This window comes from Sinohyriopsis cumingii, chromosome 11 (genome assembly GCF_028554795.1).
Source record: "Sinohyriopsis cumingii isolate HCF-2022 chromosome 11, ASM2855479v2, whole genome shotgun sequence".
Taxonomy (NCBI): Eukaryota; Metazoa; Mollusca; class Bivalvia; order Unionida; family Unionidae; genus Sinohyriopsis; species Sinohyriopsis cumingii.
Genome location: NC_142971.1, coordinates 17,970,761 through 18,042,849, shown reverse-complemented (window position 1 = coordinate 18,042,849; position 72,089 = coordinate 17,970,761). Strand labels below are relative to the sequence as shown.

The 72,089-nt window shown below is 35.5% G+C and overlaps 1 protein-coding gene across 1 annotated transcript; it reads right to left on the bottom strand.

The window, feature by feature from the left end:
- Positions 1-19,952: 19,952 nt before the first annotated feature.
- On the bottom strand, positions 19,953-52,939 carry LOC149787685 (asialoglycoprotein receptor 2-like). Its single transcript, XM_089975638.1, has 5 exons — positions 52,824-52,939; positions 48,520-48,608; positions 47,138-47,237; positions 35,065-35,290; positions 19,953-20,060 (listed from the first exon to the last, which is right to left on the bottom strand). Exons 1-5 carry the CDS (start codon positions 52,873-52,875, stop codon positions 20,045-20,047), a joined length of 483 nt encoding a protein of 160 aa, XP_089831764.1. The 5' UTR covers positions 52,876-52,939; the 3' UTR covers positions 19,953-20,044.
- Positions 52,940-72,089: the final 19,150 nt, after the last annotated feature.

The window sequence follows — 72,089 nt, the reverse complement described above, 5'->3', positions numbered from 1 at the left end:
ATAATTTAAATAATTTGGTTAAATGAGTGTTTTACTAATAATTATCTTTACATTTTCCCGGAAATGTGACAAATCTTTTTTAGTTAGAGACCGTACTTAAGGGGTTTCAGTTTTTTCTAACTTGTTGTAGCATTGATTAATTTGTTATACATGTCTTCATTTCGTCTGATTTCGTAAGATATATTTTCATATATATTTTACTGTTTAATATATACAATGGGATTATCTCATACCGTATTTCACTATTTTACATGTGTATAGATGACCTTTGACTTTCATCATTAACGTTCACAAAAGCCTGTCTAAGGGTTGTTATATTGGAAATGCACTAATTACATTCCCTAGAGAGATGTCACATCTACTATAATAGATATTCACTTCGCTAAGTGATTATACTTTGTGCTTGTCTATGATGCAAACATATTCACTATGTCAGACGGTATTTTGCGCTAGATGCACAATGAAATATATGGTTTTCGGTTTGCATGCTTTTGAATTCTTGCACGTGACTCTCTGGTAAGCTTATTGTGTACATATGGTTATTTAAAACCCCTTCCTGATCATAAAGCTTATTCTAATCGCAGAGCATAGTCGAACGGTAGACATTGAGTTGGTTCTCTATATTCCCAGGTTAGAACTGAAGCATGGAGTTCTCATATACTTCAGAGAGGTTGAAAATGGTTAGGGTTGGTCACACAACTTCATTTACATGATGGTGAGCGAATAGTCTCAGGCCTGTTAAACATATAAAATATATCAGCGAAGTATTTACAACTTTGGCTTAAGCTGGCAAAATATACTCACTCTTGTGCTGAAGCGTCCTTAAACGATATTACAAGCATATTTATGTTTTATTTTAGTTACAGTTTATGGAATTTTAACGTCTTTACCTTTTGTATCTTATCACTAGTACTTAGTGTTTACTTTGAAGGGTTCGTCTCCTAAGACGTATATGTAAGTCGTAAAACGGTACATTTAATTGTCACGGTATAGTTGATAGTGTGCTGTAGTGCTGTTAAACGCTAATAGAAATATAAATGGAATTCATATTCTATACTACAAGTTGGCATCAATGACTTTATACACTGAAACTTACCTGTACATTGACATTATACAGAAAAAGAAATGTTGAATATTACATTAGTAGGCTAATGTACACAATGTCTTAATCTTCTGCCTTTCAAGACAACAACTATAGCTTGTCTTAGTATGATTTCAAATCTTATGACGCAAGATCGTTTCTTTTTTGTGTCTCTCTGCAGATTTTTTGGACAGTAGAGAGAACCATTTACACCTAATACAAACGCACATTTCCTCCAAATGCATTAGAATCTAAAACACTTTTACAACCTTGTTAATGGTGCAGACCATAGTTTACAGCCTTGTGAACGGTACAGACAACAATTTCCAACTTTGCTAATGGTATAAACCATTGTTTATCTACCTTTCTTGTTATGCTGTTGAGGAGACTTATAGTCGTGGTTAAGGGAAAACGTGTAAGAAAGTAAGCATTAACTACATTTGCTAAGACACATGTATAATTAAACTACCTTACTCATTCACAAATGTGATCAAACATAGAAACACAAAAAAGCGAAATGAATACTTAATGACATAAATTATGGTTCAGATATACGTTTTATTAACGAGAAGATAGTTTCAGAGTTTTTGCTAATTTGTAATTCCTGAATTGACTCCCGGAGATTTCCTCATGGTTGAGAAGTTTCACTATTACTTGGAATAAATCATTCTGTCAATAATTTATTGTAGAACAATAAGAGAAATTGACTTTAGACGTTCACGGCTGTTTCATAAACTAAATTTTCCGTTTTTATCAATAAAAGTAATCCTTGTTGTTTGTGAATTTGAATCAATATCTAGTCTGGTTCCCAGCTTAATATGCTCTTTGCTTTGCATTCCACCATAGCAGAGAACAAAGTAACGAACATACAGATAAGGGAACCGGACTTCTCAGCAACAACATAAAGCAGTGATGTAATACACAATGTTTTCGCGTAAACATGAAGGATTGTTTATACAAGTTGGAATAATATTAAAGATCTCTCAGCCGTTTTTGCATAGGAGAGAAAAACTTTGTTAGAAAAGCGCTTTATTGACAATGATTCCCAACACGATTTTAAAACGAGTATTCGACCATTAAACAGACCAGTTCGTTCCCCTCCCCATCCCTCGGTGGTTTTGGGGATTTTCAGCAAGGATGGCATCATTTCTTATTGCTATGGAGGTCCCTCGATAACCCGCGCCCTCTCTTTTTGTGAGGTCTATGTTTATGGACCCAGTTATGCGCGAGTTATTGAGGATGCGGTGTAGGATATAAAGTGGTGGATACATGTGGTTCAAGCTGGGTAACATCGTCCCTGTGTGGTCATTAATTCATTAGAGATAGTTTTGCCTGTGAAATATCGAGCAACTGTTGTTCGGCTTAATGCCAGGTTGCGAGAGATAGAAAAAAGAGACAACCATTCATGTAATACAGAGTTTAGCTGAGGAAGAATAATTACAAATCGAACGTCAGAAACTAGTCTACTTCCGTTGACAAAGAAAGAACCTCGTGTAAAGATATTTTGAGTGAAAAAGCAAAGTTGTACAAGCATATGCATATCGTTTCCTGAGTTACTACTTCGTAGGAACAAGAGAAGTGATTCACTTATTATCAACGGAAGATAACAACGTGTGCAAAAACCCAAAGATGATAACGTATTCTGTGTTAGAGAGGCTATTCCAACTGATGAGTAACAAAATGTGGTTAAACCTCAAGTATGGCATTGTACTTTATTTTATGTATGATATATTTATTTACAACAACCACGGGCAACCTGGAGCGCTTGCACCCAAATTGTTGCCTTGGTCCTGAGTTCATATCGGAGTGGGAGGGGTCTGTTTTCACTTACAATCAAAACAATTACAATGTACTCTGATATACCTTTGGTAAATAACTCTAAAAACAGCTATCACCACCACCAGCATGAATAATGATAATAATAATAATAATAATAATAATAATAATAGCATGATGACAATGACGAAGATGATTATGATGAGGAGGAGGAAGATGAGGAAAATGAAGAATTAGTGGATAATAAATGTTGGTCTTGGGCTACTTATTAAATGTAAAACAGAAAGACAAATTTGAGATGTGATGTGCCCAATTACAACACAGCAAAAAATGACTACAGACAAATTCAAAATTCCAGAATCGGCATATATTACCTAATCAGTATCATAGGTTCGTGTAGGGGTATGTGAATATTGCTGGGACACTTTCGTACTCTTATGTGTAAACAAACATATCTCCCAGTCCATCGTCGATAGTGTCAGTTCAGCGTTGAAACACCTGTAGCACAATGAACTTCAAAGCATGATGACACATTCCACGAAAAGTACGGCCACAATATATGCTTCCAGACAAGTTCTCTAGCAGACGACATTATGCCCATTTTACCTGGACGATGGGCAACTTGGCAGTTTCTCCTATATGCGATCACCAAACTTTACCATATCTAACAATGCCCACTGAAGCAAAGCCAGCTTAGAAATCACAAATATAAATACTATAAAAAAGCTTGATTTGTGTTCTGTTTATGCATCTCATTTTCGTAAAAGTATCTTGAGAGTCAATGAATTTATTTCAACTTCCAAACACCATATAAAGTCAACGGTAAATCTGCCCGCTGACCACAAATATGGCGGCTGATGACGTCATCCTGAAACTATATATGCAAACTAATCTGAAATGTGTTTTAACAATAAAAATATTATCGAAATATATTTTGAAATATAGTAAGTAAGTTTAATCAATGTTGAAAGTTTCAATACTTCGTTTACGAAATCCAAAGCAAGTGACAAACATGTTTAACTTTTTAATAACACGTCTTCCAGCTAGACGAGAATAATACGTACGAGTTAGCAATCTGTAATCAAAATTACACGAAATAGTGTTTGAGTAGGATACTAATAAAGAGCGCGACGATTCAAGAACAGAAAATGCAAAATTTATGATCTTCATTGAAGAAGACAAAAATAATTTCGAATTTAGTAAAATTTGTCACATTTGCAACAAAAGATTTTTCGAATAAAATTGCGATTATGTTTACGTCTATTACATGAAATGAGCCATCTGCTGTTTTTCTACATTAACATGCAAATCATGGTTGAATTTGCGCTCTAGTCTATTCATTATTACTAGATTCAATTCGCTTCTTTCAGGCAGTCTCAGTTGATCGAGCATTTAAAGGAGTGTAAAGTTCTAACGATTGCATCAACGTCCGTGTGCCTCCCCTTACCTTCTGTGCTGTTCACGATCTCGAAGACTAGTCGTTTGCACTGTATTTATTTTTCAGCTTTTAATAAATTTAATTTACTGAAATTCAGTGTCATATTTGTCAATGTTAGCATTTGTATTTACACTGTGTTGTCATTTATTGCCTAGGCATGACAAAACCTTATATTCTCCTTACAGCGTTTGTCATGCCTACAATTCTTGAGTTTAGCTGTGATTCCTTTAGGTACATTTTCTTTGTTTCTCTTTGTTTGAACAGCCATATAAATTCGCATAACGTTCATGTTATATTTCGTATTGGTTGTTTTCCAAATTTGTCACATTCTAAACCAATGTACATTGACACTTGCATCTACGTATTGCTCTTTTTAACTTTATCGTAACTGAATAATGTTTCCTACCGGTTCCCAGACCTTAAACGATTCATTATGTATCCTTTGATTTACGAGTGTATACTGTATTTGTTTTAATTTGTCCCTTTTGATTTTGTCCCCAAACTTTATTCAAAGTTTGTGGTAGCATCTGTACTTTCAGTATTATAGTAAAGATTCTTAAATACTATTCTTTGCAACGCATTACTCTGCAACGTCTCTGAAGTTAATCGATTAAAAACAGTCAGGGAACACAAATTGTATTAGGTATTATCAACAAGATAACTTGACATAAATCTATTACTGTAACTTTTATTTGTAACAACTCGTAACATTTCTCCAATCCTTTCAATTATATAAATGAGTTCAGATTGATGTCAAATTTTGCTATTCCATATGACTGATTCAAAGACAGCTACTTGATCAGCTGTATATTTAGACGAATACGATTCTCTGCATTTGTCCACATGAAATACCTACTGGTAATCTAATATTTCCTCATAATACACTGCCTTGATCATCTTGCTATCAGAGTTTACTTTCCACTAAAACTGAGTACCAAATGAAAAGTTAATATATTATGAACTAGGCCTTAGTACGCACATATTTATCGAACCTAGATCGACTAAATCAATTTATTCATAAGGAATGGTACCTCTGGAGAAATGACTCAGATGCATTTATCTGCACTTTTAAGAATTTCTTAAAACCAAGACAAGTCTATCTTTCAGACATTTAGTGAAATGTAAGCCTGCCTGTGTACTGTTATTTCTAATTGTTATACAGCTGTCTATTCGTAATAAACAAGTAACCCATTCTCTTTCTCCTCTCTTTGGCCTATGAAGATGGGAATTTTATACTGACAAAGGCGGCAGCCCATATCTCGGTCTTGTGGCTCATATGATGGCAAGATTTTCTATGTTGATGCCAGCCTGGATCACACAGGCTACACACTTGACTTAATAAATAACATAAAGAAGGCCAGAGTCAACTCTTTGATAAGTGAATGAGTGAATCTAATCATCTAAAGTTAAAAACATTCTGTTTATGTGATGTGTGTCTGTCTTTCTTTTTCTTTATTTGACCGACGATAGCTACACACACACACACACACACACACACACATACATATATATATATATATATATATATATATATATATATATATATATATATATATATATATATATATATATATGCAGAGACGTTAGGGTCCACACAATAATGTGTGGCAGAACATTGGTTCAGGCTAACAAGTAACAAAGTTGTAGTGAAATGTCACGAAATTTTCTATCGACTTGCAATCAGAGAATCGAAAGTACATTTCCTGCATTGCGTGCTGTAGGTTGTTTGCATCCCGAACACGGACGACAGTGAATTTCGAAACATGTAATATAATTGGATGGGGAACTAGTCTAAAACTGTAATTGGTCTCGATTAGCCAAACACTTATATTTAAAAAAGAATTAAGATTAGTCGCCAATATCACTAAGGGTGATATTCTATGATTGTGATAGTTGAACGAGGTGGAAAAAGAAGGCGGATGAAATGTGTCTGATTTCGCTTAAAGCACGTTGTTTTGAACAAATGGAATTCTGATTTACAGCGGAAATGGAACTGAGCACAAATGATTGACTTTAGACCACATTTGCTTTGCGCACCTTGTAACATAGTTGGTGCACCTTAAATACTGTGTTTGCCGTTGAATATTTTATATACATAGTTTGTACACTTTACATACCAAATATATGAGAGAACTGCTATATATATGGCGCCTCAACTACTCCAGTTGACTTGACCGAGTGAACTATTTGACATCACAGAGAAATTTCCAATAGCGAATGACACCGTGTTGAAATACTATGTTGTCCTTGTCAAACATTCTATTGATTTGGACAGTAGCTCTTTGAATTGGAATGCGTAAAACAACATCTACAAGAAAATGCTATTGGTTATTGAATTAAGTAATATTACTTCAACTTGCGACTGGGGCTATCTCTTCACGCGAAAGAACTGAAAGGCACAGGTGTGAGGCTCAGTTAAATAAGTCACTGAAAATCAGTTTTGTTTTATCTTTCTATCTGGACTTTTTTAACTCCAAATAAAAACTGTGATAAAAGGAATCACAAATGGAAAAGCTCTGGCATGAACTCGCTTCATTAATATTAAATCATTACCCTTTTGCGATCTTCATTTTTGCAATAAGGACTTCAGTACAAGCCATGGCGGACAGGATGATTCTGTATTCATTTCTGTCAATAAATCTCCGTATAAAGAGTGCTACTCAGCAAATATTACATTTGGACATTTATAAGCTGTAGAGAAGTCTACATGCAATTATGTCAAGGAATGTATGTATGTATGTATGTATGTATGTATGTATGTATGTATGTATGCATGCTTGTATGTATGTGTGTGTGTGTGTGTGCGTGTGTGTTTGTGTGTGTGTGCATGGATGAATTATTAGGAGTACGAAGACCGATTTGTATAAAAGTCGATTAGTGCCAAATAAAAATATATGTTTTATTTGTTAATGAATACTTAGTATGCTAAGATGCAATTAAGAAATACTAAGCTAAGATGCAATTAAGAAATACTAAGCTAAGATGCAATTAAGAAATAATAAGTCGTAATTAGAAGATAAAATATATAATTCAACGTGGGTACAGTAATATAACCTGCATGATGAAACTTATGAATTCTTAAGAAGCTTCACAGCAAAGAAGGAAAATAAATGTGAAGAATAGTCCTTTTTCCATAACTGAGCAAATGTTGAGGTTGATAAATACGTCTAAATTAAGCAATCCGATTAACACAATCTCACTAGTTGTCAAGACAAGGCTTGGAACTATTTAAGGAGAAATGCGTGCTTTCTTATCTGCAGTACTACTGTAGTACTGGCCAATAACTAATATTTGCTTAAAGGAAAGTATCATATACTATAAATGATCTATTTAAAAAATGTAAATCTCTGTCAAACAATAAGCAGTTTTACAAAGGAAGAACGAATACTTACCGTTTTGAAAGGTAATTGTATAAATGACACATACCAGCGTGCACGAACGTTGGCGAGACGAATACTCTACAGTATTGCTGAGACATCTGCTTCACTCATAAAAACTATTACTATTAGTTTAATAATTTTTTTAATTTAATAATGTGCATTTATATATAAAAAAGATGGACAGAACAATGTATACCACATGGATATGAAATGTTCTTCACAAGAGAAGCCACATAAGATTGACCAGTTAGCAGTGGGGAGAATTATACAATAATTCAAGTGATGTTGAATTTGGAACTAATCTGCTAAATTAAATTTAAAAAAAAAAATATTTTAGGACCTGGTCATTGCAAGTTCTGTGACCTATTTTTGGAAGACGATTAAAGGATTGTGAATTGGGACATACAGAACGTCTTCAGTCCAACTTCAATGAATTTCAGCAACTCACGTGCCATTTGAAGATATTTGAAAATGAGACGAGTATCGTAGTCTAGTTAATTAAAGTAAAATAAGCTTTAGCCCAGAATTAATTGCATCGAAGTTTTTTTCCATCTCTCTGGTCCTGTGAATGATAAACCAACATTTTAGTGAAGTCTAATTGGTGGAATTGAGTTAATTATGTGCAGTATATCAACCACCCTCTTTTTAGGATAGATTATAATAATGCATTTCTAAGTTTTGAATTTCGATATGTTCCTGAATCAAACTTGAAACAAATTCCAATTTCAGATAGTTTAGAAGAATAAATAAAATAGGTATCTTTGCTAATTGTAAGGTAAGACAGGTCAGAAAGTATACGAGCTCCGATTTAAAATTATCGAAAGATATTAAAATCAAGTTAAATATTCATTTCAAACTAGCAACCATGTACCAAATATTTCTGATAACATAAGGATATTTAAAAATAAAAATAAATGCGAAGGTTCAAAAACATATACACCTTCAAAGTCATAAAATTATAGATTTTGGAAAGGGAATTACAGAGATTTAATGGGACACGTCTATACTCAACAGCTGTCAATTAATATATGATAACGTCGAAATATAAGCAGCAAATTCAGTTGAAGCATTACAACGTTAATACAGATTTTGTCATGTGTTGTGAGACAAATATAACACATACCCCTATCCGTAACTTTGATATCACACAAATACCTATCCCTAACTTTGATATCACACCTATCCCTATCTTTAACTTTGATATGACACCTACCCATATCCCTAGTTTAGATATCACACATATCCCTATCCCTAGATTTTATATCACCCACACCCCAATCCTTTTGATATCGTAACCACCTCTATCCCTAGCTTTTATATCACAGAAAAAGCAGGACAGATAATTCATTAAAATTAGCACAACAAATATATACAGTACAAAGCTGAAATAAGTTCGCTTTTTGGAACAAGTGATATGACAGTGGAATTAATATAATGATTAATGTTATTTTTATAGATAGATATGATAGTTTGAAGACGTGACACGGCAGACGAAGCAATTTACTGGCAAATGCTATTCATATGGATAGTTATTATAAAAGGAGGATGTGACACGGCAGTAGCAGCAATTTAGTAGCATATTGCTGTTCATATGGAAAAATATAATAAAAGGAACAATTGACCAAAGAAAAGAATAGTGCAGTGAAATGACTTTGAAATAAATTTATGATTCCATTACGTTATGAAGCCATTTATGACACATGTGACATATACGAAAATTGTTATATGGTTATATTGCACTTATGGTTATGTAACACTTTAGTTACGTGATGAAATGGATAATAATAGCAACATGTATTAGACTTACTGATGCATGAAAACGTTGTTGCAATGTTCTTTTTATGTGCCAATATGGCTTACGCCACATATGCATTTTTGGTTATGGTTGCTTCATAACACTTCTGAATGGTCGGTTTTAACGGCACTTTTAACACATTATTATTGGCTATGGCATGCCGAGGAAATGGATTTAAGTGCCTTATTAATGAAACGACAGACTTTGACCATTAAATTGAAATTTTAAAAGGACAACACATTTGAAATTAAAACCATTCATTTGCTTATCCGTTTACCACCCATTTCATTTGAATAATTTTTAAATGACTTACAGACTCACGTTTAGGACCAGAATAATGGTGCAACATTAAGATTTCTAAGCCATTTGCACTGTTGCAAACAGATGACTTGGTTGCCTTTGCTGAAACTGCTACTCAGCTTCAAAGAATTCTAAATAAAGTAAAAGAATACTGCAACATTTGGAGACTAAAAATAACCCTGAAGAAAAAAGTCAAATAAAAGTAGATTTTTTCTAAAAAGGAGCATTTTTGAGAATATGTGAAAGTTGTTAATTTGGTGATTGCCTCATAGAGACGGAATCTTATTATACATATCTAGGTTGTGTATTCTCTTTCAAAAACTCGTGGTATATGTGTCAAACATAAACAAGCTACCAGCGCAAGCAGCAAATGCACTTTGAAGTTTGAAGACTTGACTTTATTGTTTTGATAAACTCTCTGCAAAAATTATGTTCCAAATAATGGAAAATAAAATAGCTCCAACTTAGAATTCCAAGTAACAAGTTTAGGGCTTTAGACTCTTTTGTCGCCCATGATATGTAATCGTGTGCCACTGATTATCCAACCTAACCTGTATATTTCTATGAACATTCCTCCCATCTTTGGTATACGTGCTTCATATTTATGTTTAAAAACTGGTGCGTTAATATCAAACATTCGATCGGATATGCGTTTAAACATTTTCATTATAATTGATATAAACTTGTATTTCATTAGTCAACGCTGCTAATTTTTCATTATCAGCTAACGTTGCTAATCTTTCATTCGCATCTTTTTTTAATTAGTTTACTAACATTAGCAAGCATGATTTCAGTGCTGGGTAATTTTACTGCCTGTGACTTTCTTCGTACTAACTGAGGTCATCTTTCTTTGATTGATGAAAATGCTTTACTAGCAAGATTACCAACATAATTTAATGCTTTATCTCGAATAGCTTCAATAGCTTTCATCGTAAATGTTTTGCAATCGGAACTGCTTTTGGAGCCATCGTTCTGAATAAACCCATAACGACATCACCAAGACCATCTCCATAAATTGCTTTGTATGTTGGTAATCGTGACTTTACTACCCTAATTATTCCATGTCCAAGTTGAGCATTGTGTATATTGGTTTTTTAAATTAAAAGTTGATTAATTGATTGTTTTCAGTCGCTGTTATAAGCGTCGATAATTCATTAATGAGAGAGTGATAAACCAACATTACTGTCCATAACACAGCCTGTAAATAATCTTTGACATATATCCGATATTTCTTTAATAATTTCTTGATAATTATTTCCTGCACGTTTTCCTCCGATCATAATTTCTAGTCGATCAACATCGGCAAGAATGCTATCAGGACAAGTACCTAAACCGCTTCAGGTTTTTAGAATTTCTTCAAATATTTCACTAAAACTATTTTTCCTACTTCTTGTTGTAATTCGTGTTTTCTTTCATTTATTTTATCTATACATGTTTGAACATAATCTCTGTCAGATAAATATTTATAACTTAATCGAGGAACAAATACATCTCTAATCCAATCCCTTTCTGAAAACCTCTAATTTGGATGTTTTAAATATTTATCTCTTTCATTATATTTTGCAGCAATATTTATTATCCCATGATTGATCTGCGTACCTAATAGTTTGTAAACCATCAGATATATATCTACCTATAATAATAGTTTCAATTTCATCTTTAGAAAGTATTTTGAGATTGAAAAGATTGTCGATTAGGAGGAGTAGATTGCGCTTTAGGAATTTTGTTAGGAGATTGTGTTTGAGGATGATGAGATTGTGGTTGAGCTTCAGTTACAATTTGTGGTTGTTGAGGTTTTTCTTTTTTTCTTACGTCGTCTTGAAATGTTGGAAAATCAGGATCATCAGCTTTGAGAGAGCTTTGTTTATTAGAGATGAGATATAAATCTCTGACCCAATCGTTTTTTGTCCAAGATCCAATATATTTGGTTCGTACATATTTTCCCATGTTATGATATTTTGCTGGAATATCATAAGCTTGTTCTGCTTTTGCATTCTCGATAGCATTAAAACCTTTAATCGTCAATTTATCTTTAAGAGCAACTTCAGATTTAGGTTTAGGTTGTTTTTAAAGTGTTGCATTATCGCTAAACATCTAGTTATTTCACTCATATATGCAATATGATCAAAATCACCTGTAATAGCTTGCTTAATTTTTTTTCTTCATTCGAAATATCAAATTGTACCAAGTGTCTTTTGAAACCGGTTTATTAGCATATTCAGGTTTTAAATATCTTTCTCTATACTTTAACTCGCAGCAGCAAATGTAGCTAATTCTGCTGCTGTTTGCTGTTTTCTTATTACCGTAAAAAGCATCTTCAGTACATTTATCAAGGATTTCGACTTTTTCTTTTTCGTATCTAGTTATGTATCTTCTCCAGCAGCGCCTTCACTGTCTTCTTTAATTTGAGGAACAGGTGGAGATTTGAAGATCTCTTAAAATTCTTTTCGTCTGTTTGGTTCTTCTTACTACTTTTCTAGTTTGCTCAGCCGTTCCTCTTATTGTCAGAAGAAGACTTTCAGTAGCTTCTGCAACTCTTAAATAATATTTATGTACCTTCCGCATATTCGAATTTTCCTCCTTGTCGTTCGTGCAGTTTTGTTTGCGAGCAGGAATGTATCTTCTGATTGCTTCTAATCTTTCTCTATGTAGTCTACTAGTACATGATTTCATTATTGATATAATAATGATTTAATTACTCACACATTTATAGCAGCAGAGAGGGTGCGACCACAGATTAGTGTCACGGTGGGTAAAAAAAAATTGAAAACCACAAACGACAAAGATAAAGTAACAAAAAACTAACCCAGTTCGAGAAACTATAGGTTTTAGTTAGAGGCTTCGGTTTGACGTAATTGACCTATATATCTTCTTTTTCATAGAAAGCTTTATTGTTTCAAACATGGATCTTCCAGCAAGATGTCTCTGCTGTCCCCTTTAACATGTTAGTTCATCATTTGCAATTTCACGATCTGTTTGTGAGCGAGTCACTATTCTTTGTGTTGCTGCTTCTACTCATCTGCTCCAATATTTCTTCTTCTTCCTTCTCTGCTTCCTCCTTTTGTTTTTCCACCTCTCTCATTTCTTCTACTCTCACCTTCTGTTGCTTTTTTTTTCAACTCTTCTGTCTCTTGGCGCCCCGTGCGTGCACGCAGGAAGCTTCCTGAAGGAATATGAAAAGGGACATTATCTAACCGCTTGAATCCCTATACGGCAGCACGATTCACCAAAACAATTAAATACATCTAAAAACACGCGAAACCTGACCAAATCCACCACAATATAATGTTATTCAAGCCAAAAATACCCAAACCTCTCCAAAGGGTATAGTTTTTGCAGAAACAGGCAACACATTGTTATGCCTCACTCAATATATACATCGGATTGAAACGAAATATGGGAGACAATTTTTTTTACTGGATTACTGGCCTAAACTAGTTATCAAGTCAAGACGGAATCGGAAATACGTTTCAAGTGAAAACTGCCTCATTGTGTAGTAAATAATGGACCGTCAGAGAGAGAGAGAGAGAGAGTAAACAAATTTTTTTTTCTAAGTCTACTGAATTGTAGTGTGTTTATAATTATATACATATGAGAGAATGGACATGTTACAGAAATAAGATTATTTTTCTTAGCTTGAAGGCAAAACATGACTTTTTCTGATTATTTGGTCAGATTTGTTGCGAAGTAAAATGCAAAATATATCATCAGACAGCTATTTGTTATAGTCCTTTGGAAGAAACTTAAATCAATATTATGAGTATTTTTGCATTTTAATAAAGAATAGAATTGATCTCCAATTTTTTCACTGTCACATAAATAAGAGAATCCCTGTGCCCCATCGAAATTGTTATCTGCCTGTGACTATATTAATTTGAAGTTCTAATACATAGAGAATGTACAGCCATCTCAAGGGGGATGATCAACGTTTCTCTTCGTGACACTGTTGGAAGTTACAATCCACTAATCTTTGCCAACATTTGCGCATATAAATAGATCGACATGATATGCATACAAAACCAAATCCATACATGCAAAGTAGCTGTGTAACATAAGTTACACAAGTTGCTCTCTCACTATCATCCAATGATTTTAACATCACGCAGCATTTCCTGGGATGACTATAACTAGGCGTATGAAACAATGTACAACAACAACAACAACAACAACAGCAACAGATATATTACTACTACTACTACTACTAATAATAATAATAATAATAATAGTACTAGTAATAATAATAATAACAGCAACACTAATAATAATGATAATAACAGCACCACTACAACTACTACTACTAATAATAACAATAATGATAATAATAACAACAATAAATACCAAATGCAGCAACAAAGACGACATTATTTAAAAACGTTGACACTATTAGATGCATAGAACTAATAGGCATTATGGCCTCTATTATATGATTTTTACATAGATTGTACATCGTGCTCACACAATAAAAAGAAACAAGAAAGAATACAATCCATTTAAATATGGATATAACAAAGATACAATTTTATTTGCAAGTATTATTGTTCGCTATAAATGTTTATAAAATATTCTGCAGATATTATTTCCATTGTGAAGCTATAGTTTATATTGGTTGTGGCAGAGATTATATTAGAATATTATATTAGACATCGTCCTATAAAAACGATGCTCAAAGATTGATGCGTATAGTAATTTGAAAGACTTGCTGAGTGTATCCAATGCTAGAATCACATTATCAGACAGAAGGAGTGTGTGTAACGTTACAGAAAATATTAAATCATGTTTCCTTTAAATGCATCACACATAGTTGTCAGAGATGCTCTGTTCTATGATTTTTCAGATACATAGCTGGAACATCTTGAGAAATTAAATGACTTATTTATGAATTTCTCGAAGACAAACGAATCATACGGGCATGATCAGGAGAGTTCTGATACCATATTTTCAAGATTACAGCAACGACTTAAATCAATTAAGACTATGATGTTTGTAGCAGCATGTATGAAAGCGGAGCTTCACCCAGCAGAGATGCTCAGGGTTACTCACTGTTTTGTTTTTTTGTTTGTAACCCAACAGTGGAACCAGGTGATTTTATATGGATTACTCCAGACGCTAATTTATATCTTCCAAGTCATAATCCGCGGTTGATGCAAATTTGTTTCACCCTTGTGGGTCGGGACTGGCACATGATAGAACTCCGCGATGAGACTTTGAAAATCTAAATGAATATTCGAAATCGAATTGATTCAATGATAATCGTACCTGGGTGTGTGATACCTTAGATTTTAGCATTTTTCATTCTTGATAAAAGATTTTAATCATCACGGACGTATAGATTTACATGTGCATGACACTTTGGTAGCTTCATCGTGTGAGACAGTCTTATAAATCGTTTCCAAAACTGATGTAACAAAATATTAACGATTACGCTGCCAATTCACAGGTTGCGTTTGTCAACGACAGCATCATGGCGTTGTTTAATAGCACACATAATTTCATTGAGGGAAAGGAAAGCGAAGTATATTTAAGCAACATTGTCACGATAATACTTTGACTTGTGATACATAGTGATTATTTCTCAGTCACATTATATCGAAACGATAACACCAATGAGGCGATTTGGGGTGCTGATAGATTTTGTGGGAAAGTTGTCTTGCCAAAGCTGATATTGTAGATCCCTTCAATAGCTTCAAAACACGTTTGCTGTCTTTAATGAGTTCTAGAGACAGATCACTGCAGTTCCTTCGCACGATTACAAGAGACTTTATGAAGGTCATTTTAGCTGTTATCATGGTACATAATTACCTAAAGTGGATCGAGCACTGAGTCACGTATTCATATAGTTTCAAACTATAGTTCGGGCAAGAGATGGACAGCATATTAATCACATGTGAGCGGCTTGGAGATATGAAGTTTCTTTACGATTAAAAGGTTATCATGAACCCTCCAAAAAAGCTTGTTTGATTTTGTCCAATCACAAGGCACACGTGAATATGTAAAGTTGTGGTCAGCTATAGGGCAGGGATGACATACACTGTCTGCAGATTTCCTAGCATGATTTCGCTTCTTAGTACCCAATTAATTGCTTTTTGTTGCAGCAGCTGAACCGCCTCGGGTCAAGTAGTAGTGCATGACCGTACGAGTCAAAATACAAAAGAGGTCAAGGTGTTACTACGTATGCGATCCACTGAATACTAGGTCCTGTTGTAAATAAAGTTTCACGATGCCGGTTTCAGTGTCGGGAAATCATTGATGTTGACTCTACACAAGGACACATCGGAAATGCTTGACTGACTTTGTCTATGTGAGTAAATCAAGACTGGTCACTAGACCATTGGTGAATTAAGCTATATGTTGATAGGTATATGACAAGATTAACGTGAACATCTTTTTAAAACAGTTAAAACAGAGGTGTTATGATACATATGGCTCTGTAGTTATTGATATCGTCTTTACTGCCTGATTTGTAAATGGTGGTAACTTTTGGGGAAACACAATCAGGTGAATAAGCTTATTTATATATTTCAGCTATGCTCTCAGATTTTGCATTTGCTGCTGCCGTTGGAAGGCGTAGTCTAATATTATATAGATACTTTTTCTGTTGGTTTTGGTGAGATCATATAGTTTGTTCTAAGGTCTTCGTCATTAGAGTTTACATCGGGTTCCTTGATTATGGAAGCTAAACTTACAAAGAATGCACTGAGTGTATTGGCTTTTTCAACATCCTTATGAACAGTCAATGTATTTATTATAACGTCCACATTCAGCCAGAGCTCCCGTCTTTGAAAGCTATGTTCCAAGAGTCAGTCACACTTTACAGAAGCGATGCGGTAATTTCTTTACAGATTTTCTATTGTGTATCCCGAACGTTTAGATGACAAGCGGAGAACAGGCTTAATATTATTTGGACACACTGTTCAGTGATGTAAATCCGAGTTTTCGTATTATTTTCTTTTTTGTAATCAAAGATTTATAAACTTTTGTAACTAGTCTTTCAATTGCCTTTGACAAGCTCAATCTACCAGAAAACATTACACCCAGATATATGTAACAATGTAAAATTTATATATTCTTAAAACTCCATATTTAAGCGTTCATAACTTTACATTCATTTCAAACAACAGTGATATTTATCTTATCCATGTTGACAGCAAGACCCTATTTTATGCAAAATAGCCCCATTGTACCTTTCTATCTTGTAAATCCTATAACATCATAAAGTAGCAGAATCATTTTGTAATTCATTGTCAACATAGATTCCGATTCACATTTTCATTCATAATTACTAATAAATCAGTGAAAAAACAAGGAGAAACGAGCCTGAGAATTATACGTTTTAAGGGATAAAGTACATAAACAACAAACAGAAAAGCATGCATCAAAGAATTATACAAAAACAGAGCAAACGACTGGTGGAGTAACTAAGGATTGGAGTACAAGCTAATAACTTAGACATGGGATGGAAATGATCAAAACCTGGTAACAGGAATCAAAACAAGAACATCCCAGTCAAAAAGAAATATGAACTCCATTCCAAATTAAAATTTACCTTTTTCAAATTTCTTGTTCTTATTGTATTATAAACAAAACCCATAATGCAGATAGGAGTGGGGCATCCGGGTATAAGACCGTTTTTTATGTTCGGCTAAAGGGAGATCGAGTCAAAGGATTGCGAAATTTCAATAGCTGGAGGTCTGTATGTGTCCACCCAAAACTTAACTTTTTAAATATAAGTTTGGCATTCACATAAATAAATAGTATGTAGCAGAATATAATGTCTTTGTACAATGTTTGAAAATGTATTCATGTAAATATAAATATATCTTAGATTATAAGAGAATTCTTTTAATTCTTAAGATTGGAAATTGAATATAAAACATTTATACACCTTTGTCGATAAGCTATACCTGTTTAGGGAAAACTTAATTGTGTTGATGCTTTGTAACTGTACCCTTATACTCTTATACCACGTGACCATTTTCTGCATTTATTAAAAAAATGTACTAACTTACGGAACTATATCATTTTTTCAGACGTTTTCAAAACATTCTTGTTTCGCTTCTATTATTTTTATTAAATATTTATTTATTTTGTTCCCTATCTTTCTTTCCTTTTTATTTTCTGTACTTGTCACGATACAACTTAATCTATCTGTGTATTCATTGTATTGTAGCCAAGTTTATAATTTCTCTCGTACTAGATTTATTAAGCCAATCTACATACTAATTATACAAATGTATAACTCATTTAACGAAATGCAGGTAACAGTTTTGCAACTGCATTGATATTTATATAAAAGCCTTCTAAATTCGAGACAAAAAAGGAAACACATCAAACAAATGTTAGAAATTCTTACTAGTTTCTGCGAAACATTTACCAGAGATTCTGGCGCAAATGTAACTATAGCAGATATCAAAAGAAAAATCCTACCCGTCCCTCATTCCCGTTTTCTCATTCCAACAGTGGATGGATTATTAGTAAACGGTTTACATATTCATAATGAAGTTTCGGGATGACTCGTGACGTTTTGATGATTTAAGAATTCAACGTCTGCAAAACAAATAATATTAAATCAATTATTGTGGTTTTTTTTGTCATGAATCCAAGATGAAATAATAATGCACGAATGAAAATCAATGTGCACACTGTAATACATATTTTACTTCAGTTATAGAAGCTATCATAGGACGAGGAATAAAACAAAGAACGGTAACAAATAAGTCAACTCAGTATATTATCTGAAATAGAAGCCTGATCATTTCCGGGTGTTTGACAGGGATTTTGTGTCACTATAATTCAATTTCCAGATGGAAGAACTTTGAAAAGTTTGTTTTTGCCCCTAAAATGTATGAATTGCAAAAAGAAAGTAATGTTTGCTTTTATTCTCGCTTGGAAGATTGATTCATGATAGTTGTGCTTTCTGAACGTTCAAAATTTGTCATTCCAACTTTCTAATTGTTATTTATGACATATACATAAATCGTATCCAATATTACAGATTATGTAAGCGATACAGGTAGTGCCGCATATGTTGTTATCAAATTGATTAGAACTTTCAACAAAAGAAGTAGTTCTTAATATCATAATCAACAATATGCGATAGCTTTGTTGGTGTATTATTACATTATTTGTGATGTGCAAAATGTCAAATTATTATTTTGTTTGCGCTTGGCTAATTACTTAATGATCTGACTGGACTAGTATCTTTTAAATTTGTAAAACAAAACACCCTCGAGTCTGAACGGTGTAGCAATTTATATATTGAAGTCGAAATGGGGCAAATCGCAAATGTTGAAGTAACTGAAACAGCTATATCAATGTTTTACTACTTGGTCGTTTGCTACAAACATATACACTACTGATACGAGCTCAAATAAATACATTTACAGTTTTTTCCATAATTTTCGTTGGAAATCGACAGCAATCTTAAGGTTTATATTTGATTGCAAATTGACAGGGATTATTTGTGCAAAAGGGTGTCACACGTAGCCGTAGACTATTTGCGCACTGGAACCAGTATTTACTCACCAGTATAATAGTGGTAATTGCGAGTACTCCCATAAGAAAAAAGATCAATGGCTTTTGAATGATCGAAGAATCCATTCTTTAGTAACGTTAAAGGGTCTTCAATACCGTCCGTGGCAGGAATCATCTACGCAATAAATAATATATCACGTTCGCGCTTCTGAGAATTTAAGTGTGTAATTCATTGCATATATATGAGATACGCTGTGTTGTTTTATGGCAATTGATCTTAACCAATCTGCACAGACCCAAAACTGATTCGCCATGCTATTGTGGGTGGGTCGTTGAGATCCACTGGTTGGGTGGTGAGGCTAATATCACAAACCAAATCTAGGTCGCCGCCAAATAGGATAAGAACCGCGTCCTTACGGAAAAACCCTAAATATTCGTATTCTAAATAAGTCGCATACCACAATGTCTAGATTTGTTATATAGTTTATCCAGTACTTACTGCCACCAGATAGTTCAAGAATGATAACATCAGGTGGCCTACCAAAAAGACCGTCTCCTAAAATGTAAATTAATATGAAATACGGTGATGAAAATCATTTGATTCAACCAGGAACAATGCAATTATAACTTAAATTGTAAGAAATTACCATGTGAAGCAGAAAGATAAATAAAATATGAACAGAATCATAGATAGAAATAAAAAAGACTGTATATCAACCAAATGTTCTTTATTGAACCAGAGATATGCAATGCAATACCACATCTAAATGGAAGACAGTATTGTCATATTCGCTAGTCCAGATTTATCCAACGACGGATCTGAAAAGAAAAAGGAAGTATTTTTATATACTGAACGTACAATAAACCTCTTTAATCATGATAATTACTGTCAGACTATCATCTACGTAGAGAAGAAAATAAAAAGTCTTTTTACCATATTAATGAGGTAGAAGTTATTTAAGAGTTGCTGATGATTACATTCACTGCAATAAATGTTCCCCGACAATACAGGAATAATCATTTTATTGAAACAAAAATAATTATCATTGTATTATTATATTAATGAAAATAGTGCTTTAAACATAAAAAAAATTAAAGCAACAATTATCGTCGTACATGCAATAATTTGAAGAATATTTTTGCGTGAAAAAACGCCAACGTTTGCAATGTGATCGTTTCAAATCCAAATAATAATTGAAAGTGTACATTCAGATTTGACTGTCAGAATCAAGCAAATTTGATGCAGAAGACATTGTCAATCCACTTTCCTCCAAATCTTTAATGCTACGATGCGGCATTGGCTTCATCTTGCGATAAGGATTAAGAACTTTAAAAAATTTGCCTTAGATATGCCTTGTGGTTCTCAGATTTTATTCATTGAGAACAACATGCAATTTAATAAAATAGATTTGAAATGTTTTGCGACTTCAATGTCTTAAAAATCTATTAATTATTACCTTCCACCGTAAAGCCAAACACTTACACATGTACAATTTACCGATAATAGGATAGCTGTTGGATAACTTAAAACATCCCTTTTCGAACTTCGTTTCCAGGCAACAAACATTTTAGCTTACAAATATCTTAAGACGCAAGCATAAGAAGTTTAAATAAGTATTTTCTAGTAATATTTGAAATAATAAGTAAAAAGAAAAATCTCCACTAATTAATATTTTCCTTTTATCACTCAGCAACTGAATTTTCCAACATCTGAAATCACTCCTAACAGTTTAATGAGTTAAAGCGTAAAACTTTGTTGCAACGAAATAATGAGTTTCATATTTTTTAAATTAAGAGGAAAATTTCTTTATCCCAGTTTTGCCACACAATTGAATGTTCCAAAGAAAACTATTTTGCACAAATATTTCCGGTGATGCGAAATAACTGCACCTAAAGCAAATATTGTGCATAGAATACATTTAATAGTTTTGGAAATAACCCTTTAAAATTTGATAGTGATTTCTCCATTAACAGATATAGAGCACAGTGTAAAATAAACCGGGCAGTATTGATGGCCACAAAGGAATTATAAGTATATATTGAATATGAACTGCATGATAGAAAAAGATCTCACAACCAATATTCACAAAGTATAAAGTAAGGAAACTTAATAATACGAACAAGAAGCAAAACAGGAAGGAAATGTTTCATTCTGCGAGATAACGGATTGACAAATGAAGGTTTTAACAAAACCTAAAACGCAAGGTTTAATGTCATCTGTATTGTAAATGATAATTTAAAAGCAGTGCATATGTTGCAAAATCTGTTTCAACTGTTCAAGGTTCAGGAAAAAGTTGTTTCACACATTGATTTTAAGAGAACAATACGATCCCTCATTTCAAAAAAATATATTGCAGACTGAAGTACTAACTAGAATATATTATTAGTGCAAATAATAAATGCACATATTACACTCTTAACTTTAATTGTGATGCATATGAATACATATTGTGCTTATCAATGTTTAAATTGTATGTCAATAAATGTTTTCAATTCATGTTCTCAAACTTTCTGCACTTGATTTTGGCCAATAATTTTAATAAAATGTCTTATAAGATAAATCAATAAAAGCTACAGTGTCTTTAGTTGCTGAATAACAATTGTTTTATCGTAAGTATTTTCATCGGACAAAAGTATTGTTCATTTTTTGACAATATTGTATCCACATTTTATTATCTTGCTTTTTAAATATGAGATAAACAACATTAAAATTAATCAGATTTATGCAAGAAATAAATAACAGTAGCATTTCACAATCTGACAAGGAAGAATACAGATAAGAAGAGACTTCGTAAAGGTGATGTAACATACAAAGATATAATTTGTACTACTTTAATCAAAGGGGAGTTGGAAAATTGATGACAACCAAAAAGATAAAACAGTAAACATTTGTCAATGCAAGCTGAGATACTAAATTTATTGTTTAACTAGCATAATCATATTTTAAATTAAACATTCTAAAATTCTAACAAGTGAAGATCTTAAGACCTGTGACCTATGATTGTTGGGTTCTTTAGGCGAGTTAAGGTGAGGGTTTAGGGAAACTTCTTCTCCAGTGTCGATTAAAATAGATGTAAAACGTTTATTAAGATCACTGATGTCAAAAAGGTTCTTTCTTATATCTAGTTTCGTAAAATGTTTAAATCTTGACCAAGTCAGCCTTGTTTAAATTCCGTTCGAGAATTTAGCCATGGATGGTAGAGTTAATGTTCTTTAAAGAGATCTGGAAGTAGTCAATGCCGTGAAGATCAATCGTGACCTATAGTTCAAAAGCAGCGACGAAGTACAAATCGTCATTATCAATGTACATATATGTACTCATTGCAGGATGCAAATGTCTTTTTCTTTGTATTATGTAGACACAAATCGTGTCCAGAAATGAAATATGCTACCTATTACTTCAGTCACACATGTAATTTGATACCCCTATATTGTTATGGACATTGAATTCCCAGATTAGAACATATGGGGCGGGCAGCTGTTGAATGAGTTGGTCTAATTCTAATGGAACCAATAGTAACAATCGATGTAAAACAATCAATGGCTTGTAAATTTCTCTTTAAAGGAATGGTATTACGAGGGGCCCGAATGTAACGAATATCGTAAGATCGTCTTGCTGACTTGTCAACATTTTTTGAGAGTAGATGTTAAAGTGTGATGTCAGTATGTTTAACAAAAAGTTTCCTGCAATATAGCACTGCAATTTCAAATTCACTTAAAACAGAAGAAATTCATTGCAGTTAGTATTAAGTCGTCGACAGTTCCATTGTATAATGGTCATCTTTATCATGAAGTAAAATTAGAGATGGTATAGTAATTAGGTTAGATCTTTCGCTGAGAAAATTGATATGCTTGTTTATTAGGAAGATGCACGTAAGGTAAATGTTTTGTTAGTAGGTCTTGAGTCGACTTTAGTGCAAGAGGCAGACTTTTATACATCCTTGTCCTTATCTTACAGTGCAAATCCATTGATATCATGAAAATAATACACATTATATATTGTACGCTGTTTCATTGATATACCACGAGATGTATAAATATTTCATTAAAACGAAATGGGGCTCGCAGAGTTTCTGCTCCCGGAGGTATCATGGATATTAATGATTACCCATCTCTTATTGATGAAATCGTTGATGATTATCGCAGTGATTAAGTAAATGAATAACAAATAAAATGATCATACACATCGTCGCGTATAATTTTGAATGTTGACAATACGTGAGATGCCCCATCGTTGAGAAATAACTGTTTGAATAACCTGCAAGCTATCACAGAAAGAGAATTCTGCACGTGAGAGTTCTGGGAGATGTAGAACAATTGCAAGGAGACTAGTTAAATCTGTAAATATTGAGACCGGCGAATAAATAATATTTCAGTCAATGAACATGGCTGGCAAGTATTTTGGTATTAACTCATTCGGGATAGAACGTGTTGCGGATAAAATAACCAATTTGGCATTTTCGTATAAATATGAATAATATATTTCATTTTGTTATGTTCCAATCGTGTTAGATACGGACAACATCCTTGATAAAAACAACGGAGACAACTCTGCAGTAGATATGAAACGCGATTGATAGAGTTATCTTCGTCCTTGACTCACGGAGATAGATTTCAGAATACTTGTAAATAAATAAATTTTTGTGGTTAATTCTCTCTTCTGGATTTTCTCTCTTTTGTCATGTATTCCTAAAAGGCACAGCTAACGGTTGGAAAACATCGGATTGGGTAAAATGTCTGTTACTGAAATGTTAATTCGACAAGCCGAAATTGAACGGGGAAGTAAATAACTACGGTCTGTCGAGAGCCGGTTAACCATCCTGTGTTTCACAAGCAAGTACAAATAACAGTATCCACTTGAAGCGCTGACAGTTGTCTCCGTTGTTTTATGACATTTCCTAGCTTGATTTTATCAAGATGTTTATCAAGGACTGTCAGTGAAGGTAGGTGTGATCGTTTATTCAGGAGAAATGGATTTTTTTAAAGAAACAATATTCTCGTTTTACTGAATCCGTCCGGTTTCCTGGTTCATCTGCATTTTTTCTGCGATTATATTTAAGAATATTTAAAATACAAACAGCAAAAAAGCCACTCCCGTCGCGTAAGCTATTTTCGAAGTTCCATGCATTGGTTACCTTATATACTTTACGACCAGTTCTATCATTGGGGGCCCGCCCTAAATGCTCGATCTTCAAAACACAAACACACACCTTCCCACCATGTCACCACGTGGTGGATGCTCATTTGCACTCTCCCCGAGTTGATTTCGGGGAGTGTGTGCAAAAATCTTTTGAACGTAGAGAATGGCTCCCGTGTATGTTGTGCTGTCCTTTGATAAGATTTATGTATTGTGTCGTCCTTAATTAATTATATATACTATATGTACTGTACCGTCCTTAATTAAAATTGTATATACTACATGTACTGTGCCGTCATTAGAATCAAGGTTTACTGTAAATATATCTTCCTGAGCCTGCTAGAATGCCATATGGCAATCGAGGGTTTCACATGGAGATTGTGCCGTCCTTAATTAAAATTGTATACACTACATGTACTATGACGTCCTTACTCTAAACATGCCCTCTTGAGCCTGCTAATCTAGGGACTCATATAGGGGTTGTGCTGTCCTCAGAAGTAAGATTTAAAATTAAGATTTTTGTATTTTGCTGTCCTCTACTAGACGCGCACTTCTGAGCCTGCTAGACTGTTGTTTGACAATCTAGGATTTCACATGGTGCTTTTGTTTCGTGCGCACCCTGAGTCTGCTAGACTGTCATATGGCAATCTAGTGTCTAACATGGGTTGTGTCGTCCTTAGTGTAAAACACCCTTCTGGACTTGCTAGAATGTCATATGGAAACCTAGGATTTCACATGAGCGTATAAAAATTCCTTTAAACGTATATTTAGTATATAATGAACTATGAAAATATCAATGTTACTATTTCTGCTAATAAAAAATTTAAACATGACGGCATAAATATATTTGATGAACTAAATCCTGAAAAAATTATTTCTGATCTTTGAAGCATTACAAGAACGTAAACTTGAAGGGGGATATACACTACCATCAGAATACAAACTTGTGAAGCGAACTCAGGGGGTGGATGTTTCAATCGTTGGCTATAGTAAAAGAAACTGAAGTAGGGAAATTCATCTCTCTCCCTCGCGCGCGCGCAATAGAAAAAATTAGATTATAACTATCTCGTGAATACGAAGCAAAAAAGACAATTAACACTCGCATAAGGCAATTAAGAAGGATTCTGTCAGAAACTGTCAGTGGTAATGAAAATGAAAGTTAGGGTTATTTCGTGAAAATGAATGTGAAAGTATGCCAGATTTTAGTCTTTCTCTCACTGATTTTAGTCGATTTGTCAGGAAAAAATTAATATCCACGTTGTCTTTTGATGAAACAAGGAGGGGAATTATTATGCATTCTTTTCTCCTGTTTTTCAAGCAATTGTTATAATTGACTCTGTCAAGGATAAAGTCAAGGACTCTCAGATTAAAAATCCTTAGGATTTCACATATAAATTCAGACTTAGTTTTCCATTTCGTAAATAAAGCAAGTGGCCGGTCTGGTCAGGTAGTTTGATATTTGTTCTTGATAATAGCGGATTATGACATCATAAATAGACTGGATTGATCGTTTCTTGCACAATCAGATATCCGGGTAGTACTTGCGGTGTAAAATTATATATAAGATATATCATTGCTGTACTTAATTTGATATTTCAGTATTTGTCTGATAGCTGCCATCAATTACGTCACATACAAGACTAACCGCGATCGTTGAGGCTATATTTAAAATTTCCGGCGAAATATGGCGACCTTCACCGTGTTGATTATTGTTGTATCTGAGAATACTTGCCGGCGGCCGTGTTTTTCTCCATTGTTCGAGTAATTTAGGAAAAAACTTATCAATGATACCATTGACTGTATATTTTTAGTTCGTCTGCATTATTCCCGGGAAATTTATAATTTGGTAGATCAGCTTTTGTTATCGAATATGCATTTAAAAATTGTTGTTTATACCGATTTCTTTCGTCATAATTAATTGTTTCCCGAATTACTCTTTGGTTAATATATTCAAGATCAGATACGGACTGATTTAATATTTCAATTTGTTTAATGATTTCCTTGCGTGAACATGCTATATCAAAAAGATATTCAGTGAATCTTTGCTGTAGTCTTTCTCGTTTTATTTTATGTTCTTGATTAATAATTTTAAAGTACTTAATAATTTCATCTAGGCAAATACTTGTAGCGTTAGTTCCTCCTGTAACGAGTCGTTCAAAAATAAGATACCAAAACACATAGTCCTTATTCATTAAGAGAAAATCACTAAACAACATTGCATTTTTATAGCAAGTAAATGATCTATGCACGATGCGTTAATTTCCCAGTATGATTGGTTATCCTTCTTAAAATCAGCCCGTGTAGGCTCAAGTATTGGCGGTGGTGTCTCCAGGGCAACTTCAGGCCATTCTGACACTGATCTGATCGTAGACTGATAGATATGAACTGCGTAATTGGGAGAGTTTATTTCTATTGCGGCTGATAGCGTTGGATCATGGACTGTTATGGCTATTTTGGATTCCCGGCTTGTAACATATTTAATTCTACCCTGAAATTCATCATTGATCTGTTCGATTTGATAACTGCCGATCGGTATTCCAATGACCTGCCTATCGGATGTTCCTTCTGATTTATTTTTATTTTCAAAATACCAACGAATTATTCGATTGTAGATCTCCGAATGATCTTCACCTGATATTTGGCAAACTAGTATAATCGCAACTGCGCAAGGGCGATTTCTTTTATTGGAATCGCGGTTGGAAAATTAATACTAAATTAAGGGTTTTTTTTGAGATTACTGATATCATCGTGGTTTTTAACGGTCTTGTATTTGCGACTATCTGCTGAAGTAGTTCTGTCATTATTTAAACCCGTATAGTTTAAATCGTGGTTTTCTAAATCAATTACTTCATTGTATGTCTTAAACATTGCGTCAAATTCAGAATCTGGTATCGTCGTATCGTTAAAGCTTGATGATATCAGCGACGATAACTTAGAATACGCGTTTGTTGCTTTGTGTAGTTTTACAGAGTAATCATGAAGTTTTGTGCTCGTGCACGTGGATATCTTTTTTCGCGATAATATTAAAACACCAGCAATTGGTGCTGATGATGAAACAAATATTATTATTACCTATCGTTAATGGTGTTAGACCTGATAACACTACGCCAGTACCAGCAGTGAGCGCGGATACGAGCATACAACAACATCGATGAGAGCTGCACGTCTTCGGTATTTTTTTTACTTTTTTTACTTTCGTTGTATATATATATATATATATATATATATATATATATATATATATATATATATATATATATGAACAATGGTTTATAGAGCTATTTGCCATTCACGTACTTGATCATATATAAATTTTTGAACGTCCATTATATTTTACTAGGTAACCAATTTAGGCGTTTCAGCTACAAAACCCAGACAAAACGAGTAAGATGCTGGGGTTAATTTCTTATCAGCTGATTCCAGTATAAATGTTTCTTTGTCTCCCCTATTTAACACAATAGACACAAGCCCAAAGACTTATCGGTTGAATGCCGCCAGGGATATGTAGTGTATATACTAAATTTTGCAACGCTGAACACAGACAACCTGTACACACCAGTGACTCCGGGGTATGTTTGATAGCATTATTTTGTTGTGACCATGTTGAGAATCCTGATGACACTGTGTATACTACGTTGATGATCTGTTTGTGGGGAATTTTAATCAGATTAATTTTTTAACGAAATCAGGAATTCCACTTACGACATCTTCTAGTGTTTTTATAATCGTTTCAATATTCGTCTTGGCATCACAGAGTTTCACGGGGTGCCAAAGAAATCATCTGCTATTTCATTAAGTTTTCTAAAGTTTATGCGGACATTTGTAAACATACCCACGTGGACATCATACTCGGCCCGCAACGTGGATAATTTACCATCATCGGTTTTGTAGTTGACTTTTACATATTTGTTTTTGTTGCGGCATCTTCGTCGGATGTTGGATCTCTTAGCACGACTATTTTCTTTCCGTTCATGCTGAGTTCAGCTGTCATTGTGTCGCCGGTATTTTTAAAGCGATTATCAACGCTTCTTGCAATTTCATCTCTGATGGATATAAACGATATATTTGAGTCTCTGATTCTACTGCCGTCAGTAAACATTGGGATGTTATCCGTGTTAGCACCGAGAACTCTACGAATTATATCATTCCTTTTGATATCCTGAAAAACAGACAGCTTCATCTCGGTCAACTCCAGAGAGGTTCATGATATCAGCGAGTTCTTCTTTAGTCGCGTAATTTGACAAATTATTTCGTCGAACCTTTTGTTACTCTTAGTAATATCACCGCGGGATCTTCCGTAAATATCTACCATTATTCACAAACGACGAACTTGTATAATGGTGCACAACTTCGTGATGTGGTAACGATGTCGTTTTTGAAATAGGGTCAAGTACAGCAATTGCTTCATGGCCGCATATTAGTGGATGGGTTAGTGTTTGTGTTGGTAGCGTTGAATACCAAAAATGGGGTTTTGTACGGCGTGACGTAGCTGATGAATTCCTGCGGTGAAGCTAGCCCATATGAGTCACAATAAATAATTTCACGGGATCAATTGCGTATGCTACCCAATGAGTTCCTGCACCGGTACTATTCTCGAGATTAATAATACCCTTCTCGGTGTTGTATGGTCGCAGCGGTAACTGATTGTGCATAAAAACACCTCTGAAGCTTTTTATTTTTAATTGCTTAGCAGCATCAAGTAAATCAAAATTTGACAGCGCCGAAATCAAAGAATTGTTCCTGGAAGTCTTAGATCCTTTCCCCGAGGATGAGTTCCTGGAAGCCTTAAGCCCTTTCCAGTTGCTTTTTTTAATGCCGTTTCAGCAGCGATTCCAACAGCACCTAACGCAGCTGCTTTTGCAACGGCTGGAGCTTCAGCGGCTATCAGCGCTGGTATTGCTGCGAGTAAAGGAAAGATACCTCCGGTTTTAGCGGCGTCGCTGATGGTTCCGATGGAAAGATTCAGTCATATTCCAGTTTTCGATTGTTTTGCTTTATTAAGATGTTTAAGCTGACGTTCCGTCAACGACAGATTATTTTCACCGCCTGTGATTTGATTGTTTTTTTAACGTTATTGTGGTTATTGTGGTTCCGGTTTTTTATTGATGCGGATTGTAGTTTTTTAATCTGACCAGGAGTCAGACTGACGCTAACATGATGGTATGACTATATTGATGATAATAGTCGTGCTTTTAAATTGTTACGTATTTTCCATTGGTGCATCAACGACTTTAATTCTACCACCAACACCTTCGAGTAACATTGCTTTGTCGCTGAGTATGACCGCGATTGCTCTAGCACTAGCAGGAATAACCGGCGGACCAGCTGCTCCTGGTGGTAGTCAAGCTATGCGAGCTCTAAAGTGTATATCAACGACAGATTGCTTGAATAAATCCAAGTGTTCCAACGAGAAGTAATAGATTGGATACAGTGTTGTAAAATCGCTCTGAGATATCTGTAAACCAGTATCGATGTTTTGTATGCGTTCCATGTATGATACTAATCGATGATATGCAGGTGCATCATAATTATGCTCACAATAGAGCAGTATTTCTTCGGATGGTCCTTGATGTCTGATTATCCTCAAAGCAACTTCAGAAACTCGAAATCGGTGAAATACCATTGGATTTCCTTCTTGTCTGTTTACTCTGTGGTTTGCCTGAAGCGCAACAAATATATGTCGTGGTGCTGACACTCCATGTTGTGATGCTATTTGTCACGTGAAGAAACCAGCAGCTTAAGGGGAGAACTATCTTTGAACATTGTAAGCCATGATAGCATCGATTTACCACCTGTGTTCATAAAAGAAAGTAATCGCTGTTCTTCAGTAAGCTATGGAGTCTATACTGGCAACCACAGTGACAGTTTTTTTACTGTTACTTTACCATCATCAACTTCAGCAGGATGCCATATTGCATCATTGTCAGTGGGTTTTCTAACAAGTACTATTGTGTGTTTAGCGCCGAATATAACCTTTCTAACATCTTTGCAAAATACAAAAATATGAGAATTGCGCATGAAAACTCATGATTGTCGTTTAACATTATTCGGCGTGCAGGAAACCCCATGTTGTAATCTTCATTCATTGATGCAACTTCGGTTTCAGCTGAATTTGTTCTTACGTTTCTGTTTTCTGGGTGATCAGATGTGTCTTTTGCAAATTTCATTGTTGGACCAGCCGATCTTGTGTAGTCATCGGAGTATCTTCCAAGAATAAGTATCGTGGTGGCAACATCGACATTTTCAAGACACGATTCTATATCTTTTCCGTCAATAGAGTATGTACCTCTGTTAAATAACGCTATTATGCCATTATTAACAAAACCAACTCGATCACCAATTCCGTAGGCTGCATTATCTGCTTTTGTGAGTCAACCTACAACTTCAATAAATGCTTCAGAAGGTAATACATATCTGCTTGTATCCCGAACTTGTAATTCAATTCTTCCACGTGCGTCTGGTGTGCGTGCATCATAAGAATAATACTGATAATCACGCACAGACTCATCTTTGGGAACTGGTGCATCTACGTCAAATGCTGTGTCGGATATGCACTTGAATATTTTTATTATAGTTGTTGTCCTATAACACGAAGACCACTTCCTGCTATCAAACTTTCGGTTATATTTTTTTCTATTTCTTTTGCGGAAGGTACACCAGCCAACTCTGCTAGTTTTTTTATTTGCGGCCTGATTTATTATTTTACTGATATCCTCGGGCATAACCTCAGTGCTTGGTAATTTCACTGGTTGTGGGGTTGTCGTCGTATTAATCGTGTCTTTGATTGCCGTGAACGCTTTACCAGCAACGTCGCTGATTGCACCATGACCTTTTTCACGAATAACGTCGATGGCTTTCATTGATAATTGTTTCGCGATTGGTGCTGCATTGGGAGCCATCGTTTCAAATAATCCCTGGATAACATTACCGAGTCCATCTCCGTAATACGCGCTGTAAACAGGTAATCTTGAGTTTACTACTCTGACCATCACGGGTCTGGGGTGAGAGTTGTGTATGATCATCTTATTTGTTAATTATTAGTTTAATCGCTGTAGTAGCCGTCCGTGATTTCATCAGTGAGTTCCCGATAAACATTAATATCCATAATACCGCCTTGAAATAATCGTCGACAAATATCAGCTGCTTCATTGATTATTTCCGGAGAATTATTTCCGGCCGTTTTCCTCCTGTGAGAACTTCTAGTCGTTGCACGTCATCCAGACTATTGTTAGGACAAGTAACAAGACCACTTCCAGTTACATGCAGCTCTACCGGAGTTGGATCAGGTGATGGTTGTCTCCGTGCTTGAAATCGTTGCTTTCTTGGCGATATAATTAGTATTCCAACACCTTTTTTTATTTCCGTAACTTTTTCAACAAAATCATCATATTCTTGCTTAGATTTTTACTGATTTGTGAAATATTCTTATCCTCACGAAATACTGCAGCAGTCCACTCATGTTCTGGAGTGTTATAAAACTCTAGCTTTAGAAAATGATGCCATAGTTGATACCCACTCGCAGCAACATCAGCAGAATCACCTATAACATGTGTATAGCCTTCCTGGGTAAAATACCTAGTTTTTTAATTTTGATTTAGATAGATCCTCGAAAATATTTTTAACATCCTCAATTTCAGCACGTGTTTTAACGGCAGACTCCACAGCTTCACTAATTTGTTTTGGTAATGTTTCGATAACCTTCTGTGATGCTATTGTAGCTGTAGCAATCTCTTTGGCTGGTTTGACAATTGGTCTAAATAACTGTTCTGCACTCTCCGCAAATTCAGCTTGAGATTCTTGACGCGCTTGTAGTTTTTCTTTACAAGAATCATGGAGTGGAATATATTTCTTAATTGGTTCTAGTCGCTCTCGAGCTAATCTAGCTGCATGAGACTCCAACGCTGGTGTCATTATTTGATATAATTTTATTTTAATTAATAGCAGCAGAGAGGGTGCAGCCACGGATAGGTGTCACGGTGGGTAAACTCGCGCGCGTACCTTTTTAATAAACACTAACGCGAACAAAAGTAACAAAAACAACTAACCCGGTGGAGAGACTCACTCTCGGAAGGTTAGAGGCTTCGGTTTCACGTTATTGGCGTATTTGTTTACGTTTTCGTAGGAAATCTTAGTTTTCCAAAATGGAACTTATAAAAGGTGGGCTGTTCACCCTCTCTGCTGCTAGGTTAGAACGAATAAATCGATGAATAAAATGCTTAAGTTTTGTGCATTTTTTTACCATGGAAGCATTTCGTTTTGAAAATTAGCAGATGTTACAAATAAACGGGATGGTGAGAGAATGTTGTAATTATAGTGTTTCTTTTAATGTCTTTTTCCCCACTCTTTAGCAGGTGTATTTACCTAAATACATTTGTTCTTGAGCGAATTTTGATAATGGACAATGAAGTTGTTGAAGGTTATAAATTAAATGTCAGTTAGTGTTTTCTTGCAAATAAATGAATGTTTTTTAAAACCTCAGATCTTTGTTAACTAAAAATTGAGATGATTAAATGTTTGTTCCCTATAAATGGAGATTGAGAAAATGCTGTTTTTGTGAGTGGATAAAGGCTGTTTATTTTGAAAATTCAGATGTTAGTGGACAGTAATTATTTTTAAAACTTAGATATGTTACTGTTAATAATGTAGGCTGAAAATAAGATGCTTTTTGCGAGTTAACCGACAACTATTCTATTAACTGTTTAGAGCGCTGTCGTTGACGCTAATTCATCTACAGTAAAGGAGAGGACAAGAAGACAAATTTGGAGACAATTTTTGACCAATATTATAAGTTTTAGTTGCGTCGCCGAATATGTCGATGCTATATTGATTATCTGAATACGTGGAAACCATATTGATTGTTTGTTACGGACATCTGAATACGTGGAAGCCATATTGATTCTTTGTTACAAACAGCTGAATACCTAGAAGTCGTATTGAAAATTGCTTGCTGTCACGTTGTGAAGACAGCCGACATGTACACAACTTAACTGCGGAGGAGAATGTCGCCATGACATTGGCAACTGACCTTTGTTGCGCAAGAGTGTGGCTTGAATCGACACTGGATGGAACAAAGGGGCAGCTATCTTCAACAGGACGAAGTAGCTGGTAAAACCGGAAGATGGTGTTTATTCACACCCAAGCTGCAGCCTAGCCGCGGAAGAAAGAAATTTGACATACGCATGAGAAACAAGGCAGATTACAGTCCAAAGAGACCCCAGTATAAAATCAGGGCTTAATTAGGAAAATAAGGGTGGGACATATGTACGAAACAGACCCTTATTATATTTTTTTTACGATCACTTTAGTACTCGCTAGGATATTGACCAACACAAAGGTCTAGTAAGTTAGGGAGTGAATTCTAATAGGCGTAATCCGAATGCACGTCATGCGTAAAGGGAGGGCGGGAATTCAGACTTGAAAAGCTCCTTAAAGGTAAGAATTCTTCGACCGAATTTGTTGCACATTAGTAATTTAGAGTTGTAAGTTTATATGTAGTATGTAGAAAGTGATTGCTACAATTATGTTGGTATGTAGAATTTACCTTTATTAGAGTTAATCTCACCTACGTATTTGAATTGTTTACCTATTGGAACGTTTCTTAGAGAAATTAGTAGTATATAAGATCTAATTACGTAGATTGTTAATCTGTGATCTGAATTAATTGTGTTATTTGCTGTTGTGTGCATCGTATTGAATTATTGCATTTATTAATGACTTATGTTAGAACTTATTCTTGTTTTAATTTTGAATTTGAATACATAGTTGTAAACTATACACAGTTAGGCATGTTGGCGTTGTGGAAATATTGTGAAGTATCTGCATATTTGTGTATTTGGGTTTGAACTTTTTGTGTATCTTATGATTTGTAAAGTAAGGAGTTCGTCTGATTGTTGTGATTTTGGTAGTTACTATATCGAGAATTAAAAATGTGTACTCATGTCACTGAAGTTGTTGATGTTTGCATCAGAAATCGTTAACACCGTTTTTGCATTATTACCCATATTTTATCGTACAAGCGTGTATGGAATATTGTGATGTGAGTGTATGCGTGACCTAACGATTTTAGTTGCCATTATACTGCTGAGAGGTTGTGTGAGGGTGTGAGATTGTCTAGGTCGAAAGGGAAACTAAACTATAGGTCCCTTATTATTTACAAAGAAACTTTCTGTGCTCTTTTGGAGTTGTTCGTGTTGGACCGACGTACACCCAAAGATGACGAAGTAGGGAGAAGTTGTTACAGAGGTCAAGGACAGGATAGAATAGCGGAAGCAGAAGTTCGAAGGCAGACCGGAGAACAGAAGTGGAATAAGTGGAAGGGTGAAGGACGTAATGGAGGGACGAATGGGGTAATGGAGTGCCAGTCAAGGAAAAGGGAATAATACAGATGTGCAAAGTATCAGGGACAGTTGGAAACACTTTCACGTTGCACAATAGATGATGAAATTAAATTAAATAGGTCGACTGAGTGGAGAAATTGTGGAAAGTTACTTGTTTTGCTTGAATATTTAGGTGTGTCGTTAACACATGATATTGTTCCATATTATCCATCTAGATCATCGGCAGTGCTGACTGGGGGCTTGGAACTATATAGTCATCTATTTAAAAAATTTAAATTGTACGTCCTCCTACGAGATTACCATTAATACACTAAGAGACAATGTTAAAGTTGAAGACATCACGACTAACCCATATACTGCGTCCTTCTCGCATATGTAATGAAGTTCCTTGTCACAGGGATAGTCGTTCCAAAATCCATCGGAGAATATACTCAGGCAGTCCTCATTTCCACCTAGGTCATCTGGATTCCAGGAGGCCCAGTGGTTGTAAGACCTCGACGACAGCAGCGTACTGCTATGAGTCCAAACCCAATCTCCCTTTATCATATTGTCTGTCGCACCCATCCATATCTGACCTAAGGTTAAACAAAGAACAATATCAAATGAAAAGTTTAGTTTCCATCAGGATTTATATCATTGTCAAATATTTATAAATAGGGACAGCGTTTATATAATAATGTTTCAGTTTTATTCACAGATATATTGCAACCGGTCTCTTTCACAAAGGGAATAGTTTCCCTGAATTCACATCTCCTTTTATATGGTCAGATTTGGTCATCATAATCAGACAAGCAATTCATATCTCTTCTAATACATTTTGCAGTGATATATATATATATATATATATATATATATATATATATATAGAGAGAGAGAGAGAGAGAGAGAGAGAGAGAGAGAGAGAGAGAGAGAGAGAGAGAGTGAGTGAGAGAGAGAGGGACAGAAAGAAAGAGAGAGGTACAGACAGAGAGACAGTCGGACAGACAGAGACAGAGGCAGAGAGATAGAAAGAGAGAATAATCAATATACACCAGACAGAATGGAAGGTGCTATCCATGGATAATATATGCTATTTATACACTTAATACATTTTCAAACAATTTAATACTCGGATCGAAGAATAAAGATGCAGTCGCCTTTAATGATTTAAACTCGATCAATGTGGCTGAATTTTAGATATGAATATCGATCGGAGATAGTTTAGCATACATTCATGAAAACTATCATATGTTATTTTTCATTAAAACCGTAACAATAGAAAGACTTATTATATTCTCACTGTATTCATACTGTTTTCCGTCGATTTATTATCTTAACGACCAAACAATAAAAACGGAAGAATGCAAAGTCGAGCAAAATAGTTGGTATGAGAATCACAAACCTTGAACAATATGTATTTGGCTTGCATCATTAATATACTTTTGAGGATGTGGCCGCACTTGCTAAGTTTGATATAGTTAAGTTTTTTTTGTATTGCCTGCCACCAACGACCAGTAAACAAAAATACAAAATGATCCGCTGATAAATTCTAATTCATCACTTTCACGTGCCCATCTCTGCTATACCGGTTATACGCATGTAATTGTGAGCACGCTTACATATTGTGGTTATTACCATTTATTTTGTGGCACGAGAACACCGTAACTTGTAATTATTACCAACTTGTGTAGTGTTATACAATCATTACGCTTGCGCTTGCACTTGTATCTGCAAAAAATACATCTTGTGAGGGATAAAATGATGCTCTTTCACCGCAACGTTTCCATCTCAGGAGAACGAAATCAGTTTCAGCTTACTCATAAATTTCAAATTATTTTGACTTATAAAAAATTACTAATCGAAACTACATTTTAAAAAGATAGATATCTTTATGCAGTGTTTATACTGTTGCTGCTTTGGCGATTCATGGAACTACTGACCATTGTCATGACTCTATGGTTTTAATCAAAGTAAGAGAAAAGAGCGAAAGCCAACAAGTTTTTAAAAGTTTAACAAATAAAGTATTTCCTTAGAATACAGAGTAAAACATGTAAAAACAACTTAGGGTATTGAAAATTAAATCCCCAAAATAATACAAAAGATTCTGCTCAGATCTTAGAGCACGAATGAATAATTTTCTTGATAAACACGATTATATAGTCATCTACGTGAGCAAATATCACATTTAGCATTTTCTTGAAAAGTTTTTACCTAATGGAACGTTTCAGTCTGGAGGGTTCTAAATATTTACAAGATAAAATCTTAGTTCTATTTAGAAAATATGTTATTAAAATTATAATGTAAGTTCATAAGATACAACTTACTTGATCGGATAATTCTCAAAACAAAGTTAAGTAATAACTTAGTTTTACCAGACACAGATGTTCCTACTATTAATCGTGCGACTACTGTTTGGCAACTCCGCATGATGTTTGAGCGGAATGATGGCCGGCGCTGCTGGGGTGGGTGGGCGCTGGTTGTCGCTGAAAAGCCAACTGTATGAAAGTATTTTCGGACAGAAAACTGTCTAAGCCAATGAATTGACTGTTGCCATAGTGATATCAAATGTCCATAAGTTTATATTGTCTGCGATGTAAGGACTACATTGATACAGGAGACACACATGTAGTCACCACGAACAATAAACAGCGTGGCACATGTGCCGAAAGAAATATGAATTTACTTTGGCCGCCAACAAGTTGGCTGGTGATAACATTGCGGCGGGCATAAATACCCGATATGGCAGCGATATCTCATCCACGTTGTTGGTACTGGCATGAGCTACATCGATAATCATTTAGCGGGTTATAATTATTATATCCATGGGACTCGATTGGATATCAGATTGGATCACGGTGATATCGTTTACAGGAACATCGATGACACACTGGCGTCAGCGAGTTAACTGACGCGTTGATTGAGAACAGTTTACCGAGGACCGCTTGCCATCTGCGTCAATGACTTTCAGGATGGTTAATATTCCGTGACTGCTGTTGATCATATTGAACCGATATTGGAAGGTGCTTGAAGCGCTGTCACGAGATATTTATACCCGTCTGGAAAATTTGAAGGAGAAACAAGAAGGACTATTGATCCTGTCTGCAGTTTAATAAAAAAAATCACATAACCAGTCTCAGCAATTCGAGCGATTTCCTACCTTGAAGCACCAGGGGCAAGCACCCACACGTGGGTTTGTCCGTGATGAATTACAAATGATAACAGCAGATACCCAGTTACCTCCACGGCAGCTCATTCAACAGCAAGGTCGCAAGCACTCAAGGCGCTAGGTCAGGGTGCCAGTACCCAAGGCAATAGCTCCTCGATATCGGTTGCATTTGAGACACATCAGCGCAAATTTAAGGCATAGATTATGTCGTTAATGAGTAATACAATCTACGATAAATTGTCTAGAATCAACAGCGGTGTAATCACATAGCATTTTGATGTTGCATAGTTGGAAATGATTGTTTTATTGTTGGCCAAAGTCGATAATGAAATCCACATTGAGATCACTGCGGCGAGAGAAAACTCTTTTGTCGTCACAGCGTCAGTATGATTATTTTTGCTATCATGGCGCGAAGTTTCTGCAGCACAATAACTTGTAATCAAGACGCCTGAGGGGAGATAGCTAGCATTCTGGCCGCGTTGAAATCATCATCAAGGACAACACGCGCAAGATTTGATATGCATTGGAACCGCGATATGGCGAGATATGCATGATTTGACCACTCGATGCATTAATCGATAATCCAGACGCGCAGTGGCTTTTTCATCGTTAATACCTGTGAACTATGAACCGTCCTTGCGTATCCAAGACACCACAAAGCTACAAAATGGTACATTGACTATATCGTTGCGAACCAGCTTGAGAGTCGCTTTTATCCAACTGGCTGGCCACCAGCATCGCGTTGGTGTATTGTGACGTAGACATTTTGACAAGCATTCACTCTCCGATACATTAACCTTCATTATGGTATTTTGCACAATGACGTTTGAAGAATTCTTCATGAACTTGTTTTCGAGAAACCATGTTCAAATCTGGAGATGTCCAGGTAGCGATGAAGTCATTCTAAGGCGATTCTGAAATCGACACCCGCATTTATCGCACTGTATTTTATCGGATCCCAAGCGTATTTCACCTATAGTCGTTGTAGCAGTTCATCCTCGGCACGATAATCACAGAGGACGTAATAATTCATGTGTTCACAGAGCCAGCTGATTCGTGAATTTCTCCGAATTTGAGGTTGTTGACTTTGAACCCACACACAATCACGCAGCATGACCGCTTACTCGGCCACGATAAAAATGTTTTAGACGTCTCAAACGGTACAGTACGTATTTCGTCCCATATTAGCACAGGTGGAATGTATTTTTTTCGCAGCGAGCTGGATTCCAGCTGTACTCACCCAGTAACATATAGAAACTGTCATAAGTTTTTAAAATACAACAGCAGAAAGCTTTCTGACCTTGATAATCTTTTTAAACAGATTAATAACCCGTATTTAGTACTAGAACAACCTCCACCATTCAGATTCACAAGTCTGTGGAGTGCTAGTGGGTCGTTTACCGTTGGAACCGTTGATAGAGGCGCTAGCGACTCACCATAAAAACAATTCTCTGGCGCATGATACTTAGCACATTAAGCTGAGGATCTTATAATTTCCTTCCTAATTCTCCACACGCCGTGGAGAACAAATTCATCCGGTATTGTTATTTTTCCTCAGCAGAATCAAACATGGATACGAAGATAAACATGAGGATGACGTGCACATCATCGAACCTGAACTTGATGAGACTAAAGGAAAGTATAGTATAATGTAATCTTTAATTAGCTAGTTATTTTTAAACTATAGGCCTACTCATTCCGGTAACAATACATTTCATATCGGCAAAATAAACACTGCTGGGAATACCTGATGTCATTGCTAACAACAACTGTGGACGTATGCAATAACATATCCCTTGCTATCGGCAGCAATTTTGTTGTTGACAGTCAACAATGTACACTTGAGGTGCATTTCTTAGGGTCGACGGCAATAGTGATACTGGTTGTCTGTGTGACTTAGATTTGGGAGAGTCCACTATGTCTGCATACCAAATCAAACACTTGTCACTAGAACATGAAACAACTTTACTAGATAAGAAGTGACAATTCTCCCTTGCTCTTTAAACAACGCTGAGTGATGATTACAACAAAACAAAGCCAACTTTACAAAACAGATGTGATCCTTGAAAATCCAAAAACATGTACTTGATGCATTAAAGTTTTAATTTAAAGCTGAAAAATATATACTAAATTATCCCGTTCGATCAACAATCGTGCTTTAACAAGATGAACCGGGTTGGGGTCAAATAACAGTGAAGACACTACGAATGATAAGTCTTGTTAAAATATGTACGTAACTGTTCCAAAGAGACTTAAAATGTTAAAGTCTCCCCGAGAGTTGCTTTATTTCATCCATAACACCTTCCAATGCCTCTAATTATGTGTATATGCCCTGTCTGAATGGTAGGATATCTTATGTAACATTAGACAAAGGATATGCTCCTTCTCTTATTTCGTGCAAGGCTTGTATAAAACTCGAAGAGGCTCTGAATCTCTGAACCAGCAATGCCTGTGTACCGAAGATAATTATTTATGTTCGCATCAATCTGTCTCCTTTTTATTAATCGCGGACGTTTTATACCCCTTTTAGTACCACTCCGCTCACTCCATGTCTTGATAACTTTCAAATGATGATCCTACACCAATGTTTTCAAAATATTTACTAGTAGAATACAAATGCTCTTCTGATTTTATTAGACTGGTAGTAATACCTCTGTCTGACTGGGTACGGTTATCAGGCTCGTCCGAAGTGGATATGTGAAAAAGCTAGCCAGTAGCCGGTGGTTCTTCCCGGTTTTTTTCCAGGATCTTCCTCCACTAGTTATGCTAGCCACCATCTATAACCTCTCCTGTGTTCACAAATGGCGTTAAGACCCATAACAACAACAATTATATGGAATACATCATACTATGCTTGAGTTTCCTTACGATTTGGCAGCTTTGCTAGCTATGTGATAAATATATGTTACAGATATATCTTGAAAGTCTATCAGGGTTCCATCATTCATCTGATGCTAATACTCAATAAATAAAACATTGTACCCTTGTTTAATAATGCGTGATGCCCAATAACATTTTATGCGACAAAGTCACCGTGAAACAATATTTTAAATGACAACGCCTCTAGCAATGTGCAATAATGCCACTTAAATAGTTTTGGTTTAGTTTATCCGATCAATGATGGCGTGTAAATGTCTGAGTTTGATAACCTAACCAACTGTATCCAATTCATTGAAGGCCTCCAAAGTTCCTGACCTTTGGATTCATGCATTGCATCGTTGTTGTTGATTACGAATCCTGTATAATTTAACTTTCGATTTCTGTTTCAAATATTGAACTTAATACCTTATTTTCTATCACCAAATGAGGTTATTCCCTATTTTAACGTTTTAAAATACTAATTGCCATTTATGGTACCAAAGTAATTTGCAAACTGTTACTTTCGATATAATTTAGTCAAATTATACATAGCTCTTTTGCTGTACAAAGTCTCTATAACCACTTTGGAAACTAGAGATTCCAAATCTCTAAACTCCGATTTCCTATATAACTTTGCTTTCCGACATGTTTTTATTTCCAATCATTATTTTACATTAAAAGCTGTTGTAACAATACGTACGAGTGTAATGCTCACACTAGCAATAGCTAAAGGAACAGCTAAGAATGTGACTATTCCCTATAAACACAATTCAAATGCAGGAAGGTCTGTATAGCTATAACAATATCGATTCCAGCTTCGAGCCATTTCAAACAATTACATAAGATTCTGCAACTTTTTTTTTTTTTCGGGGGGGGGCATGTTTATTTTGTTCAAACTCCATGAGCAAATAATTTTTATGACTCATTAGTATTTTGTAGACGTTGTTCTCTTTCATTTGTTGTTGCATTTCACTTCATGTATTTCAACTAATTGATCTGAAAATAAAAGCTACTCTATGCACTGTGTGGAAATATATTGCTGTGTATATAAATTGTATTGGGTGAATGACCCGTACAAATAACCGATGGTAGAAGGTGGACTTAGATGCCACGTAGGATAAACATGACTGCTAAGTTTGTTGACAGTTTGATGGACAATTCCATTAACATGACATGGTAGTGGGAATATATATAAGAATGTTGATAATTAGAATGTTCTGATAATGAACTCTTGGTCCTCCTCTTGGTTTTCAACATATGTCTTAGCTATCTCAAGATTGATTATGGTTGAAATGCTCATTACTGCCTTAAAATCCGATAAGACGATAAGGGAATAATAAACATCAGAACGTATTATATGTCCTTATCTTAGACGACATTTTGTAAATCAAATTGTATGTTGATCACTTAAGAGTTGGGTAAATTGTTTGTTTTATAGATGATTACGTCGGTTTATTTGTTTAATATTAATGTGATTAATAGTTGAATTATCAATCAAAAGGTGTCACCAAATCAACGATTATTGTATAGTGTATAATATTCTATTTGAAAAAGCGCATCACAGCAGCTCCTGCATTGACGAGTAATAAAATGAATGATTGTCTATTTTATGATCGATATTTTGCTGATGTTTGGGAAGTTTCATGTCAGAGACAATGTGAGGCACAGTATAATTTGGAGACCACATAATAATCGGAGAGCTGTGCTAAGCACATCATCGTCATCATAGTTCTTTGTTTCTGTACAACTTTTCACCCCAACTTTGTCTTCTTTTTAGTCTTTTACTGTTTAAGATGCATTGTCAGCCTGAACAAAACCATATTGTGTTACCTCGATAGAAGTGTCCAAACTGTTGTTATATCGCATTTCGCTACCTATTTTCTTTATAGTAGCACCCGGTATCAAAGGTAAAATGTGCCTCGCATAGCTGAGCTTAACAGTAGAGTTTTGTAAACATTGTTGATTTTTAATATCATGTTTATGTCTGTGTCGTGATCTATCTATCCTAAATGTGATAGATCCGTTAGAGTTTCACGAATGTCTGAGACTTTCATGATAGTAATGGATGTTCTGCTTTCTCAATGATCACTTAAAATGTTAATGTAATAGAACGTTATGCTTTGATTTAGGCTCGCTATTCTCTTATCTGTAAGTCTGGTACTATCTGAAATATAAAATTATAGCCAGCCTGCTTGCCTGTTGTTGACAGAACATTGCCTGACGAAGAATTAATTTCATAGCCTACAATGTTTCAATGTATTCAACAGTAAGTTTTAGTATGTGTGATATTTACATTTATATGCAGATAACACAAGTGTGATGGGCTTAGCGACAATATGGTGTAAAGTTGGTTGATGTTCTTCTGATCCATTATGGATCAAATATGTGTTTGTTTCCCTTAATGTATCTGCAATTACCGTGTACTGGACCGTTACAATTTCTTACTTCATATCGAATTATATAGGTTCATTTCCATGGTGTTGTCATTTGATTTAAGCACACTGTCACCGAGTATTTTTACAGACAGAGAGCAGTTTGCGCATCTGGAAATATAAGTGAAAGTTATACTTATTTCACAAACTCAGAACCAGTACCTGGTAAGTCTTTGATGTTAAACTCCTGTAGGAAATATCTAAAACAGCTGTTACCATCCACACTACCCCATTTACGTGCTTTTACCAAAATTTCATATCAGAGTGACATTCATCGATTCATCAGTGTCAAATTTTAAACTGAAGTTTTACTAATATGTTTTGTGGCTTGCATATTCGTAAACACAATTTTCACAGTAGGAAATTCCTGTTATTAAATAGTTCTGAAATTGTTCAATCGAGCGTTAAAATAAATTCAATATTTTTAAAATATAATTGTTTAACGGAGCTTTGAAATGAGTTAAATGTGTTTAAAAGGTAAAGGAATAATGGAAGGCTAAAATGAGTTACTTGACAAGAATAAGGTGCTGTGCTTGATAATTATTTGAATCTCAGGCCCAGTTTTCGATGATAAAGAACAAATAATTTCAGTGAGGCTGTACAGGTAACATTGCTGAACAATGCTGTATTATTACATATACATCCAATATGAAACTGGCTTTTCTTGTGCAAACACACTGATCTTCTGTTTAGCATTTTCTCATTCACATTTCAGGTTCTGCGGAGTTTTTCTTAACCTATTCATTTTATATATTTCTCAACCTCATTTGTTTCCTTTCGTTCACCCATAATAATTATTCTTTTATCTTCTATTTGGATTTTTCATTTCCTATATCAGTCTTTCTTCATTACATTTTAGACATTGTAGAATTGACTGTATTATCTTTTTGTGTCTTCAATTAATTAATACTATATGCCTTTGAAACCAGAATCTTGGAAGTCTCTGTATCCACATACTGTGAAAAGTGTAATGGCTTTTGCTTCATCAAAATGTTAAGATTTTACGTCATCAATCAACTTTGATGAAGTATGTGGTGATTAATTTCACTAACATACTCGGCAGCTTTAGTAGTTAGTAATAACAGATGCAATACGTTATTGTTCATCCCAAAGACAGCTTTGAGCACCTCAATGAAGGTTTTGTTTATCCTCAAACGCACCTAATGTTGCAAGTATGTCAGGTTCTATTTGCACCTCTTAGTATCCGTATTTTACGCTCATGTGCAAAGTGTTGTACCGTTGCTGTATTAGCACAGCAGCTTACAACAACCATTACAATCAAATGTTTGCTTGTTCTATTTCGTAGTCGATATTGTTTTTCATGATTTAATGTGTCATCGATTCAGATATATCGTGTGCTGAAAGCACGATATAATTTGTCAACCTGACAGTATTACTCTAGCCGTTGCCAGAAGGGACATATGCCTTGTGCTTTAGTTTGATCGTCGCTGAAGGCTATGCATTTGGAAGGAATATTGTCATCAGTATTCTCTACAAATGACCTTTACCGAATTTGACTTCATTTTGTCTTACAATCAAATATTGTTTAGCAGACACTCGTATCAATGTTGTGATTTAAATCCATTTTAAGCAAGTCACTGGATTTCTATAAATTGTTGTATCCGACGAAGCAACCTTTTTTCAATGTTATGTCATGCCTGAAAGAAAAAATAATATTTTCAACGGCATAATTTCACTTTTTAATCCGCTTTTCATTGACTAAATTTCAGTATGGAACTTCTCTACCTTCAACACCTTCATGCACTTTTTTAAACGTGATACTGTTGAAACATGCGTCGTTATTAATGTTTTGCTTGATACCTAAACACCTGAAATACAAATCAAATGCAATCAAGTATTTTGATTTAATCTTGGCACACAGTCATCTTCAGACAAGTGTTATCTTGCAGAAAGAAGTAAATTGCGATACACTCACCTTCAAATATTTTCAACTCTGTTTATGTCATTTTTGTTGAATAACATTTTATTATACAACATACCCTCATCGTTTCCCTTCAAGTCTTTCAATTTGTTAAGTATTGGATCTAGTATTTGTCTGATCTCAAATATTTCCTCGGTAAAATAGGAGGTTTTGCCTTTAAAAATATAGTTTTGCATTACGAGAATTTGGTTTATTTCTTTTTGTTTTGTTTGAATAAGGATTTAAATATGTATCAATGGTCAATTTCTGATTTCGTTTTGAGAGATACACTTCAACCTTACGTTCTTTGAAAAGTCTCCACTGCATACACTATTTTGTCTGTATTAGTTGAAAAGTACTCAGAGGTTCCTCTTTTTAAGAGACCTGTAACTTTCATGTTATACAAATCATTTGTCTAAACAAATTGTATCTTTGCTGGCTTTCTTTCTTTGAAGCTTTGTATGAAAGAATCGTGTGCTATCGCTCTTATTTGTTTTAACTTTTCAGCACAATACTGTTTTGAGAAGAGATTAATATCAAGACGTATTTGCATATCCTTTTGTAGTTTTATATGCTTGCTTGTCAATAACATCTGGCTGCCACTGGTAATTCATTTGTCTTGGATTTTCTTATTTCTAGATTGCGAATATAGTAGATCGCTCAGTTAACTATAATAATTCTGCGTGTTCAATGTTCTTTCCGTTCAGTTTGATTTTTTCCTCACTTGTTTTACATTTGTGTAACCAACTAACAGAACAGACTGTAATGTAATATTGAATATTGTTTTTTGTTAGCACATTTGAGACGGTATAAAACATCCAGGGAAAATATGATAAGCTTTAGAATTTTTTTCTTTAGGTGTTATAAACATGTCAACAAAAGAGATCATGAAAAACGTACGTTTACTTTTTAAATATTTGCAAATTTTCTTTAATCCTTCCAAACGAAAGAATTATTTCAGATTTATGGTCAAAATTTGCATACACATGTTTGATTCAACGTTGTTTGTATAGTGTATTGTGTCTCCATGTGCTGTTTTTAATCTACTTTTGTTTTCCATGTATTTCATCTTTGTTTTAGTCAAATCGTTATAAACTGACCTCGCAAAGTTTACGAGATATTTGAAATGCATTGTAAATCATGTTGAATACAAAATTTGCGTATTTATAAATATCAAATTTTTCTTTCGTAATAATGGGCTGCATTAATTGTCTTGCAATCAGAAAGAAAGAATCCATATTATAATCCGAAAAGCAAGCAATATGAGCATTATTGATATACAATTTTACAATTTTATAAACACAAACCAAATCTGAGTCTAATCACATAGAAATACATGGCAAAGCAGTGTCTAGTGGAGGAAATATAGATGTAATAGTGCTTACAATAACATAACTGTTGATAGAAGCAATATTTTGAGGTCACTGCTGCTAATTCCATATAAAGCTTTTCTAGAGCCATCACCAAAACATCAACTCCCACAGAGCTATATGTCATGCTTCAAACCACAAGTTAAAATAGCCTAATTATTTCGGTTATGCTGCGAACTTTCCCATATAAAATGTCCATCCCTAATTACCTCCACGCTTTATCTTGGGCATATTTCAATACTCGCAAACCGTCCTCCCGTTGTTCATCAGACTATCTATCTGTATGTGACTCTGCTTATTCCTAAACCACTAGAAGTTATTTCATTCATGTTGATACATATTTTTCTCAGTCATATGGTGACCATCGCCTAAATAAGTATACCTTTGAGTCTCTCTCATGATATCTCGACGGGTGGGGTAATCAACAATCAAATATACAGATTGCGATTACAGTGACAATTATATAATATTTTGTGACTAAACGTGATACGCGTAGCAATAGGAGGGGACACTGTATGCGTGACAGATATTCGACCTCTTTCTCACGATCGGACGAAGGGTGGGGAGGGGGTGTTTAAGAAAACGCTTAAAGAGTCACTATGATATCTCGTGAACGCAGTTACAGTGGGGCTCTTGTCACCGCCAACTTTAATGAAGATTTAAGTCCAAGATTATAAATACAGATGAAATATTACCTTCAGGAATGTTGAACATTTTCACCTGATGTTCCATAAAATGTCCTTCGTCAGCATCGTTTACCTCTACCAAATATCCACCGTCAAGACTGCAAATGAACTGAAACAAATTATGACATAATAATGAAAATAATCCCAAAGAATTTCACAAGAAACATACCGCCATGCCATAAGACTCTTAATTAATCAATAACAGAAGTAAAACAATAAGTGAGACAGGTACCGTTTCAAGTATACCGGATGAATTTCGACGCTGCACATCAAATCGCCTTTTAAATTACTTCTGCGTTAGTCCTACCAACAACTGAACGTTAATGTGTCCTGAATGATATGTATCTCAGTACAGAGGCCATTGGTTTCTGAAGTAATTTTGGGTAACTGTTCAAAAAACCGTAGAACTTTATAAAATAATATGAAAATATAAAACAAATACAACAGGAAGTTTCATGGCAAATGTGACATCTCGAGGGGTGGGGTGATCAAAGGTCAGACAGACAAAGTTTGGAATTATAGTGACAATTATGGAATATTTTCTGACTGACCGTGATACTCATAGTAAGAGGAGGAGGACACTGTATGTATGACAGATTCTGCGTCACGACCTTTCTCATAACTGATGAAGGGGGTGGGTCAGGAGGTATTTAAGAAAAAGAATAAAGAATCGCTCTGACGACCAATGCATGCAGGTACAGTGAAGCGTTTCTCACGGCTATTGTTAATAAAGATATTGTTTCCAAGATTGTAAATAATGGTGAAATATAAGCTCCAGGAAAGTTGAACATATGCTGGTATCTTCAAGCTTATAGTCGAGGGGACGACTTTCAGGCAAGGAATTACCTCACCATAGCAGGCATTTAGTAACCTCTCTTTCAGGTAAGGGATAGCCTGATTATGGTAGGCATTTTACTGTATGATGTAGTATAACGCATAATGGTCACATTATGTAGTTTAAATACATTGCAAATAAACAGTTTTCAATGAATTCAAGTAAACTGTGTATTATAAAACACAAATATAACCATATGAATTTAATATGAAATATTATTAAAATACCTTCCTTGGGAAGGTAACTCAATGAAGGAAAAGGAAACAACCTAATTTATCAGCTACAGGTTACATGACCAGGATTCGCTTCCAACAAAAATATGCCATTTTATGAATATATAAACATATTGATTAAAACTTTTTACACTCGTATCCTAGGAATGGTTCTTGTAAATATGTTTAATGCTTATACCAGTGGCTTGAGGATTTAAAACACTTTTTAATGACTGAACGGAGAGTTGTAATAGTAGTAGTATAAAGATAATAATAATAATAATAATAATAATAATAATAATAATAATAATAATAAAATCGTTGAAGCCTGTGTTAACACTTACAGCAGCATCAATCCATTTTTGCTTGTCATGACTGATAAGATAACAGGAGAATCCGCGCTGAAACCATCCATTGCCACACTGTCCGTATGCTGTCAAATACAAATATATATCTACATGTATAATACAAGAAAAATACGCTCAAATAGACGAAGATTTGGACTTATATAGGCAACGTGTTGCAGAAAAGACAACAATAATTCAAGCCAGCAGCACAACTATATAATGCTACATAAGAAATGTTTTCCTATTTCCTACCAAATTAGTGCCTTCCTAATGGACAATAAAATACAAACACAATCTCGCACGCATAATTTCGAGTGAAACGTAAACATTTATAGGATTAATAAAAGTCGCAAAACCTGAAAAGTAAAAGCTACGTTAGTATATATAAACCAAACTGCCATAGCTGTCGTCTATGACGCATTAGGAGTGCTTTGTTTTCATGGTTAAAATAGATGTAGATCAATAGATGTACAAGAAATATTAATTAGGAACATTAAGGTCGTAAAATTACATTGGACCAATAAAAGGATTCTTGTGTATGTGTATACAAGACTATTGTTCGGTATCTCTCAAACATACACAAGAACCTGATTAATCAAGCGAACGATGAATATTACACAAGTCAAACTCCCATATCATGCCGGCATGGATGTATGTAATTATTACATTATAAAGCGAAATGTTGCAATATGTTATATCACTTTTAACAATATCTAACTGATTTGTAGTATCAATAATTCATTTGCATACGTTTCGGAAAACAGTGGATGAAAGAGCTCATCCTCGTCTTTAAATGCTTAACATAAAATCAACACTGTCTGCATTGAACGTTTTGGCGTCCTACTTACACTTTATATGGAATGATGTAGATGACGTAACACAGATTGTTTTTGTGTTTGTTTCACTACCCTTCTTGCTGACATAATACATATATGATCTTCCATATCAATCATATGGATGCAGAGGAATTTACCTAAACATAAGTGTTATGATAAATTGCATGTATATGTTCTCTAATTCCAGTTGTTATCGGAACCAAGCATGTCCTGCCATCGTATAATACATATTTATTTTCTCCATTTTGTTAATTGCTGATAAGTTATTGATATCTTGGCATAAATATTACGGATTTTAATTAAAATTTGCCAAAATCTTGTGTCATGTCTGTGCTCCGTACATCTTGAGTAGTCACTCTAAAATTTTAAGGAGAATTTTTTTAAATGTATAAATTACTTAATCGTCACTCATTTTCATACAAAGATTCAATTAGAAATAAGTAGACATCTTGTTTCATGTTATCTTGTAATCGTTAGCACAACTTCTCTTCAGATTCTTTATCTCTCCTTTACATATATCCCTTTAAGTGATTTTTGAGTTCTTTTCCATATCCTACCATACTTACTATTAATAATCCACGATTTATATTATTTAATAATAAGCCCTCAAATGTCATGTTGAATATTTTACATATATAAGCATTGCCCTAGCCATTTCTTGTTTATTCGATACATACATACATACCTCCATGCATGCATGCATTGCCCTCGCCATTTTCCATTTATTGTCGATATATATATATATATATATATATATATATATATATATATATATATATATATATATATACACACACAAATACATACCTACATCCGTCCATCCATCCATCCATCCATACATACATACATACATACATACATACATACATACATACATACATACATACATACATACATACATACACAAACATATGTACATGCATATATACATTTCTTCAGCAGGACAAATTTCATCGAAATTGGAGATTCTTCCGCGCGAAGAGTTTTGGATTTCGGATGATTTTGTACGGAACGATCTTCTTATATATTCGAGGAATTTCCACTCGTTAAATAGTAACATATATAGTCAATGGGAATGTCCTGTAATCATAAAAGGACCTCTTACTCACAGTTTATACATTTGACATAAAAGCGATTACATACCAGAGTGCAGGTGTGGAAGACAAACAAATGCAATGAGAATATTTCTCTTTATGGTTTGGTGTGGAATAGCTATGGTAACTAGAGCCATACTTAAAATTAAAGGTCATATAGGATTTATGATAATGCTCATGACCATCACTTTTGCTTCACATATATATATATATATACACTCTGATAATGCCTATTACAGTCTATTGTGATTCACCCAATTTGCTATGTATAAACACAATAGAGAACGGTATGAACGAAGTCACCTAATACGTTCCATGTGAAAGTTACCTAGTGAGCAAGCTTCACCAGTAATTCATAATAATAAATCCCATTTGTTTTCTGTTATATTTTATTTATTGTATAAACATTTTACAAAATCGTAGGATAGTTCCTTTTATACTTCATCCTGTTGTAGTTCACGTTTACATTTCTTTGGAGACGTTTGTCAAGCTGGAATTTTTGTGGAATTCAATTTTACACTTTCCGAAGATGATGGTTAGTCATACATGATTTACGATAACGTACATGACATTGAACTATGTTCCTGTACATAATTTTGAGCATCTACCTTTCGTTGGCACCATGTAATCACTAATGTGCTGAGTTCTTGTAAATACCAACTTCGTGAGTGCGTATCATTGCAGTTATTGTATTTTAAAGTTTCCATTTAATTGCCAGACTGAATTTACATGGCCCGAATTTCAAACATTGATATTAGTTGAAATATTGATAAAAGGTTTGATAGCTGCTGATATGCAGATAATTTCTTTATAATAACATAATGATATATCTGGAGGGCTTTGTCCTTGTTATATATTATCACATAGAGTCATCGGAAACCGTAATCCTACCCACACTTTATATGTTGGACATCTTAGTGATTACTTACCAGTCTTCAGGTATAGAAGACAAACAGCTGCGATGAGAACATTTACGTTCATAGTTGCGTTGCGTAATTTCATAGTTCACTGCCTCGGTAATTTTCCAGACCAGAATATATTGCCTTGCTATCGGTAGTGGTCACAGTGTACAGACTTGTTATTGCAACAAGACATAGTGTATAGCCTTGCTGTATCTACAGGCCAGACTTTACAGTCTTACTAATGGTATCAACCATAGCTTGCAGTCTTGTTAGTCATATAGGCCGTAGTTTATTGTAAAATATTTATTTTACAAAGATAGATCATTGGTATGTATATCTGAATTATAAACTAAAACACTTTTTCAGATCATAAGATGTGCGTTTTTTTCAACTAAATAACGCCTAGATGAAGCCCGAAATAAAAATTGCTCTCATTCATCAGTGGCATGAATACAATTTCTTTACTTCGATAAACCTCAATAGACGAGACTGTATTTACTTGAACCTAAACATAAGTGGTACGGTAAATTAAATGATTTTCAAAAGTTCCACACGTAGTGATGGTCTATGAAATTGAATTTTGAATTTTCCTTTCATATTCTTCTACCACTTGACGGGAAATGTACTTCATTGTTTGAAATGCCTTCATAAATTTGCTTAAACTTCGAAATCAGTACTATAATATAGTATATGTCAGGCGATGCCATCCAATTAACAAACCCAGCTTGAGGATGGACAAAGTCTTTTTCACAGGAAATGCGGGGTTTTAGTGGATGTTTGTGTTGATGCGAGAACTGGCATTGCCAGGTATCTGCAATGTAAGTACGATACGGAAGAAGTCAACTAATATGTTCCATTTAAAAGTTATATAGTGTGGAAGCTTAACAAGAAATTCATAATAATGTATCCCATTTGTTTTCTGTCATATTTTAATTATTGTATAAACATTTTACAACATCGCAGCATTGTTCCCATTATATTTCATCCTGTTGTAGTTCACGTTTACATTTCTTTGGAGGCATTTGTCTAGTTGGAATTTTTGTGGAATTCAATTTTACACTTTCCGAAGTTGAAGGTTAGTCATACACGGTTTACAATAAAGTACATAAGCTTGAACCACCTTCCTGTACATAATTTTGAGCATCTACCTTTTGTTGGCATCATGTAATCTCTAATGCGCTGAGTTCCAGTAAAGACCTACTACATGTATACGTATCATTGCAGCTATTGTATTTTAAAGTTTCCATTTAATTGCCAGACTGAATTTACATGGCCCGAAGTTTCAGACATTAATAGTGTTGAAAGAGTAGTAAAATGGTTGATAGCTGTTGATATTCGACGCTTTCCTTCTACTAATATTATGATATATGTTTTAGGGCTTTGTCCTCGTTATATATTACCACATAGAGCCATCGGAAACCGTAATCCTACCCACACTTTATATGTTGGACATCATAGTGATTACTTACCAGTCTTCAGATATAGAAGACAAACAGCTGCGATGAGAACAGTTACGTTCATGGTTTCGTTGCGAACTTGCTTAAGGATTCATGTAACTTGGGTCTTATATAAAATTGAAGGTTGTGCATACACGATTTATGATAACATGCATGACCTTTCACCACTTTTCTGCACAAAAGGATGATACAGCACATACTGCAGGCAAAGAGATAACAGTCACTTATCAAACTCTGAATGAGGAAAATTTGGAACTTTAGAATCCATACAGAATTCATCAAATGGGGTCTGTCTAGTAATTCCTCTTCCTCTTTCACACAAATGCATTGTTACGAATCTATTGTCTTAAACTTGGTAACAGAAAAGAACGAAAACCAGCAAGCTTTACAAACGTCAACAAATAATTTATTTTCATAGAACGTATAGTGAAAATTTAGAAAGAAAACTCACAATACTATGAATTAAATCCCAAGTAGTCCTAACAGTTCTATTACAAGTCCAAATGTATGAAGTTGCAATCGAATTCAAGCGGTATTCCGATTAAGTTCTAATATTTAATGTTTTGATGTGCCAGTAGTCGTGCACGTACTTATGTGTCATTGTCCTGGAATGTGGTGCTGTGTTAACAGTCTTTTGATGGATCACAACAATATAGTACAAATTGTTCTTGTCTAAATTCACTATAATTCCAAATAAATGTTTTAGTCAAAGAATATTGTAGAACAATTTGTTACTGAGTGAATAAAAATGTGAGAAAATAAATCCACCCAATATTAAAAACTGAACACAAGTCTGTTTTCTGATTCAGAATAAATAATAATAATTTAACAAGATTATATACCCGTTTACTTGGCCAAGGTCGCAATTACCATTTTCTCAAAAGAGTCTCTCAAATTAATATGAACTTTCCACACACAAGCACACACACACAGAGCAATTCATACGGTTGTCAAGTTCGATAATGCTTTCACAGGAAGAATATGCTCACCAAGATTCCTTCCCTTGGACTAGCTGAATTTGAATGCTGTAGGGATTTCGTTGAGTATTGTGACAAGGCATATTTGTAAGGATAAGGGTTAGTCTTTGCTGTCTTCTCATTCTAGAGATCACCACACCTGGTACAGAACTTTCTATTGCCAAAAGGAAAAACGATATTCAAGTGTAATTCAGTGCCGTTTTAATATATGCATGAAAGGCCGAGACTCCATTACAGTCTAAAATATTTTCACATCGAGGAACCTTGCTTACTTTACGGTATAAACAGTGATTGGACATTATTGAAATTTGACACGTCATTGATCGTATATCAGTCTCCATGTACTTTAGAGGAAACCAATTACCGTTCAACTCCACGTACCAAAGATAAACCTATAGGTGATTTCTTTCACAGCCTGTTTGGTACGGGTAACTACCTAAACTCCATCTACATGACTAATCATAATGCATATGAAATTATGAAATCGACTCCTTTTAGTCCAACTTTCTTTTTTCATCACTACTGTAGCAAATCTTAAACGATTATTCTCAATATCCTAATAAATTATACCACTCTAAAAGGTTGTTAAGAATATCTAAGAAAAGCGAGTAAATTAGAGATACATATCGCACATAAATATATAATTAAATTCATCACCATCACTTTCAGCCAATTTTCATTTGTTCAAAAACAACAATAAAAGAAAGTCGTTTCGGTCACAACGCGTGTCAGGAGTATAATTAGGTGCAAACATTGTCTTAAATCAATCAGGCCTTATGACTTACAAAAACCGTTCAAGCATGTATTTTAATGAATTCATATCAGATAACGGAACATCATTTCTTAATTTTGACTCTGCAGTATATTTGATCAACATAGAGATGTATTTACACATAAATGTAACTACATTTTCTGCAGCTCCATTATAAACTTGAACATTTTTTACAGACTTGATATTAATAAGGGCCATAGTGTACAGCTTTGCTATAGTTACAGGCCATCGTGAACACCCATTCTATTGGTACAGACGATAGCGTACAATCTTGCTATTCGTACAGGCCATAGTGTGCAGCCTTGCTATTGGTACAATCCACAGTGTACAGTCTTACTATTTGTACAATCTATAGTGTACAGCCTTGCTATTGGTACAGCTCATAGTGTAAAGGTTTGCTATTGGTTCAAGCCATTGGGTAAAGGATTGCTATTGGTACAAGCCACAGTGTAAAACCTTCATATTGGTACATGTCATAGTGTACAGCTTTGTTATTTTTACAGGCTATAGCGTACAGTCTTAATATTGGTACAGACCATAGTGTACATTCTTGGCATTGGTACATACCATAGTGTACAGCCTTACTATTGATCAAATACATAGTGTACAGCCTTGCTATTGGTACAGCTCATCGTGTAAAGGCTTGATATTGGTTCAGGCCATAGTGTATAGGTTTCCTATTGGTACATGCCATAGTGCAAAACCTTGCTATTGGTACATGCCTTAGTGTATAGCCTTGCTATGGGTACGGGCCATAGCATGCAGTCTTGCTATTGGTACAGGCCATAGTGTATAGCCTTGTAATCGGTACATGCAATAGTGTACAGCCTTGCTACTGGTACAGCTCATAGTGAACAGTTTTTTGCTATTGGTACAGCTCATAGTGTAAATGCATGCTATTCTTGCAGGCCATAGTGTAAAGGCTTAATTCTGCTACCGGTTATAATGTAAAGGCTTGCTATTGGTACAGGCCACAGTATACAGCCTCGCCATTTGTACATGCCATATGGTACAGCCTTGCTCTTGGTACAGCTCATAGCGTAAAGGCTTGCTATATGTACAGGCTATAGTGTAAAGGCTTGTTATTGGTACAGGCCATATTGTACAGCCTTGCTAATGATACAGATCATAGTGTATCTCCTTGCCAATGATATAGGTCATAGTGTTCAGCTTTGCTATGGGTACAGGCCATAGTGTATAGCCTTGCTAATTGTTGACCCTGCCAATAGTACAATCCATAGTTTACAGCCTCGGTAATTTTTCAGACCACAATGTACAGCCTTGCTATCGGTAGAGGCCTCAACGTACAGCCTTGTTTTTGCAACAGAACATAGTTTATAGCCTTGCTATTTCTACAGGCCAGACTTTACAGTCTTACTAATGGTATCAACCACAGCTTACAGCCTTGTTAATCAAATAGGCCGTAGTTTATCGTTAAATATTTATTTTACAAAGATGAATCATTGGTATCTATATCTGGATTATAAACTAAAACAGTTTTTCAGACCATAATCTGTGGTAAATATTTATCTAGTAAAACAACGCCTAGATGAAAAGCCCGAAATAATTTGCTCTCATTCATCGGCGACAATTACTTCGATAAACCTCAATAGACGAGACTGTATTTACTTCAAGTTAAACATAAGTGGTCCGGAAAATTAAATGATTTTCAAAAGTTCCACACGTAGTGATGGTCTATTAAATTGAATTTTGAATTTCCCTTTCATGTGCTTCTATCGCTTGACGGGATATATACCTCATTGTTTAAATTTTCTTCATAAGTTTGCAATGTAAGTACCTGATATTCTAGACCGTCCTCGCGGACTATTAATAGGTGTGAGCAGTCAAACGCTTTGTTTTTAGGATGCCACATGTGTCTATTTGTGATGAAAGATACTTGCTCTTTCAGAAAGGATGTAGCAGAAATTTGGGCTCGCTCGCTGTGTTCTTAATGACAAATGCTGTAAGCCCGGAGTTGGAATTTTGAATTTCCCTTCATGTTCTTCTATCACCTAACGGGAAATATACCTCATTGTTTGAAATTTCTTCATAAATTTGTTTAAACTTCAAAATCAATACTATAATATAGTATATGTCAAGCGATGCCATCCAATTAAGAAACCCAGCTTGAGGATGGACAAAGTCTTTTCACAAGAAATACGTTTTTTTTTTTTTAAGTGGATGTTTGTGTTGATGCGAGAACTGGCATTGCCATGCACCTGCAATGTAAGTACGTGATATTCTAGACACTCCTCGCCGACTATTAGTAGGTGTGAGCAGAGGTGTTAAATCATTGGTTTTAGAAACCAACTGATTGTCCGAAAAGAGGAAAATATGTCTTGACTGCAATGAGACCTGCAATGGATGTGATAGAAATCATAAAAGCGGGATAGAAATAAATGGTACTTAAAGAATAATCACGAGCAAATTTGTCTATGTTCCCAAGGATATCAAGCAGTGGATAAGTAATTAAAAAGCGTGATATATGTTTTATATGTTCTTCTTTTATCTTTGCTTTTTGGATGTTTCTCTTGATAAATATGTTGCTTTTTGCAATGCTTATATTACTAATATGCTTTCTCCACGGAAATTGATTCCCAAATACTCTCCTGAACCTAATTATATTAAGGTGGTGCAGTGTAGGCAACATGGGGTCGGTCGATTTCTCTCTGTGTGTTTTTGTGATGTAAAATTTGTCTATTTGTGATGAAAGATAGCTGCTCTGTCAGAAAGTATGTAGCAGAAATCAATTTGAATATGTTTGGGCTCGCTTGCTGTGTTCTTAATAACAAATGTCGTAAGCCCGGAGTTGGAAGGCTTACTTTGTGAGAAAGGACTCGGTGATTCACACAAAGGGAAATCAGTACACCCAATCAGGAAAAAACACAGCCAAAATAAATTTAACGGACTACAGTGGATACCTAAATGGAACAAAATGTAATTTAATGGACCCATATACAGAGACAAATAACCCCAATTCTGACAGAGATATATCCCAAAGAATAAATCCGTAACCCGTTCATATTGTTACGACTTAAATAAATGTCTTGGAGTAAAATAGATTTGTTTATATTTCGTCGTGTGGTAAAAGAAAATTGCGATACTTTAATGAGTGACAAAGCCACAAGTTAAACTATACTTCTTTGTACTACAAGATGAAATAGATCTGACATACACAAAGAAAAAGAAAATTTTCTTTTTATTATATACCAAATTTGTCTCTGAATCATAGTTTACAAGAGCAAAGTCACTCTTAAGCAGCCCACCCCATAATGGTCAAATGGACGTAACTTAAGAATGAAGATGGGAAATTTCGTGTTGTCATATTTGAAAATAATAAGGATATAATATAAATATGTTATAAAATATGATAAACATTTCACCAATAATATTCTATAATTGATAAGAAAGTATAAAATGATATGCAAAGTTACTTTTCACAGCGCTAGACATAGTACCATGCGATGATGCAGGTTTACGGTGTAGAATAAAATGCAGAAGGATTTCAGGTACAGAATGCTCTTTTTGTCCCTTCTAAAGTGGTATAGGATCTTTCATTAAAAAATTGTTTTATGTATCAAGAAATAATAAAATTAACAAAATGGCCCGCGTTAGAATAATGATTCATTACCAATGACATGCAAACAATTGACACTTATAAAAAGTGTATATACCATGGACCTAACAGTTGACACTTATACAAAGTGTATATACCATGCATCACCATGCCTTTCAGTTTCAAATAGAAAAATTTAAGGCATGTCATGAATGAGACCTGTTAATGCGGAAGCAAAGTCTACGGATTATACAACTTTCTGGGAACTGACAGTGTTGCATTCATTTTGAAGGCACACTAATTATATATATGAGCCTTTAGGCAAACTTATAATGAATTTAATACGATACTCGCTGGTTATGAACTGTTTTTCTCTTTCTTCTTATGAAATTGTGTCGTGGTCGTCAGCTCTAAAAATGTAAACTTATTAACAGCAAACAGCGGAAACCAACAAGTTTTTTTATGATTTACGCCTCTAGAATACAAATTAAAAGAACGTACAATATTTTGAATTAAAGTCCAAATAGCGATGAGAAGAAAATTTATTGGCCAATTAAACTCTGTGAGTCAAGAAACAATCCTCAGCTGCACAAACAACATTTTCTAAAGTGTCGACCTTTTGCTCATCGAGGAAGGTCTTGACGCCATAATGTATACAATGTCTGAACTCTTCAGCTATTATGAGATCTCTTATAATATCTTTATCGACCTTCTTGGCTGGGCACTATCTATCAAATAATTATTCTTCTTCCCTTGCAAATCGACATGGGTCTGTCCAGTTTCTTTTCTACAGTTCCTAAACTTTTGTCGATATGCCCCAGGTACCAGCTCATAATCTTCAAGGTACCTTCTTTAACCTTATCATAATCCGAACTTTGTTGTACCGACTGAGAAGTGTAGAGTTCAAAAGCTTTGCCAGTAAGTAAACTTTGTAATAATAAAGTCCAATGAAGTTCCCCACTTTTGATGACATTGTGAAAATTTGTTGATTTCACTAAAGAAATTCTCGAATATGTGAAATTAAAATGTCCGAAACAAGTGAATTTAATAAATTTCAAAAACAAACTGAACTTTCTGACATATTTTAGAGAAAACAATATCCCGGACAAGCCCCCATTTTTTATGCTACGACTAGACTTTCTTAAACTAGGTAACAGAAAAAAGCGAAAACTAACAAGTTTTGTAAAACTGTACAAAAGATTTTTACCTAGGATACAAATGGAAAATTTAAACAGCATTACAGTATGGTGAATTAAATCCCAAAATAGTCCTAAAAGTTATATCGCAAGTCCAAAAATATAGCGCATTCCTAAATATCCCTATATAAACAAAAAGACAACTAATAAATATAATATTCATCCCAACTCTGTGCTATCAATGACAGACGTGGCCACTAAACAAGATGCGTGTGCTAAAAATCGACGCGGATGAAATGATGTGTTTGAGAAAACAAAACAGTAAACAATGCCAGAAATGGTAGTAGAAAATGGCTGGAACAACAATGATCAGAGACTACAGTGAGACACAAAGACGTAAATGGTTTGGACACTTCATCAGAATGAACATCAAAGCTTACAACATAAAAAAATTCAGGCTTTAAAGAAAATGGAAGCCCAAGGAAAAGATAGATTAATGGAGGAGCGGAGACTTTCAAAAAACACAATATGACAACAAGCCATGCTTCACGCCTGGCTCTAAACCCGAAACTCTCCCTGCAACGCTTTACGGTACAAGCAGTATGGCCAGACAACACTAAATGCGGTAGCTAAGTATATCTCTCACAACGTTTTGGGAACTACCAGTGATGTATTAATTATGAAAGCACACTAATTTCATATCTGAGCCTTTAGGTAAGATTTTAATGAGCTTGATATGGTCTTCTCTGGATTGGAACTGAGTTTTCTTACTTCTTCTGAAACTGATTCTTGTAGTCGTCATCTGCTTAATGTTCATTTTGGGGGGTGTCAAGAAGTTTGACAATCAAGACTAACTGTGTGTGCGCTTAACATTTTAACATGGATGGTAAAAATCTAATAATACATTGAATTTATGCCGATAACTGCTATTAGGTGCCGTTCGGAACGCCCTTATTTACTAAACAAGGGTTGACTGAGTATTTAACTATTTTTTATTCGCGAATTCTCGATCCGAACTAGTGCATTTGTTTATTAACTAATATGAGAATTGTTCTCGACTTTTCGAGTGCTGTTGTTTCAGATGTGCATCGAAATCCGGAAGTTGTTTAAAAAGTGCAGATTATGTAGATTAAATGACGCCATATTTAATGTTGACTCTTGTTACGACAGGAGACATGCATTTGGCCGCTATTAAAGTGCTTAAAATTAAAATCGTTTTGAGTTCTTTGAACGCATTAAAAAAATACTTTTATTCGCTTTCGGTCAATTTCATTCGTTCATTTGTTGCATGTTTAGAACTGATTATTTGAATTATCTGGTTCTCTCAGGAGCATATACCCCAGTCCCTGGCACGACACTGACACCCATTCAACTGTATTTCCATATCTGATGCACTAGAACAAGGGTGGGCAATACGTTTCGCTGTCGGTCACTCCACTAATTCTGGTAAGTCGTCACGGGCTGCAAGTTTCTGCCATATTAATGAAATTACCTCACAATATAATGTTTTTCCCTCCTGTACAGTGTTAGCGAAGTAAATGTGCATTACCATAAACTCCTCCGCGTGCCTTTACTTCAACGGTATCTAAAAAACCAGACACGAATCCGATTATGTTAGATTTAATGGAGGAGGCTTCTAGTAATTTCCTTGTCTTCCTCGACTTATGATTGGTCGAATAAAAAATGTTTGACGGGCGGGATCAGACCAGGGGCCCGAAAATTACCCACGCCTGCCCTAGAAGGCTGTGAAGTGTATTTCAGCGTCTGCCATGATAATTTACACGTCTTACAGAATGGGAACATTTTCCATCATCGTCTTTTAAATTGTCGGGTTAATTGTATTTCAAGAGTTTTACTAAGCCAATCAGTGATGAAAATTTGAAAAAGTCCAAAGTAAGGTGGTATTATGAACTATGCAGCCGCCATTTACCCACGACGTCCATTCAGTTATATCTTGCATTCGATGTTTAAACAATAATCATTGTAACAGCATAGAGGGCAATGTTTGTCGCTATTCGACGATAATTATTGTTCTTGTTGTGGGTTTAACACCCCTTGTTAGTACAAGATAGGCTATACATGGCGGCCAGCAGAACTGGTGGAGGAATAACCCGGGAAAACCCCAAGAATATGACTCATTTTCCATCTCTTGTGACTGAGAACAATAATGCACGAAGGCAGGAAAAGGTTGCAGAGAACTATTGAGTTATCTGGGGACCTAAACATATCGCCGTTTTTCCTTTTTTGACTTCCAAACTATGTCATCGTTTCTCTTTTTCATACCATTGCAAAATTAATAATTTAGGATCCTAAATGAAAAAGTGGGATGCATTGTACTCCAATAAATTAGGGGTTATCTTAATCGTGAGGTAAAACTCGAATTTAGCAGGTATTTTGTTTAAAATTGTCTTGATAAAAGAGATCGACTGAATGACGCTCCACAGGCAGAAAAGAATTTGTAGGATTCCACGATAAATCTATTTATAGTACTTTTAAATATTTTAGCTGCAGAATATGGAGAAGAACCACCGCTACTAGCAAGCTTTCTCACATTCCCACATTGACCCAGCCCAAGACTCGAACCCATGCGGACATTGGTGAGGTGGTAGCAATCGGTTATATGGAACATTTTAGACCGCTCGGCCATCCGAGACACCGTCTTCGACATTCATGGAAAGGTACTGTTTTCAACCACTCAGTATAAAAGTTCTGTTCTGAATGTACCTGGATGATGCTACAGCAGAAGACCAAATTGCCAAGAGGACTCCTTCCATCTCTGACGACGTATTTCTAAACCGTGACGCTCTATTGTCAAAAAGGACAAGTTACAGGATTCCACAATGATCTCTTTATTGTACCTTTTAATTGTATGAGCTGCAGAGCATTGAAAGCATCTGATGCAATGGTTAGAAACTCAAATATACTAAAATTGGTAATCAAGAATTGTTGTTCAATGGTTGAGCTAATATGTTTGCAAAATAAGTCGAGTACAAAAAGCTTATGTCGTGGCCTCGGATCTGACATGACGGATATAAGAGTATTATACTCGTCTCAGATTCAGTCACCTTATACTAACAAGAAACTGTTCATTTAAATTCATAATTAATAATATTATGAAATCATAAGTTATTGAACTGGCATCATTCGACGTATTACTTAGATACTTCCACAAACTTTATTTGATAAAAATCAAATCATAATTGTTTGTGTTATTACGTTCATTAGCTTATAACGACAAAACCTTGCATCTAGAGTTTTGACATTAAAATGTAGGTCTGTGTGTTAGCGATCAACATGGTTATTGGAATACCGCTTAAGACAAATTCTGGTACGAATTAATTTGTGCATGTGCATTTCCATGCAATACAATAGTACGAGAGATGGCCTTTGAATGACACCATGGTGAAGAAGATTTGATTTTCAAACTTCTTCACAAAAGTGCAGAATTTTTGGTGGTCTGATCTGTGTAATATTCATTCAAAATCCATTGCCAATTGCAAGGTGTTCAAGCGAAAACCCCGTAACAGTCATCCAAGAGAAGTATTTAGATGACCACCATGCCTGCCCTGCTGGAAGCCAGGTCAGTGACATTTTAATTCAGAACAGCCGCGGCTAGTGTTTTAGAGAAAATCTTATATCGATACGTCGTTCTCTTCAGAAGAGATAGCTATAAACAGATTGTAGACATTACCATCAATGCAGCCATTTTAGAGACTAGATTATCATCAGTACACAAACATAGCATCACAACCTTTTAAGTGGAAACCCCATATGGGAATAAAATTGTCTATTCAGAAGGAAGACCGACAGAAAGACGTTTCAGATGGCCCTGGTGGCACTCTGAACATTTTTGTCAAAAGATCACCACATACGTATAGTAAGACTTCGTTTAATGAAACTCGATATTGATATGATCATTCAAGAGACGTAAAGATAACATGATTTTCAGTACAAAAGCTGTAGTGTTGGCGTGCGTTCTTTGCCCCACAGGCCCTCTTTGTGTCACTTCCACCCATCCTAACCGCTATCCCCCCCAACAAACCTGCAATGGTTGTCACAGTCGTGATTCAAGTCACACTAAGACCAATAGCTGCTGACCCAGCAGGCCCGCAAATAGTATCTATAACACTGGACAACAAATTTTTACAAAAGTCATGTTACTGAAATAAAATTAGTCAATTCTTATCAATTTTTATGTGCTGAACACGAATATGACAGTCAAATTGCAAAATTGGCTCTAGTTTTTTTGTAATCTGCAAGAAATTAACGTTTACATAACGAAATGCATTCCAATAGTAAAAGGTCAACTGTAATAGCCTACCTATAAAAAATCAAGTCATTGACTACATCTTAGATTTCTTCGCCTGTCTCTTGTACAGCTGTTCGGGAGCATCTCTGAGGAGTGTCCAGCAGTAGTCAGCCAGCATTGTAGTGGACCATTTTCCCTGGTATCTTTGTTCCATTGTTGCGATATCTTGATGAAAACGTTCGCCATGTTCATCACTAACAATACCACAGTTGCTAGGAAAGAAATCCAAATGGGAATGAAGGAAGTGAATCTTTAGAGACATATTGCAGCCAAGTTTCTTATACTTCATCAACATGTCTTCTACTAGTTCCTTATAGTTTTCTGCCCTAACATTTCCGAGGAAGTTTGTAGAAACTAGGCGAAAAGCATTCCATGCTTGTTTCGCGTCACCTTCCAGCAAGTTGTTGAACCGGTCATCTTTGAAAAGCTCTCGAATCTGAGGACCCACAAAAACTCCCTCTTTAATCTTTGCTTCGCTGAGTCGAGGGAATTTTTCATGCAGGTATCGGAATGCTGGCAAAGTCCGGTCAATGGCTTTCACGAAGTTCTTCATCAAACCTAGTTTGATGTGAAGGGGTGGTAGCAAGATTTTCTGAGCCTCAACCAGAGCTGGGTGTTGGATATTCTTCTCTCCAATGGCTACATTCTGCCTGTGAGTCTATTCCTTCCTCATGTAGTGCATTTCCCTTGCTCGGCTATCCCACTCGCATAAGAAACACATGTATTTTGTATATCCTTGCTGCAGTCCCATTAAAAGGGCAACTACCTTCAAATCACCACAGAGGTGCCAGCTGTACTTGTTATACTCAATGGAATTCAGTAGCTGCCTTAAGTTATCGTATGTCTCTTTCATGTGGACAGCATACGCTACTGGAATAGATGGAAGAATGTTTCCATTGTGCAAAAGCACAGCCTTGAGACTCAGTTTCGAAGAGTCCACAAATAGTCTCCATTCTTGTGGGTCATGAGTGATTTTTAAAGCATTCATGAGGCCCTCAATATCGGAACAGAATATCAGATTACTTTCCTTTCTGAAGAAAGGCTCCAATTGCTGGTGGCGCTTTCGATATGCAGTAATTGTGACATCTTCTTCTAGAAGATTCCATTGTTGGAGTCTTGATCCTAGCAATTCTGCCTTGTTCTTTGATAAGTCCAAATCACGAATCAGGTCATTTAGTTCTTCCTGTGTTATTCTGTGTGGGGTTGATGATGCACCACAGTGAAAATCTGGATCACTGCATGCTGATGGACCAGGAGAAGAACAGGTCGACTCACCTTTGTCTTCGTCAGATGAATCAAGAGAATATTCTGCTGGAGGTTCTGGAATAGGAAGTCCCTCACCATGTGGAACTGGTCTCAATGCAGACAGAATGTTTGGGTAGACTATTCTCGACTTCTTTCGCTTCGTTATTCCGCCGGAAAGAGGAGGAACCAAGCAGAAGTAACAGTCATTTAGGTGGTTGCTTGGCTCTCTCCACACCATTGGGACTGCAAACGGCATTGATGACCTTTTGCAATTCAACCACTGTGAAAGCTGTGTTGTACATGTAGCACAGCATATATGCGGAGCCCAAGGCTTGTCTTGGTCACCAACCTTGCATCTGAAGTAAAGATGATATGCCTTCTTCACTTGAGAATTGATACTTTTCTTCTGGTTGGCAAATGTCACTTCCCCACAAATATAGCAAAAATTGTCCGCGGTATTAACACACTTTTGAGGCATTACTGTTCTTTATTGTACGTAAATGGATAAAATAATAAGTTTTATGTAACAGTAGCTTGAACTGTCTCGCACAACGTCTAAAATATTTTAAATGCTGAACCTATCTGATTGGACTTTATATAGTACACTGCTTACGTCAGCTTCAGCAGCCGCCTGGCATTAGTATAATAGGCTTACACATGTATAGTACACTGCTGACGTCAACTTACTTCAGCAGCCGCATGGCATTAGTATTGCATTGCATCAGAAAATGATGCAATCAACTGTGGATGATGTGAGCATGATGGTATTATGCAATGTTACATCATTATTCCGGATGTTGCTGCAGTCCTACTGGAGAAATTTACACAGTGAAACATAGAAAATGAGGTATATGAATATCTTCAAAACGAGAGCCAATACAAATTTTTCACGGTTATATTCGTGTTCGGCACACCAAAATACTACAGATTAGGGCCTTTTCAAGTCAGTAATGATTTCACTGTTGACCAGTGTAACCAAACACACGCGTCTGTATTTCGTGATCAGCTCAGTTCTCTTAGTAATTTCATCCTACGGCTGTTATTCCACTTCGAGTATTTTTTAACGTCGGTAAGACAGAGGGTCCATCATTGTTCTTCTAGTAATAATGTAATTGCGTATTTAAATTTCACGACAGGCAGACATTGCCCGGTTTCAGTATCACACACAGGAGCAATACGTACACGTACTTCTAACCAATTATTATTTTATCTACTGGCGCAATTGTCATGCTGTTATAAAATACTCGTACTCGGGATTATTTAAATCTCCTGCGATTATACGTTCTTGTGCTCTGACACCCCTCATTAAAATCGTCAGGGTGATTCCCACTATCAATTTCAATTTGACCCTTCACATGATTATATTTCAGTGTGTACGAGGGTCTGCTAACATCTCTTGGAAGCAGATATTCGTTTACAAGTGGAACCAAATCATCATCTATGCTTACATCCTTTGTTAGGTCATCAAGCACCCCATCGGTAAATTCCGCAACCATATCACCACGGTCAGATTCCATCACGTATTATACGACATAAATCTAATGCTAACACAAACACAACCAAAGAAGGGTAAGAACCCGTCCGTATAAATGTTGAATATTTGGAACTGAATTTCATCTCCGGCAACTATATAATGCAACTGTGTAAGATTCCATCTGAATACTGTTCGGTTTCTCATAAAGTGAATAAAAAATAAGATACGACATATCCATTCGACCCCATGAACCTTTAGCTATGGTTATGACAAACAGGATCGATTCGGACTGGCGCACATTTAAGAAATGACGTTCAGGACTATCAAAACCATTCTCTGCAGGATCAAAAACGAGCTGCCCATTTGCTCATTTTATCTCGTCATTAGAAGGATAGATTGGATTTTCTCAATCTTTGAATAAGATTCCGACAATTATGCTGCATGAATTTACCACACGCGTTGGTGGTGTCGGTGTTGGTACGTTAGTGATTTGTTGATCAAATTGTAGTTATGTTGCTGCATTAGTACTATCAACATAGTCTCTGATAAACGCAACCGACACACAGCTGTCTCCGATTCCACAGTTTTCAGTGACTTCAACCAGGTTTACACCACGGCGTCTTTCAACTTTACAATAACATCTTGAGTGTCTATGTTGAAGTTTTCGGTTTGTCAGTGTGAGCTTCTAAAAGCACAAGGTCACATGGGTGTTCAACGCCAACAACCTTGCTTGTAAAATCAGACAAATGTGCTTCAGAGGCAAATCAGCTTTGATCCACAACAGCATTGTGTCGACCAGCAGGGTAAAATCCGTAAATGTTAATACAGATTTTTGTATAATACTACGGGTACACGCATATTAATGTGAAATCAATAAGTACTTTCGGTATTACTGAACGTGTCACCAACTGCCTTTTCTTACAGCCATTCCTGATGCAGTTCTGATATCCCCTAGCGCTGCAGCTTTTGCAACCACTGGAGCCACTGCTACCATTTTTTGCAGGACCACGGGTTGTCTGAACAAGTCTAAGTGTTTCAGTGAGAAGTAATAAATCGGATGCAACGTATGAAAGTCATGTTTAGACATTTGGCGACAGTGTCTATGTTTTGATGCCGGCCCGTCTATGACTAAAGATTGTGATATTGCACGTGCAATAAGACGAATGGATACTGCATGATCAAGTCGAGTTTTTTCAGAAGGTTCCAGATGACCGTTTAACCGCAACGAAACTTTGATTATTCATAAGGTGTCAAATATCTTCTTACTATGCTCTTGACTACTGGGTGAGCTGATCTCGTGTAACCATCGCTGTATCTAGCAATCCCAATAACCGTCGTGGCAATATCGACGTTGTCCAACATTGATTCGATTTCCTTGCCATCAAAGGAATAACGTGCACTGTTAAACAATGACATGATATCACTGTTAACAGATTCAACTTGGGCATTGGAGGGGTGATCAGCATCATCGGCCTGTACCAGTTTTCAACATAGCATCACGAAATAGATAAAGCTCATCTTTTACTGTCATTGAATTATCTCTGCAGGCAAAACCCATAGCATCCAAGCATAGTAAGATGTACCCAAACTCCGTTCGCTCCTTAATCTTTGACTCAGAATGATCTTAGAAATCTCAACTGTTGTTTAATCTGATTTTGAGATGGATAACTTGGGATCGGATATGCATCATTGCTCCATCAGCGGACGATATATCATGTTATGAGGTAAACAGAGAGTTTACGGTTGCGCTTTCGTCCTCGGAAAGAAGCAAAACCTGCACAATTGATTCCTTTTCCACAATTGATGAAGCTCCTAGCATTGACAACCTTCATCCAATGGGAATAATCTTGTCGTTTACGAAGGTGTGATGCTTAAACATCAAGATAACGCTGCGAGAATGTTTTCCCGAGGTCGACACAAGAACACAGACGTGATATATGTAACACATCATTACGCACACGTACCTAAAGAGATCCGAGGAAACTGCAAAATGGTAATGATGTTTCGTGGCATTGACGCGCATGGTCTTGCAAGCATTCATTCGACTTGGTGTGCCATTTGTGGGATTTAGTTTTGCAATATATGTGCGGATGTCACCAAGGACCCTTATGGTTTCCTCCCTATTGTCTTGACTAGGGCCATCGGGGGAAAATATTGAATCTGTAAGGACACAAAAGCGGCAATTTAACAAACATCATAAACATATACAATGACGAAATCTACCAGCCATTCCATAACAGAGGCTGCTTACCGACGTCGAAAAGCCGTGATCAACTAGAACTTCTTCGTGAGTACAAGGATGCAGGCAACATTTGATGCAGTTGCCACAGAAAGATCTCTCTCCCCATTGGAGAAAAAAAATTTCTAAGTGGTTGCGCAGGCAAACATGGAGGCAAACATTGAACAATCAAATGGTTCAATGTGTGTCTGTGGAGCAATAAGAAGCAAATGAACTCGTAGATCGGTTGGAAACATTAGTGGGGATCAGTTGGCAACAACGTACAGGAGGTCGTTAATGAGGTCTCAATTGTGTCAGCGATTACTCAACAACAATATCCTGGGCAATACCGACGTTTCGCTTTCTGATTCACGATTGCATAGAAGACATCAACAACGCATATTACGACACTGATGATGGGTTCTGATGCATTTCTTACTGAGACGCCCTGCGTCTTACACAAACTATATTTTTTGTGATAGAGAGTGTAAATGCAAATACAACGCCAAGCCTTACATCAAGAAAACCAAACTTATGTCGTGTCTTTCTCTGTGTCAGTGTAAGCACACTTTAGACTATCCTAGCATTGTTGCACGTGTATTACAGCTGTTATTATGCAATTACGGCCATTCGGTGGTATTTCACCCGTAGATGTTTTTTTTTTTTTTTTTATGGATGATGGAATAATCTTAATGGATTTTGGCGAAACTCTACTATGTTCATAAGCGATCATGAAAATACATTTAGATATATCAGCTCGATTAAATCTGCTCCGTAAGAGATTGACATCACATAGCCGTAAATAATAACAATTTTAAATTGACCCAAAATTATTAATGAAATCCTCTAGGATAAACGAATCTTACGCACATTATCTGGAGGGTCCGGATACCATATCGCGCCATCTATGATCATGATAACGTTAAGGATTTAAAGCAGTTCTACATATAACGTTATCAGTGGCAGTAATGAAACGGTGGACTGTGGAACCACGTGAATCTATATGGATTACTGAAACCGTTGGAGTGTATCTTTCATATAATAAATCGCAAATTGACGAATCGTCGTTTCACCATATATTAGATCTCCGAGAGAAGACTTTAATAACGAAAATGAAAATTCAAAATTGAACTGATATTTAATACAGCGACAATCGACCCGTACCTGTAATACCTGTACTTGTGGTTAAAGCGAAAAAACATTTTTACATGACACATTACGAAGAGGATCTTTGCGATGCTGTCCAGGGATACTTTACAGTAGCACTTAAGGTAGTCGCGGTTCAATTGAATAGAAATCGATTGCGTAGAACCATCTAGCAGTATTGGACGAAACCGATAATATATAAACAATGGCAAACTTATATGACCCTTCGTTTAATATGGAAGTGTCATTGAACATAAAACTAAAAAATAAGCCTGAATTTTAGTATTATTCGTTCCCGGCAAAAGATCATGATCACCCGGGACAAATACACTTTCAAGTGCATGATGCGTCTTGGTATTTTCTCCCGTGTGAGGATTTGTTAGAAATGCATGGAAAACTGATACAAACCAAAATTATGGCTTACACTACCAATACACATGTTGTTTTTGTTCTCAACGGTTTTAATAGCCCACATTATTTCATCAACGGAATGGAAATCGAAGCACATTTAAGCAACGTTGACATTGCCACGGTAATTCTTTGACTCGTCATATTTTGCCACGATTATGCAGCTCCGCTGGCCCACCTATGATGTTTCACGAGGAAGAATTGCGTAATGTATATCAGTTTCAGTTATATTACGACAGGCTGTGGATGGTTCAGTGCCCACCCCCAGTTATTATTACTATGGAACAATTAATCTTTTTTAATCCTAATTACAACCATGTATTTGCAAGGCCAACCTCGAATAGTCAAACTCACATTAACAGCATACAGAAAGGGTAACACTAATATGCTCGTGGCGTTATTGGCCGCGGTTGTGAAGTTGTAGCATTTTCCGACGGACTGATGGAATGTCTGACCTGTAATGCCAATATCGATTGTGATTTTTTTACAGGTATTGATGCATATATACGTTAACAAACCCTCGTATAAGCTGAACTAAAATCCTATTATAAACCATATAAAAATCGATATTTTCGACCATCATTATGTACCAATGCCACCTTGAAACTTGGAATCTTTGCATTTGTACTCGATACGCTCAGTCGCAGAATGCATAGGCAGGTATGAATGCACTCATATCGTTTTTTCAATGATGAAGTCGAGTCCACTGACCAATCCACCACGGCTGCATTCCCTGTTGATTATATTGCACCACGATTGACCAACTAGGATAATTTCCAACGTGTTATTCAGCAAGGATGTGTAACAGCTTTTGGGCGAAAACGAGAATAATCGTTTCAGAAACTATTCAGTGGATTAATCACAATGGTTTTATATGCATAATGCCAGACTCCAAGAAAGCACAATCGCCGGAAAGTTAAATAATCCACCGAAAGATACTTTCTATCATTCTATGAGAGCTGTACCAGTAAAAAAGAAAACAATGATTAGAATTGCGCTTGCGTGTTGCATCTGTATATGGCCACCCTATCGAGCAATTATTCTTCGCGATGACATTATTAAAAGAAGAATTATGCCAGACCCTGAAACTTACCAATTCGAAACGAAATCGAAGCTAAACAAGCTTTTCGAGATGACATCCCAAAGAGAAATGCAATAGTCGCAAAATACAAGCGCATATGTAACGTCGTAGACGCTATTCAATTACTGTTGACGTTGGTATTTATGGAATTACAGCAACTGCATTTATCATAGGTACTCTAATCGGATATGTTATCAGAGGTGTATCAATAGTAAAATGGTGAAATAATTTCATTAGCATTGCAACAGCGAATACGTGTTTATCAGGAATTCCTCGTGGCAGCACAAAGTAGGCTCAGAATGATTAATAAGGTATATTCGATGGCTATCGAAGATTGAATAAATATCATCACAGAGTTCGTGACTGTACTGGAACAATTGGAAAGCAACCAAAAACTTTATGCCCATATAAGAAAAAGAGGCTTTAGCCACACAGAACAAGTGCTTGATTTACAGACAGTGAAATTCGACTAAATATTAGCCTGTCAGCATGTTTACTAGTGCTGTGCAAATTCGTTTACGCGACCAAATTGTGAAGTAATTTCATTTCCACCCAAAAAGATAATTGCATATTTAACAAATTAATAAGAGCTACATAGTTTATGCTGGCAGGATTTTACAAAATCTTTAACGCGAGCGTTAGAATTATTTTTACTGCCTACATCTTAGGTATACTGTATATACCCGCGTGTGATTTAAGGGCATAAAAGGCTTTAACCTATATCAGTAACAACAGTCCATCAGCCCCATAATGATACTATTATACTTTATGTTGTAATGTATTTGCCAAATCAAACAGGTTTATCGTTTCCTCTATTTAATTGAATAATAAATAAATGCATTTCTAAATGTGGACGTTCTATACTTTCCCTTAGGATTCTCCTCCAAATAAGTGGCACCAAGAATTGAAACGTTTTCTTTTAAAGCGCTCTTTATTTTGGTTCTGAAATGGATAGT

Excerpts from the sequence above, each read along its gene's own strand:
- LOC149787685 (XM_089975638.1), bottom strand. The coding sequence starts at position 52,875 with ATGAACGTAACTGTTCTCATCGCAGCTGTTTGTCTTCTATATCTGAAG. Across the intron at positions 47,238-48,519 it reads AAAAATGGATTGATGCTGCT|TTCATTTGCAGTCTTGACGG; the intron begins GTAAGTGTTAAC and ends AATTTGTTTCAG. Across the intron at positions 35,291-47,137 it reads AATGTTCAACATTCCTGAAG|GTCAGATATGGATGGGTGCG; the intron begins GTAATATTTCAT and ends GTTTAACCTTAG.